Source organism: Ammospiza nelsoni, chromosome 2 (assembly GCF_027579445.1).
Source record: "Ammospiza nelsoni isolate bAmmNel1 chromosome 2, bAmmNel1.pri, whole genome shotgun sequence".
Taxonomy (NCBI): domain Eukaryota; kingdom Metazoa; phylum Chordata; class Aves; order Passeriformes; family Passerellidae; genus Ammospiza; species Ammospiza nelsoni.
The window spans coordinates 92,250,734-92,322,822 of NC_080634.1; the positions used below are offsets into that span (position 1 = coordinate 92,250,734).

At 38.8% G+C, this 72,089-nt stretch overlaps 1 protein-coding gene across 1 annotated transcript; it reads left to right on the forward strand.

The window, feature by feature from the left end:
* The first annotated feature begins 34,356 nt into the window (after positions 1 to 34,356).
* SLC5A7 (solute carrier family 5 member 7) lies at positions 34,357 to 54,796 on the forward strand. Its single transcript, XM_059466622.1, has 8 exons — positions 34,357 to 34,534; positions 41,687 to 41,800; positions 45,038 to 45,193; positions 47,745 to 47,893; positions 49,855 to 49,998; positions 51,797 to 51,950; positions 53,099 to 53,316; positions 54,048 to 54,796. Exons 1-8 carry the CDS (start codon positions 34,357 to 34,359, stop codon positions 54,669 to 54,671), a joined length of 1,737 nt encoding a protein of 578 aa, XP_059322605.1. The 3' UTR covers positions 54,672 to 54,796.
* The last annotated feature ends 17,293 nt before the right edge of the window (positions 54,797 to 72,089 follow it).

Sequence of the window (72,089 nt, forward strand, 5' to 3'; positions counted from 1 at the left end):
ATGCCTTGCCACCTGCCCACATTTTTACACAGAATTGATGGAAAGGCCCTTTTCCCCCTGGCTCTGCCATACAATGTCCTCTGCTGGCAGCTGACACTGCAGAATGGAGGAAGACTGGGTTAAAATCTGCTGCCTTCCTTGCCCAGGAGAAAGCTGGTATAAATCCATGTTCCCCCAAATCAGGCATGTTCCTTGGCTGTTAAGCATAAAAAGAAAGAAGCTAAAGAGAAGAAATAAAGGGAGAGAAAAAGAAGGTCAAGTAAGTGTTTCTTCTTTCATTAATGATAACTGACCATTTCCTTGTATTAGTAATATGCAAAAATAAAAATCTCTGACTGTAACCTGATAGGTGTGTAGGAGCCCTTTCTGTTGTCTTTCACAGCTGTGTTCAGCCTCAGATGGGCTTTGGCATTAGAACATTCCACCTCCTCAGCGTTGGGGTTCATGGCCAGCTCAGAGCTGGTATAACCAGGGAAAGCCCCCATCCTTCAGACAATGGTTCTGCATCTCTCCTGGATTTTTTGTCCCTGTTTCTTCTTTGTGTACATTTTGTGCTTATGTCCAAGTTCCATCAGGATCTCCTTGTTCATCTAGCAGACCTGTTGCCACCATTACTTGACTTCTTTTGTGTCAGGATGGAACATGCTTGGAAATTGAGGAAGTGATTCTTGAAAAACAATCAGCTCTCCTGGACCCCTCTTCTCTCCAGGGCCATATCCCATGGTACTTTTCCAAACAAATTTCTGGCATAATTTTAGGATAACACTTCAGTAATGACTTTGCATCATTTGCCTCACTATTTGCTTTGGATTTCCCTGTTCAAAACAACCAATTAAACAATATTAATATTTTTAACAATTCAATAAGCTTTTTTTTGCTATCAGGAAACCTAGAGGTTCTGTGCTGATCCCATGTACCTTTTGCAAAAATTCAGGACCACTAGCTTTGTGAATGGCTTCAGTCCTGCAAACCTGTTTAGCTGTGACAATTCTGGGCAAATTAAAATTTAATGCATGCTCAAGAACGTCAAAAATCAGTCTCCACGAGAGAAAGATCAGTCCAAGTAGATGTCATCTACAGCAATATGTTAATTCTGTCACAGAATGCAGATGAGCATTCCAGTAATAACCACACTAAAGCTAATAAAACCAAGATGTCTAGAGAGGATAATTGCTCTATGACCTTGCTGCTTCCCAGTGAATGATCTGGTAAGATTGGAGAGTCAAGGTGGCTGAAAATGTTCTGATACAATGTTTTTCTATTAAAGAATGATCCCAAAACTGGGACATTGCAGAAGAACATATATATTGTCCTGAAGAATTTGACACAAAATTATTTACCTTGTTTGTTTGAATAATTTGCAACTTAATGTGATCTCAAAACTCTGTTTGAACTAATGCACCAGTATTTGAAATGCATAAGGTACAATATAAAGTTCAAAGCAAGAAACTAAGTATGAAGACTTTCAATAAACTCACATCAATGTTTCTCACCCTTTTTAATTTGCTCTTTGAAAATCTTCTCATTCTCAACGTGAAGAAGGAATGAAAGGATACAGAGTTTTTAATTTTTTAATTTTTTACCGTACTTAAAGGAGTGTATTAAGGCAAAATGCAGTCCAGAGTCTCTTAAATAGAAAAAAAATGGTGTCAGGTTTATTGTTTGGGATTTCTTTTTAATTTATATAATTAAGACATTGAAATAATAGTAGTGTTCTCATGGTTTGGGAAGAAATACCTGCATTCTACAGAGAAAACAGATGTTTTATCAAACTCTGAAGATAATCAGCATATTTACATACACACTTTTATGTTTAACTGCCAATTTCTGTTTCCCAATTAAAGTGGTTTATTTGACTGTTATCTTTAGCTAATTAGTACTTATTTTAGGGAGTGAATACAGAGTAGGTTTCATGGGAAAGTAAACTCATTGGCTTCAAGTAGGGAGAATAGCTTGATGGCTGAAAGAGAATTGCCCCAGATAATGAATTCCTGCGTGTTTTGTAATGTAACCTAATGCCTCATGCAGCTACTAAACTCCCAGATGGCCCAGCAGAGGCACGTACTCATCAGGTGACATATTAGCCAATTTAAAAGATAATTAGTAAGCACCCCTCTTTATGTATTCTTTAGGCATTAGAACGATTCACATTCCATTCTTTTATGTACTGGCCTCCAACTCAAAACATATGGAAGATTCTTTTATTTTTTTCTTTTTCCTAGAGGTGCTGCTCTCCTGCTACTCCCATTGACTTCAGCACACACTTATTTCCTAGAGATGCTGCTGTGCATCATGGCTTGTGCGCCTTTGGTTCTCTAAACATTTTCACTGTCAGAGTATCTGCTACTGCAGATGCCTCTTCCAGGTTTCACAGCAGGGGCAATTTATTTTTATTTCTTATCCCAACAGACCGGATGCTTAATTTCACCAAGAGGGGTATGGCTCAATTACTGGAGGATGTGAGTGCTGTGTAAGTGTTGGCATTGGGACAGGCCTAAAGTTTGGTTAAATTATTCGCGAAAGTCAGGAGGCAGATAAAGAATGTGCACAACATGGGTGTAGAGTGTGGCTTAATTCTGAACCATCATATGGACCTGGCTCCTTCTCTTCAGAAAACCATCTTAAAACTGAGCCCAAATAAACTGAGGGCATAAATGTATAAATACAGCTGAGTATAGCTCTCCCTAAGGATTTAGGTTGAGCAGGCTCTGAACCAAAGGGTACAGCTATTCTGTTCTGGTATTAAGTAGATCACTAGGCTCCTCTCCCCATAACATTCCAGCTTGATTTCCTTCCCAAGAATCAAACAATGAAAGGTGTGAAATCTTGAGCCAACACTGTGGAAGGCATGTGCTGGGACCTGACCCTTCAACATCTGGATTTCAGCCTGGATCTTTTTTACATACCCCAGATTCCTAACTTACATTTAATTTTCCCACAGAATACTCACATCCATTCTAGCAAGTGTAAGTAATGTGAAGGGATTTGAAGCATACATACATATACTTAAGCATGCAAGTTAATATATATAGAATAGTTGCATATACTGGACTCAGTTTTCTGTCTAGAAATTGGTTTAAATCTTTTGTTCACAGCTGTTGTCTTCTTCATTTTTTCTTTACCCAATTGCTTTTCAGTCATTAATTTCACTTTTTTCAAATTTGCTCATATCTGAAGTCTCAATTTTCTACCACTAAAACCCTGACAGGACAATTTGTATGGGTATTGTAACTGGGGAATTTTGTTTTAATAGATTGTTATGCACCTACCACTTAGTCTCATATAAGTGCTTAGGCAGAGATGGCAAGTAACAAAGTCTTGAACCTACCTCTTGATCTGTTATTATTTTATGCTAATGGTTTATATATATATATAATTTGGGCATATCTTCAAACCTCCCCACCCACTTGCTCTGCTGCATGTGGTTCCTGCCAAGTTCAGTGACATACAGGAAGAGCAGATGGTGATCCCACTCTTCTCCCCAAATTCAGGATCTGGGGCTCTTGCAAGACACTTCTATTTCTGAATGGTTAGGCCTCCACTCCAGACAAAACACAGGGGGACTCCATTGGGTGTTATTTTTCCAGGCTGTGGCAGAGATGGCACCTTGCTGATCAGCCTGGGTGTTTCCATGCTTTGCCACTGCTTCTCTTCTTTGTTATATTTTCATATTTTGATACAAAGTGATTTCTTCTCATCCCTCAAGGCTGCTCCTCCTCAACAGCCAGTAACTGTCATGGAGCTGTCCATAGCCATGCACCCTCCACATGCAACCTGTGCCCTGACTTTTTAGTCCTTAGCTGTTATTCCACACTCAGACCCCACGTCAGACACAAGCACTCCTGGCGCCAGGCTCTGTCCCACACAGCAGACTCACAGCAGCCAGATGGTGACAAGCCTGGCAGGACAGGGCAGGGACAGGCAGGGTAAGGGCTAGGGTTAGCAAAAGGCCTATCGCTGCTCTTACTGGGCTTGCTACCACTTATAAATGCTTAAGGAGAATAAGAAGAGCCATCTGTCACAGTGATGTACCAATTACATATCTTCCCAGCCATCACAGGAAGAGAATTCATAGACTGCCCTTTGCAATCTCTTTGTCCTGTGTCTCATTACAGCACATGCTGCTGGTGTCCAGCAGCTTTCTTTTTCACAGTTGGGAAGGTAGGAAAAATGGTAAAAGTTTCCCTTCCCCATCTTCAGAAGTGCCAAACCTGTTCTGCCCTAGTAAATTGCAATGTGCTGGCAGGAAGCAACCACTTGGAATTTCTGACTCTGTGTCTTCTCCTGGAATACCTCCCAGTTGAAAACACCAAGGTGCCTGCTGTGGATTTCAGGAATATGGGTAAATATCTGGATTCCACAAGTTGCTTCTTCTGCACTCCTTCAAATTAAGGACAACCATATAGACTTTTGTGAAACATTGATGGGAAAAAAGGCTCTGAGACTTAGAGGTGAAATTTTTCAAGGCTGTGAATGTATACACAGCCAAGTGTTAAAACCTTGTAAAGAGATTAAATGTATAAATTAAAGTAATTTCAAAGAGAGAGCAACAGAAGTCTCAACAGCACAGCAACAATTAGGAGTACTATGTAAAAGGTGCTATATTGAAAGAGAGAATTTATATATCTCTGTGAATGGGACAAAATTTAAACCATAATTAGTCTTGTTGGCAGACTAGAAATTTTGCCAGTTAAAAGTTTATTGTTTATAAAAACTGTTATAAAGGTATTATGTTTATAAACTCTAATGATCACAGAGTCAATGGCTCAAATTTTGGAAAAAAAAGGTTTAACTGTGTTAGAGGCCACATAATAATTATTTGACATTTACAATTTACAACAAAATTATTAAACAGGTTTGTTCTTAGGTACCTGTGACATTCAGTGTGAAGAGCCTCAAGGAAGTTTTGCTGTCCTTAATATCTTCAGGGATCTGTCAGCAAAATTTACTTTGAAGAGCAAAACTATCTCTCCCTGAAATCAACAGTCGCCCACACTGACTTCAGAGGGAGCTGCATCAGGCACTGGTGAGCAGCTCTAAAATTCAAAGTCATTTCAATAAGTTTCAGTGAAAGGAGGGGTGTTCAGCAGGAAACAGCTAAGGCATTCAGAGTAAATGCATTTACATTTGAATAAGTCTATATAATATATATTTATATTTGCACTACAATATATGTGAATATGTGTGGAAGGAGCCTATAGAACATTTAGCAATGCAGTACCCAGAAGAATGAGGTAGTTTTCAAGACATCTAGAATAAAATAAGTTGATAGATGTTCAGGGAGGTTTTGGGGCAATACTCTGAACAGTCTGTACAAATTACTCTTTCAATATGGCAAGTATGATGCATAACTTCTAAGGAGTCATAGAATCATAGAATGGTTTGGGTTGGAAAGGACCTTGAAAGCCATTTAGCTCAAACTCCCCTGCCATGGGCAGGGACAGCTTTCACTACACCACATTGCTCAGAGCTCCATCCTACCTGGCCTTGAACAATTCCAGGGATGGAGCATCCACAGCTTCTCTGAGCAACCTCTTCCACTGTTGCACCACCCTCACAGTAAAGAATTTCTTCTTAATATCTAATTTAAACCTGCCCTCTTTCAGTTTACAACCATTCTCCTTTATCCTATCATTACAAACCCCTGTAAAAAGTGCCTCTCCAACTTTCTTTTTTCAACTCAGGACAGCCCAACAGGTTTATTAGTTTTGGTTTTGAGCAAATATATGGAAAAGTGTTTTAATTTCAAATCTAAAATGAAGCCAAGGCTGAGCTTGATTCTGTTCTTTGGAGATAAGACATACACTTCTTCATGTTCTGATGTTCCTTCGTAGCTGCAACTAATGATGGATGTCATACATGATAAGTTGAGTTTCAACACAAGACAATGCTGAACTGAAACTGGGTTTGAATAAGGCAATCCTTAGGCAAAATGTTCTGCCTTTTGCAGGGGCAAGGCCCTTCATGTTCTAGAGCTGACTTTTAATTATAACTGTTGGTTCAGATTCAAGTCAAATGATTCAATGTGTAGTACTTAATTTTTGAAGAGATTATATGCCGAGGTTCCATTACCCAGTCCTGCTTCCCTTTCCACATTCCCCTACACAGGAGTGCTTTGCAACTTTTTATTACTATTTTCCATTGTAAGTAGTGCTCTTCTGGTTTCCTTTCCCTTTTTCCTCTCATAATTCCTGAATGTATTGCTTTGTTCAGACATTAAAAAGCTGCAAATATTATAAAAAATTGTTTAAAGTCATTGGAAAGAAGCACTGGAGCACAGGACTTTGCATTTCAGATCGTAAAACCAACACAAATAATTTAGCTCAGATTGGGAGAACTGTAACTCACTGTTCGCCAGAGGGGCCTGCTGCTGATCTATATTTTATGGAACGTACATTTTTAATGAAAAAGGAACGGTTTTCCATTTTGAAATGAAATGAAGTACTGATTGTTCCGTAATTTAAAAAGAATAAAAAAAAAAAAAAAGGAAAAAAGATCTCTTGCTGTTCCTGGTTGCAGTAACCTACCTGATTGCATATTTTCCTTGTAAGTCTGTTCTAACACCTCATTTCCCTCCTCCTTCAAAGAGAACTCTGCACACTCTCATTTTTCCCTTCTCCTCCCTTATTTCCTCCTGTCCTGACCCCTAGGACTATTGCTCCTTCCCTTGAAGTGCCCAGACTTGCCCACAGTATTCTCCAGAGGGATGTTGCCTCCATGTCCATGCACAGTGGAATAGATTTTCCATCTCAACACCCAAAGGGGCCAACTGTGTCCTCAGGTGCATCAGGCACAGCTCCAGCAGCAGGCTGAGGGAAGTGACCATCCCTCTCTGCAGCCTCTCTACGCTGGGGCAGCCTCACCTTGAGTCCTGTGGGCAGTTTTGGGTGCCACAGTTCAGGAAAGATATAAAGCTGTTAGAGAGCACCCAAAGGATGCACACAAAGACAATGAAGGCCCTTGAAGGAAGCCATATTGTAGCTCCTGAGGTCATTGGGCTTGTTCTGCCTGGAGATGAGGAGACTGAGGGTAGACCTCATTGCAGCTACAGCTTCCTCACAAGGGGAAGAGAGGGACAGGCACTGACCTCTCCTCTGTGGTGACCAATGACAAGACCCAAGGGAATGACATGAAGTTGTGTCAGGAGAAGCTGGATACCAGGAAAATGTTCCTCATGCAGAGCATGTTGGGCACTGGAACATCCTTCCCAGGGAAGTAGTCACAGCACCAAGCCTGACAGAGTTCAAAATTTGGAACATGCTCTCTGGCTCATGATGGGACTCTCAGAGTGTCCAGCACAGGGCCAAGGGTTGGATTTAATGATCCTTGTGGGTTTCTTCCTATTCAGCATAGTCTTTGCTCAGCATATTCTGTGCCTTGCCTTGGCCATCTGTGCTGGACATGTCCATGAGTTCACGCCCTGAACAGGGGTTTTGTTCAGAAACCAGGACCCCCTTTCCACAAATCCATGTGCCCTCCTTTGCCCCAGCCACTTTGGCCAGGGCAAAGAGGTTATTGCCACCCTGGGGCTGGAACAAGTGGGGTCTGTGCTGCAAGCCTGATCTGTCATTGAGGGTTTATTTTGATTTAAGGTAGCAACTCCACTATTCTCAGATTGCCTTTCACTATTTTCAAGGGGGGATGTAGATTGATGGCATTGGCAAAACAACACAAAGAAAGGCAAACTGCAGATGCCAGCCCCCTGCCTGGCCTGAAGAGAAACTTTCTCCTTTCACAAGCACAGTACAAATGCCCAGTCATCCATTCCCTAGCAGGAATAAGGGAGAAATTATCCTAGAATATGGCCCGATGCCAGCATATTACAAAGATCCATATACTATATGTAGTGGCACTGCACTTTGTATATTTTGAATCTCAAACATTTCTGCGGGAGCCTCTGCTGGGTCTCTTTTATCAGCCATGGGCACTCGGGAAAGAGAAGGGAAGGATTTAGAAGGCAAATTTACAAGAAGCCTTCTCACAGAAAAAAACTTTCCAAGGGCTAAAAAGAGATGAAACAAAACTCTAAGCTGCTGCTCTATCTCCCTCTAGCGAAGCAGCAGCGCCTGGGAGGGGCAGCTGCTGCCGCCTCATGTTTCATTTTGCTGCACCTTCAGGCATTCATTCACCAAACAAAGCTGGTATTCTGTTTTCTTTAGCTTTATTGCACATACTGCCATACTCTTCCTCCAAAACTAAAAAAAAACCAAAACAGCAACAAAAAAAAAAAAAAACAAAAAAAAAAAAAAAAAAAACAAAAAAAAACCAAACAAAAAAATCCAAACTAAAGCCAAGCACAAGATCTGGGCAGCATGCAAAATTTTATATATAGATTTATATATATATTTTGCTCTGTTGTTCTTCTCATATTCTTTTCTTTCAGCTCACAGGAGTGGTGACTAAGCCTTTCCTGATGATTGCAAAACTACTCCAGGTGTTTGAAAAAGAAAAATCGCTGCATGTTTATTTGTACTAAAAAAATGTAAGCAAGATGAATGAGTTAATAAATTTTGATGACAGCATCTAAGCAGCCATTGTTATTTCTATGTATCTGACTAGTAAATGGGATTTGATTATTCCACTTTAAAGAGCATGTTGGAGGATGTTTGGATCTGGTCTATCTGTCAGCTGCACCACAATTAATTTTGTGTTATAGAAAGCAGCAGCCAATGTAATTAGTTACATCCTCCTGACATGATCTTACAGTGCAACAGCATGTCAAAAATAGTGATTAATGTTATGTGTCATATGCCTTCTCTTTGGAATGCAGACAGTATATATACATGGCCATGCAGCACCCTAAAACAGATTAGTGTGGTCCTACTGGTTTAAAGCCAAGATTACCTTAAAATTAATTCAAAGCTTCATATCTGACCAGTAAGTACAGCACATGAGAAGTTCTTCATTCTGCACTCATTATAATCTTGAGGTTCATATTTTTTTGTGACTGCAAAGACAAAAGCAGAATCTGACTTCTCACATTTGGTGAATTGTTCCTGCACAAGTAGGAAAGTAAGAAGCCAGCTTTCAAATTCTCACCAGCTACAAGGTCCAGATCTCCATTCTGGACTGGTCCTTCCTTCACACACTGAGTTGCCATTTGGTCACTAAGGAGCACGCTTGTCAGTCACATCTCAACAGGCCTACACAGAGGAAATATCTGAGAGAGATGTCTGTCTCTATCTTTACATACTACAGAAGGGCAATATTTTTCTATGACAATAATTTAAAATCAAGAGGGAATGCTTAACCAGTTCCACAAGGTGGTATCTCTCTCTCCCATCAAATAGGTGATTAACATATAGCAGGAGGGAAAGTGAGTCCCAGGAGGGTAATGAGAGAAGACAAATGCTACCTTTACATCATGGTTAACCTGCAACAAGAGTCCATTTAATCCTGGGGATTTGTTAAGCCTTTTCAACTGTACATTTATTCAGCTACAGATTGATTTTTAAATATGTTATGTGGCTCTTTCAAGGACGAGTGGTACTTCTAATCAGTTCCCCCACAAAATTAGATACTGTTTACACACTCTAACTGCAAACATCCTTGACTTCAGGAGATTTGCATTCCACACATTTCTGTTGTTTTTATTCTGGTACTGTTATGGAATTATAGAAGCAGAAGACTCAACTGTCTACATTCGTGGTTTTTCTTTTTTTCTTTTACTGTCTGTCTCTGATTTTATATATTCCCAGCATGCACTAGATTTTTTTCAAAACATGCTCAATAATTGGTGTTACTGGTTTTCTCTGCTGCAGGATGTACTGTAAGAATGTACATTTTAGAGAGAAAAAGGAAATCAATTGCTATCTAGCAGGCTGTACAGAGTTTTTATATGTATTCTACCTTACATCCTATTCAATATCCCACAGGAGACAAAAAATAGGTGCAAATTCAGTGGAAATAATGTTACTAACTGCAATATTACATGTTACATATATTATGTCCATATAATATGTATATTGAGTTTTTGATAGGTAAGTCCTCACCTCCTCTTTCTTCCAGAAACCCAGCATGGTGGCAAATTCCTGAAGGTGGTTTTGCCACTGTTGCAGTAGGGCTCGAAGGAACTCAAAACAGCACCTGCCCCAGGCTGTCTAAAGACAACTTGAAATAAAAATCATAAAGATGCAAAATGTTGCTCCTTGGATTTCCAAAATGTGTCAATTGACAAGGTCATGAATCAAGTCAGGCGGGATCTGCAGAAAATTCAACCTGCTGTATTGGTACTTTGGATAGTGCTTGAAAGGTGACAGAAAATCAGTGATTGATTACCTGTGCTTCAAATTTCAGCTTCTAAAAGTGACAAGTTTTCAGGGTTTGTGACACTTGACTAATAAACACTGTCTCATTTCTCCATTCTAGGGCATCAGGTTAGCTCTGACTCACCAGAAAAAATCCTCCTATTAGGTAATGAGCATCATGACCTGCAACTCTCAGCCCCTATTAGTCACAAGGAAGATGAATTCTTAAGAGCTATATTATTTATTTCAGCAACCCCCAGCAGAACAGACAGGACAGTGGGGTTTGCATGTAAATAAACCTGAGCTGATTGCTTGTTTGTAGCTAATTAGGAAATTTGGGAACCTCTGATACTAATCTATTTAACCTCAAGAGAAAATCATTGCAAGAGAAAACATTTCAGCAATGAAACCCCCTTTGCATGCAGCTGTGCTTGCCGGTGGGTATGGGCAGGGAAGCAGTCAGAGCTGTGCTGCTGGTCTCCCTCTGCCTCGCACGGACAAGCGCACAGAATCGCAGAAGGAAACCTTCCCCTTTTCAGAAGCAAGTGGCTCGATCGTCTGGCCGGCAGGTGGAACCCTCCGACTTCTTTTTCTCTAAGAGCATCCCTCGAAATGAAAAGAAAAGCTGCCCCTGTCCTTTGCTGGTGGGGCAGCCCTGCTCGCTCCCCTCGTCCCACTGCCACTGTCCCCAGGAGGTGCACACGACCTTTCCAAAATAGAGGAGACAAAGCCGTTTCCTGGGGGCTATATTTCATTGTCTGACCACAAATGCAACTCTGAAATACTATGAAAATAGAACATGCCATTAAGCTATTCTGACAAAAGTGTGTTAGCTTTCCCCCCTAAAGGGGTTTACAAGAAATCTGGAGAGGTACTTTATACAGGGAAACGGGTATTGGCTTTAAACTTAGAGTGGGTAGGTTTAAATTAGCTATAAGGAAGAGATTCAAAGATGTATCTGTCAAAGAATTCAAGGACAATATCCTGGGGTGACTTTATGATGCTTGTGTCCTCATTCACCTGTTTAGCCCAGAAATAAGTTTTGCACCCTAAAGACTGTTTCTTTAGCTTTTAAAGCCTGAGCATTCAATACCTTTCACACAGAGAGTCTTTTTAAGCAGAGCTTTAAACAACTGCTTTAGCAGTACAGTTTCTTTTTTATTGCTTTGTTTTCCCTTTTTCCATGTCCTACACAGGGATTTGTTTACTTTTCTCTCTTCAAAAACATCACATTACCAGAATATTTTTTGTGCTCATCACTAGAAAAATATTTGATTGGTTAATACAAAATAATAATCAGCTTTTTCCTTTGCTGATTTCACCTGTCAATTAATTGCTAGCTGATACTTCTGTTGAGTTCTGTCTTTAGTTAAAGTGAATTATTTTTCGTATTTTAAAACATTTACAACAAATCAGCCCCACTTACCTATGGAGTCATTCTAGCCATGTGTAACCAGCAAGGCCTGGAGCAGCAGGGTCATGTGCAAAGAACGCTGCTGTTGCTTCTTAGCAGCTGATCTGTGCCCTCACGTCCCCCCTCTCCCCTCCGCCCAGCTGCGCGCTCTACCAGCCTTTTCTTCCTAAGTGATATTGCATTGCAAATGCATCCACATCCTCTCTGCTTTTAGCACTACTGATCCAGAGATTTTTCCTTCTCATTTCATAAATGTGTATTTTTTTATTTCCAGATGGATTAGCTTCATGTTTCCAAGTTCAGCATCACTCATTCCTCAAAAATACTTGCAACCACTCCCCAGTCTCCTTTGCGTGAAGCTCTATCTCTCCTAAGGGTTTCACTGTTTAATGCTCTTTTTATCTTTAAATTTCTGCTCTGAGACAGATCTCTTATTTCCTGGTCTGCCTCAAAGGAATACATAATGCAAAGAATGAGAGACATAGGCTTTAAGTTCTTTTGGAATTTTTTGCTGTTCTTCATGAGCTAACAGTTTATTCTCAGATATTAAAAGAGATAATGTCTCCATAACTACATTAAACACACATCATACAGAAATATGCTTTACATAGTCTTATGTTAAAATTCTATTTTCTCCTTAAATGATTAGTTCACTACATTTTTTCTTCTACTTTGTTGCTGCAAATTACTTCATGTTTTATTGTTAGGCTACTGTTTATAACTTCCTATAAGGTATTTATATATAGATTTATATTTTCTCCTAAAACAAACAGGATAAGCAGCAACTTCATGCTGCTCTGAAAATCTTCCCTTTTATACTTTCCAATTTTTTTTTTACTTTGAAATCTGAAAGAATTTCATTCATCATTTGGTGACAAAGGGGCTGCAGCTAAGATTTTTTTTTTCCAATATCTAATGTCTTCTGACTGACCAATGTCTGCATTTAGATTCCCACTATTTTTTTTTCTTTTGGTACTTCTATGAGTTTTCAACTTGTAGAACGTCTCTAACTGGCAGCATCAGGAATGGAACATCTGTATTTGTTCACTTAAGCCTAGCACAAGTAGCAGCATCAGTTCTGATCTGATGCTGGCTCTGCCACAGAAAGAACAGATCCAATCCCCCCTTTCTATGCAATGTATAAATCATTTCAACTGCAGAGGGAGATGCACCATGTAAACACACACCAAGAAAAGCTCATTATTACAAAACAAAATATATATTCTTAGAATATGTCATTTAATAATGGTGTCTTGCTGAAGGTGAAGTCCCTTGTCAGGGAGAGGGGAAGCCACACATGACACATGGCAGGAACATAATTTTGGTTAGGAGCACAAGAATAAGATAGTACTGCATAAAGTAATACATTGATCTGTAACATGTCAGCTATGTTGTGGTAACTCTTTGTGCTTACCACAAGATAATTGAGAGGCAGCTTATCCCTAGGTGAAACTGAGATTAAGCTGTTGCTCATCTACAAATGAAGCAGCACGTGTTAGTGAGTAATAGCAGTAGAATAGCTAATAGCAAATCCTCTCCTCCTGAATGTGGTATCCATGCCTTCAGAGATCTCCTGAGGTATGCACAAAGTCCTTGATTATTAGAAAGCATGAATGTCTAACCTGAACTAGAAGCAAGTGCCCATCTTTAATAGCCAGGTCTGGATATAGTTTTGCTCTGAGGTCAGTGAAGATTTAAACTAAGAGCCTCAGCTTATCCATAGCAGCCACACAATGCTTACAACATGTCTGTACTTTCTGCCAACATCAGGACAGAATTGTGAATTTGGAAGAAAAAACCTTTTCCATATTGTCCCTTGGTTTTTTAGAAGCTTATTTTGCTGTAAATAGTTGTTTTCTCAGATAAGGTTTGGAGGCAGGGGACAAAACAAACAGTGTTGTTCTGTCCTTTTTCCTTTTCCACCTGTGAATATAGAATATATTTGGTGACATCCAAAACCATTACTCATGGAGGCAGCAAAAAGCTAGGTTTGAAATGAGTAAATCTAGAGGCACTTGTGCACAACAACCAAGAAGTCTGGGCACCTTCCCTACAACTGCAGTAGCTGCGAACAGTGCTGAAGGTTTCTGCCCAGAACTGGGAGGAAGCTGATCAATTTTCTGTGCTGTGTTTGCACAAATATTAATTACCAAACTAAGATTTTGCTTCATGTGCTAGAGAAAAATATTCCTCATAAAAAGACTTCATTCCTATTGTGGGCATTCCAGAGTACACCCATTCCCTGAAGTGGACACCTGAGCAGGCCCAGACCTGCAGCAGCCTGCAGGATTCTTGAGAATAGCTGGGCTGCAGCTCCATAAGATATTGGTGCCTTCAAGCTTGGAAGCACGTTTAATACAATGAGGACTAGAGAAGGAAATACAGGTCTGAGGAAGGGGGTGACCCCTTCAGATTGTAAACTTTGAAGTGTGGACAGTCTGGTTGTGCTTCTAGTGGATCTTGCTGCCCTGACCCCTGCCCAGTGCCTAACACTGAGTAAACAAAAGAATTGTGGTGATAACCTTGGGGGGTTGACCTGTTGAAGTCATCAGACTCACCAGACATTTCTGTTATCTTCAATGCAGATTAATAGAAAGGTGATTGCAATCTAGTGTAGATTATCTTCCCTTCACTAACTTGGTTGTGTGCACTACCCAGAATGCCAACCATGTTCTAAGCTTCATAACGCTATACAAAAGAGGTCACCAAATTTTTGTACATTTCCTATTTTAAAATGACCATAGTAAAATTCCAACAAGAGTTGCCTATGAGAAAAACCCTGCAATCTTTATATATGGCAATCTTGATCTTTCCAAGAGTCTTCTCTGTTTTTTCCCTGAAGAAAGATACAATACAGCATGTCTCTATAATCTTGTTATCCCAAGACCAGATGGGCTAAAGACCTTAAAAACCTGGTGCTATTTTTCACAGTCTACTTCTAAATAACAGGCCTGAGGAAGAAGTGAAAATAATATTTTTCTTCTTTTTGCTCTTCTTGAATGATCCAAGGGACAGAAGCCATATCAATGTATCTCTGATGTCTGGTAAGAGAACTAAGGAGTGAACTTCCCATCCTTGCCCATTTCACCCACCTGGGGAGAGGAAGCCTTGTTTCCACCAGATGTGGAGGAGAGCAGGCAAAAGTTTTGTTCTCCCACTGGCTCTGTTGGGGGTCATCACTGTGAGGCACTGCAGGAACCTTCCCTTAGCTGTGGCTGCTGCTTGCTGAGTAATTATCTTCTCTAATTCTGGGCTTTTCACACTCCAGCAGATATCATACTCTTGGCTGTAATCTTTACGAGTCTCAAGTGGCTCTTCTCACTTGAAAGCTCTGGAATCACACCACCTTTTAAGTGCTTCTTTCTTTTTCTACTCCTAGAGGAGTTTGAGATGCGGGCAGATTCAACTTTGCTTTGTGTTCCAGAGCAAGGAATCCACCTAGACCCCAGGTTCAACATTGCTGATGCACAGATGATCTCTGCAGACATCATCCTGCAATGCCACTTCCAAATAATAGAGCATACAAAACCCACTGCAACTCATCAGACTCACACAAATCTCCTTTGGGTCCAGAAGGCAAGCAAGAAGCAGGATGAAAGGGTCCATGATACCATATCCTGTTGCATTTACATACTTCACACACTTGGTGCAGCAATGAGGCACTTTCTAGTACCTCATTGCTGTACCATGCAGGCCCTACCTGCAAGTGTTTGTGGCAAATCCAAAGGAATAATCTCAGAGGTTGCATGGAAATACAGTATTTCACAACTATTGCGTAACTTCCCAAAGGTATGCCTGAAACATAAAAATATTGTTACATAAAATGGACAGAAATGAAAGTAATTATGACAGTACAATCCTTTCACCCCTTCTCTGTTTTAATTAAACTTCAGTACCTCAAAGCACACATAAAATGTATCCTGGTACTGTTACTGCAGGAGACTGGTACTTCTAGTACGCCAAACCTCAATGCTCTATCTTAAAAACACTACAACATCAGGATTCTTAGGCTGAAATTTGGCTTTTTGTCATGGATAGAATGCCAGACAGACTGGACATCAGAGTATTTTTTTTTTTCAGAAATGAACTGTTCTAAGAAACTAGCAAATGAAACATTCTGCAAGGCAATGCCATTGAACTGCTTAGATAAACAAGGCCAGGTTGGATGGAGCTTAGAGCAATCTGTTTTAGTGAAAGGTATCACTGCCCATGGCAGAGGGCTTGAAACTAGATAATCTTTACAGTCCCTTCCAACCCAAATAATTCTGTAATTCTAAGCTTCTACCTGAAGGGAAAAAAATCTTTTAAAAAAACTTTGCCTTTTTATGCCAAATAAAAGCTGAAGATATCTAGAAGAATACTTAATTTTCCAGTAATTTTGGTAATTGTCAAAGTAGCTGAATTATCCTAGTGGAGTTTGGAAGGTACCTACATTTGCTGAGCTGGGAAATGTATCACAAGTTTCCCAGCAGCTTCCCACCTCCATTAATATAAAACAGATACACAATCAGGTCCAGTGTCACACACTATCCACTTGTGCTTCTCACAATCTCCAAGGTCTGAACCTTCATTAGGGATTCGTTTTACAACCCTGAGACATTAATTCTCACCCATGATGAGCATTGCATGCCCCTGACAGAAAAGCAGCAAGGATTTTTGCAGATATGAGATCACACCTATTAAATAGATGGGCAGCCCTCAAATGGAGTGCCAGTAAATAAAACATCTCAGCAGCCTGCTTAGGGAAGTGGGTGGTGTGAAAGAGATGGCGACCTCTTCTGTTTGAGACAAAGGGGGGTTAAATGAGGCAAAGGCATCTAAGGCAGATTAAATGAAGACAGAGGGAAGTTGTCCTGCCTGGGACAGGAAATTAAAATTGGGAGCATATGGTTATAGAAACACAGGGAAGGAGTGACGGGTGGGCACGGAAAATTCCCTCCCACCAAACTCTCCTCTGTGCCTTCATTCCTGTGCTGCTGAGCAGAGCTTTTCCTGACAATTCCTATTACCACCTGGTGATTTATAGGCATCTCTCTCTCAGATGAGCCAAAACACATCTCTTCTGATGGACTGTGTTCTGCAAAGCATGAGGTTTTACAATACAGCTGCTGTGTTATCCCACACAGCAAATGTGGGAATATTTATGTAGGTTTTTTAATACAAAAAATATATTTCCCCAGATGCTCTTGACTGAGCATATTGCTAATGGGAGTGTGCTCAGCTTTTCAGAATAAAATGCCTTTAGAAAGGAGAAGATGCTAAAAAGCTCAAGAGTCCAACATGATTTTTTAAATGCAAAACAAGCTTTCAGCTGCACTTGCTATCCTTTCTTGTCAAAACTGCTCTAAAATCTACACTACAATATTTCTCATTAGTTCATTCTTTTTAAACATGTCATTACCCAGAGGAGGTGGATCATAGTCGAAGAGAGGTGTATATTAGATGTTAGGAGGAAATTCTTTACTCAGAGGGTGGTGAGGCACTGGAACAGGTTGCCCAGAGAAGTTGTGGATGCCCCAACCCTGGAAGTGTTCAGAGTGAAGTTGGATGGGGCATTGAGCAACTTGGTCTAGTGAAAGGTGTCCCTGCCCAGGGCAGAAGGGTTGGAACAATATAGTCTCTATAGGATCTATATGGTCTCTTCCAACCTAAACCATTCTATGATTTCATGAATTTTTAAACCTATGGATGCCAGAAACTCAATCTCAAAAGGCACTTTTGAAGATTCCTTATTCAGTACAATTTCCAGATTGCACTCAAGGAATTAGGTGATCAGCTGATTTTAATTTCACCAGATCTGTGTATTAAATATCCACTGAAAAAAAAATCTAAGAGGTACATGTGCAGATTCTGTCGTTGTTTTTGTTGTTGTTAAGAGCAATGTCTTCCAATTCAGAAGCTAAAGGCTAAATCAAAATAGAATACTGTCTAAATGACATGTTGGAGTGTCTTCTTGTAAATACCCCTTTACAAATAAGAATGCATTATAATTTTTATATGCTTTCTTATGTATTGGGTACTTGGTCCTGATATCTTCACATGCTGCAGGAAAGTTTGCATTTCCCAGGCTGTGTGCATAGCTTGAACAGAAATAGATTTTCAACTCCATACCTTATTTTCATATTTTCACCACCACTACAAAGAACCCAAACTTCAGGAAATGCACATCAACAAAGTTCCACTAATGTGTTGGAAGCAATTATGTCATGATTAATATCTCCCTTACAAAATTTTTGTGCCTCAGATTTTGAGAATGACAATCATTTGTGTTACTGCCACAGCCTCTGTTTGCTCAATTGATTGCCTTGTTATTGTTTTTCTGTCTGCTCATCTATACAAGTGAAATGATCTTGTCCTTTCCCTTTTCTGCCTTTCTCAGATCATTTAACAAGGTACACTGTCCATGTAGCCCTTTTTGATGAAAAAAGGGAAAAACTGTGGGGAGAGGGACAGAGAACTGAAATCAGTGTCTGATCCTTACAAAGTAATTTACTTGTTGACAGTGATTTTCCTTTCCAAAAGTCTTTTTCTTTTCCAAAAATTGTTGTGCTCATGGTTGGACCCATTTCTCTTCTTTCCCCATGGGGTCATACTTCAGTGGTTCAGTACCACTGTCTAGCTTTATTTGAATCTGAAAATGCTAAGATTATGTTTGTCTTTGGTATAAAAAATAAATTTAAAAGTAAATTTTAAAAAAGGAAAGCTGTATTTTTATTGTAGTTACCATTAACCACACAGAAAGTTACAAAAAGTATAAAAAATCATTCCCATTACAAAAAACTCCCACTTCTTTGACCTTTTAAGAAATATTGTTTACAATTTTATTGCCACTTTATTCCTGAAAACCCAAATTTGTTTGCAATAGACTTTACTGAGGATCCTCTTGAGCTGTGAGGGTGTGTGCTGGACTGCCCCATGTGCCTGCTCAGGCAGCACTCAGGGTTTGGTGTCACCTCCAAGCACCACAGGTTGGATGCTGGGGGCAGTGGCTGCTGTTCACTACTGACTGAGAAAATGGGTAAGGGATTTGTTCACATCTGACACTAATGATCCATGTTATGTCTGTTTTTTCTCTAGCCTAACAGCACATGGGAGCAAAGCCAGAACCAAAGTGGAAGCATGCCTGTGTGAGGAGGGATTTCTTCCCTTTTCTGTGCCCACCATGGCAAAGTGCATCTGCCCTGACACAAAGGAATGGCAGGTTCATGGTGTGTGAGTCCCACAGGCTTAAACAAATATAAATATCCAGTTCCCTGAGTGGTAACATGTTAGTCTGCAAATAATTTGTGGCATTAAATTGTAAAGGATAACTGAACAGGAAAGTGTGCTGTGAGAAGTAGTTAGGAAAAACATAAGCAGTTGAATTTTATTTTCCTTAATATATCTGTCACTGATCCAGCATACTGGTATAGGGCAGTACAATACCATTTTACTTCATCTAATCAGCTTCTAGTGGTACAAGCCATGACACACAAAATAATATTTCTGTAATCTTTGACTCTTCTCCCTATGCAAGTGAACTAGCAATAAATGGAGTGAGGAACAAGGCAGAAGGGGGAATGGCCTCTCAGCATGGGCAGGCTACTGACGAGTGCAATGCAGTCTAGACACAGAATAAGATTGTCACAAACTATTTCCCCTGAAGCAGTATAGAAACAGAGAACCAAAGTATGTCCATTGGTTTTTCTTATTTGCCATTATTACAGCTATGCCATACTCTGAAATGAGAGGAGAGGAGAGGAGAGGAGAGGAGAGGAGAGGAGAGGAGAGGAGAGGACCTGATCCAATATGCTCCCAGGTGAGTCCAAACTCTGTTGCAAGGATTGTGGAGGTGCTCTGGGAGACTGGATATGCCACAACAAATTCCTTATAATGAAGAAGTAATACTTTCTAGTATGAAATGTTTGATTTGTCAATAGATAACTGGAACAGTTGGCTTCTTCATTTTGAAAAAAAAAAAAAGGGAAATAAATTTTAAAAATCAATGTTCCTTGTACTCTATGTTATTATCCACAGTTTTCCAGTTTCATGCTTACCATAGATATAACTAAATTATCTACCAGTTGGGCACTATAAATGAGAAGAAAAGCTGAAAGCTGTAGCAACTGCATGGCTTCCCTTCTGGCATACAGGGAGTTGAGAGAATGGCTTTGAACTCTTGGATAAACATCTCACATTAATCCATTGGGATAATTTCTCATTCACTAATGTTGATGGAGAGGCACAGAGAAAGGCTGAAAAGGATATCATACCATATAACTATGGCAGTAAGTGAAAGTGCCTATAGAAAGAGCTTAATAATACAAAATTTCCCAGCAAAGTGAGGGAGACAGAGAGATCTCAGTACATACTCCAGTCCATGTCCAGAAGAAAAGATCCCTCTTCCTTGCCTGTGTAGTCTAGGGAAAAACCCAACTTTTGGCTCAAGTAGATCTATGAGATGCCTAAAATTGGGCAGCACAATTTCAGCCTTTACCACCAGTCTTTATCAGTCATCCACCTCATTGGATAAGTTTAGAGCATTCCTCCTATTTTCTGAAGTGGAACTGTTGCTTCAGCTATCTGCAGGCTCAAGAGGACAATACAGCATTAATTTCTTCTGCATTTGATTTTCATTGTACTGATAGGAAGAAGAGGTTTCATTCAAAGCAGGCCCTGAGTACAAAAGAGGGAGTTTTATATACTTTTCTTTTAATCACTTGATCCTCTAATGTAAACTTTGCCTCCACATTTCACTCTATTTCAATATTATATTCACTCTGTATCAATATTATGTACCTAAAAGGAAAAAAAGAGGCATTTGAATTAAAACATATTTTCAGCTTTCAGCATCTCTTTGAGTAATTTCACTTTTTTTGTTGAAGTGTTTAATGGAAGGGATGTTGAAAAGTGGAATAAACTGAAGAAATATAACCAGCATCCGAGAGAGGAGAATGCAAAGCTAAATCAGTTGTGGTCTCATTTGTAATACTCTTGGCAGAGGCTTATATTTGAGATATAAAATTCATGCAGAGGAAGTTTAATCTGCAGACTTTTGTCATTTGGTTGTATTTCAGTAAGACTGGAAGTATTTTAACAAGTCAAGTGCTATCTATCATCTGATGGCATATCCTCCAGGCAAATGACGAGTTGTGTGGAGCTTCCCAGCAGCCTCCCCACCCCTGGATATTTAATCCCCCAAAAGAGATTCTTTGATGCTTGCCCAGTTGTTTGCACACTGCTCAGTGTCAGCGTTTGAGGGCTTTGTCTGGATTAAAACAGGAACCTGCAGTGTGTAAGTCTATTTCTGAAGCAGTTCCCCCAGTGATCCCTTTAGCCACTAGAAAAAAATAAGACCACAGTTTGCCTTGTCCTTAGAAAATGTCTTGAAAGATTCAGGTGACCTGCATCTTTCTCTACAAGTGAGCACACACTTTACTGGCCATGAAGGGAATCTGGAATAAATAAGTCACATGAAGATGTCTCTGAAGTTAGGTAAGAAGTTTCCATATTTATTGTTAAGATTGGTACAGCTGAACCACAGACACTATCTACAGCCACCACAGTGGCTGAGTTTGATACAGGCTTTTAACTCAATGGATAATTCAATTATTCTCTAAGTCCTTCTCTAAATAATTCTCTAAGTCATTCTTGTCTTAGATTAGAATAGAGAGAAATTAAGATCTTTGACAGGATTTGGTGGGTTTTGGGAGGCTTTTTAAACAAATGTGATGTCATATACCCCATATGCTTTCACATATCTGTTGTGAGGGAGTCCCACTGCCCAGTGAGACTGCCCACTGTCCATTTTCTCCACCGAAAGGTGTATATTTCACTAGAATGTATTTAGTCCATAGTAATTTAATGACTGCTACCTAACAAGCAGGGGCATCATAATTAATATCACTTTGACCATTATTTTCAAAGATGGGTCCCTTACTGTGTTTTCAGGGTATCTGCATTGTGTTTGACATTATTAAAAACAAACAAACAAACCCCACAAAACATCCAAAACAAAAAATCAAAAAATAAAATAAAAATATAGTCCTTACATCAAAGAGTTAACAGTGTCAAAGTAGTTTATTTAGCTGGCAAAGCATGATTTATTCCATTTTTCATTGCAGCGTTTTCTAAGGTCTCGGAACTTACGAGACCTTCACACAACATAATCTCTCCCTCCCTGCTCCCTATAACACACGGGTTATTTGGGTGATTGAGACTGATCTGTGACACCCCGGAGAGGCTGTGCTGCAGGCTAAGAGGTGTTTCAGGCAGTCATACCCAGACCCTCGGGAGGCTTTAGGCATTCCCATGGAAGGGGATCAGCCCGTCCCCGCGGCCGCTGTCCATGGTGCTGATGCCCCGGGAGCCCGCCTGGCTCCCACTCCCTAAACTGCAAGAGGGAGCGGTGGGGAAGGGCAAAACAAAAGTAGAAATAATAGTTTCACTGGGAAGCCAGTGAAATTTTGGTGTAAATTTAATGAGAGAATTTTATTTTAAATTATTTAATTAATCTATAATAATTCTTATGCACATAAGAATTTTAAACAACCGACCATTTAGTAATTATTTCTGCTATTATAAATAGTAACAGAATCCTTTGTGCTAGTTTATATTTCTTGGAATAAAAGCACAAAGCCAGTCTGTAAAAAACAAGAGAAGAAAAAAGGGAAGGGAAGGGAAGGGAAGGGAAGGGAAGGGAAGGGAAGGGAAGGGAAGGGAAGGGAAAGGGAAAGGGAAAGGGAAAAGGAAAAGGAAAAGGAAAAGGAAAAGGAAAAGGAAAAGGAAAAGGAAAAGGAAAAGGAAAAGGAAAAGGAAAAGGAAAAGGAAAAGGAAAAGGAAAAGGAAAAGGAAAAGGAAAAGGAAAAGGAAAAGGAAAAGGAAAGAATTAATTCTAGAGAGAAATATGTGCCTTTTGCTTTTTTTTCCTGCCCATGTGTTGATAGTTTTTATTATTCTAACAAGAGAGGGAGAGACCAATTAAACCAGTACATAACCATAAATAGTGGTTCAGCCAGTACATAAGCACAAACCACTCTGTTGAAGCACTGAGTCAGGAGGCAAGCAGGAAGGGCTGCTGAATTTCAGAAGAGCCTCTCATTCATTGACGTAAGTTTCATCAGTTTTGTAGGTAAATCCCCTCCTTTTATATTGTTTGAAAGTTACTCCCGCTAAAGCCCACAAGGTGTTTTTCTTGTTCTCATTACTTTTAACAGCTGGATGGATAGCCTGTATAGCACAGAGTGTGGAATAAATAATTAATCACTTTGAAACATTGCTTTCATGAAAAATCACATACAAATATGATGTTTACTTGTAATTCATTTAAGTTATAAAAACACTAGCTGAAAGGGTGACTTCCCAATAAATCTGCTAAAGTACTGGGTAATGGAGCCTAGCTTCTTTCCTTTTCTTATTTTTTAATTTTTCACCTCAGCTAATTTATGGGCCCTTTCCAAAATTGTACTCTAAGGCACATTTTTGAACGAATTCCCCAAGTGAAATTCATCTATGGAACTGTCACAAGTTCCTCCAATTTTTTATTACCAGTTTTTCCCAGTTTCAATTCAATGAGCAACAAATAATAGAAAAATACCAGATTTCATTATATTTACATTTGCTTCCCATATGTGTCAAAGCACTAATACCTTAAGGATCAGTTAGTGAGCTCAGTTATTAATTTCTCTTTTTTTCTTCATAAATAAAACAACAGAAGTAATTATTCTTACTAAAAATGGAATTACTCAAAACTGCTAAAGAATGTTGTAATGAAAGTGTCAGTTTCAGCAAAGCTTTAGTAACATTCATGTATTTTAAACCAGATACACAAGCATTTTACAGATTCACAGACCACTTTAGCTATACAAGCTCCCTTTTTCCTTGACTTGCTCTGACCCAGGTCTGCAGGAACCACAGCTCTTTAAAAGTCACATTCTCCATTTTTTGAGTACATCAAGATTAGCAATTATGATGATAAAGTGTGAGATTTTGACACAAAGAGAACCTTGAATGCCTTGCCAACATCACCAAGAGCCCAAGAATTAGTGCTAGGTACAACCTTTTCTGATCAACATTGGCTATTCTAAACTCAAACTCTACCTTCAAAATCCTTCTTTCTGTGATCAAATGCTCTTCTATCAAACATTCTCTGTCTCACAACTGGAATATTTTGGTCATTTACACTCTGCATTGCAGACAAAGAGTTCTGTAACAATTGTATAGTGTTTGGGCACTCCATTTCATTCCTATGATGAAATGAATTACAATTTTTTAATGTACTGATACAAGTTTCACTGAAGTCAGTTAAAGTAATTCTGTCAGGCCCTGAAGCAGCCTCTTTGAGTTGGGATGATCCACTTTCTGATACACAGAATATACAAGATATTATTTGTAATTTTATCAAAATAGATTTGTGTTCCAAAAACTTTCTTACTGCATTTTAATGCATACTCAGGTCAGAGAAACACAGAAACAAAAAGGTAGGGGTTAGATGAAAGCATTCTTAAATGAAAGAGGAGATTTTTGTCCACAGTCAAGAACTTTTCAGTGAAAGCATTTTTCAGCTTTGACTGGTTCATTTCAATATACCTGTAGGTACTGAGATTCAGAGTTAACGAAGATTTTAAATCTATTTTAAATCTAGTGGAACCACTGAAATCCACAGGATTATCATGATGAGCAATTAGTTATACGTAGGAGAACTTGAATTACTGAAAGTAGAGCCAAACTGCAACATAGTGATGCAATCACTCAATAGTGATAGCAATGGACGTATAAACAAATAACTCTCTGTTTTAAATAGATACCATTACAGATACTGTAAACAAGATATTTGTATCTAAGCAGCACTGACTGAAACAAATGACAAAATTATAAACACAGAAGAACAATGCCTTCTATCAAATACATCTGTGTACAAGGTCAACAAAATGCACAAAGACTTGAATCCCTTGCACTCAGATAAATATGTTTATATTGTATCTTTTAAAAGGTCCAGATTATCCTGCTAACCCAGTTGTCTTCCTTTTCTGTTTCAAATAATTTGAAACTGCTTCAAAAGAAGAGTTTTTCTTGAAATTTGAGGTACTTTTTAAAGTCCATTGATTCAAACTTGTTTTAAAACAAGAAAAAAAATTCCAGTCACCTTCAACTAAGCATTACAGTACTGTGTTCAATAATGTTTCTGAATGTGCATAAGTAAACTAAAATAAATAAAAATACAAAAAACTGAAAAACAAACAAACAAACAAAAAAAACCTCACCAATCTACTTTTCCCATGAAGCTTGAAACTACTCATAAAATATTAACTTGTGACTAGAAACAACTAGTGTCACTAGTGTCCTGGTGAAACTGGACATTATTTCAGCCCAGAAATACTGACTTTGTGAACCTCATCATTAAATGTGTAGGTTTTCCAATTTGACAATTTTACATAAATTCAATAAAAGTTTTATGAGATTTAACTACCACACTTTAATTTGCACTTAAACGTTACCTTTATGAACTCCTGAATACTCTGTCTAAGAGTATGACTAAACCAGAAAACCCACCCACATTTCCTTCACATTCCTCCAAGGATGTATCTGCTATGATACCATTTTCCCACACTAATTACAGGCACTGTTTCAAATTCCTGGTAGCAGTACATGTGCTTTCCTAGTCACCTCCTGTCAGCTGACATTGATGAGAGGAATTACTTCAAAGGTGATAAAATCAAAATTATTTTACCATTTGCTTTCAATTTGGCTGCAAATGCTATTTCAAGCTCTCTGACTTAACAGTAGAGAAATAATACATTTTTTATTTAGACAGATTATTTAATTTGAAAATACCAAATTGCATTTCTTGTAGATCACTTATAAATTAGATCACAGAATTAAGAAGCACTCTGAAATGTGCCCTGATGGCTGTATGCAGCTTATTGGCTGCTAAAAATCTGACACTTTTTTAACATTACTGACTTTTACAGGAAGGATTTCCATTTTTGTTTTTCCTCTGTTCACCCCTGCTCTATGTGTTGTTTGTTTGTGTTATTTAAGACATCAGTATGTAGGTACAGACTTTAATTTTCTTGAAGGAATGGAGCAGTGGAGTAAGAGAACTGAGATGAATGTTTGAAGAAACACTGGCCAATTTTAAATACAGAATTTAAGAGCTCTGAAGAAGGCAGGTGTCATGTTTACTGTAAAAGCTTTAGAAGGATGAACAAGCATGGTAATATCATGCTTTAGTGGGTTTCTCCCTGTCAGTGGCTGACCATCTATGAAAAAAAAAGGTTAGTTTAAATTATATTTTATGTGGCTTTCACAATAAGCTAAGCAGATGTAGACTTTAATTCGATTTCTGTAAATATTATACAGGAGAGCTAGGAATTGTTCTGACAAGATTTTTATTAAAATCTTCTTTAAAGCTGGTACATGTCTCTTCTTTCTTGAGATTTGCAATTGACTGACACTAGTTTCAGCTTTTATGTTATTACAGAACATGCACATAGCAACAGACTGATTCATTGCCCAAATAGGGTCATCTGACTTGTGTGTATATTTCAGCTACACTACTCAAAAACTATTTCTTAAAAAAAAAATTAAAATGTTTGAGTGTTCTAATTTTAAAATCCTCACAAAATCCAATAAATTTTTCATTATTTTTCCTTGAGAAATCATTTATTCTTTAGCCAAAACATATGGACATTAGTGAAGAGAAGCTGAGTCCAAAGAGTATCAGTTTTTGATAAAGCAATTTACCCAGGGCCACAGAGAAAATGAATTTTTAATGCTTGAGATCAGTTACTGATAGCCACTTTTTCTTGGTCTCACTAGATATTTCCAGGGGAATTGCCATGGTTTAATCACCATGAGATTTTCTTGAATTATTTTTGTCAGCTCCTACTTGGCCCAAATCATGCACAGAAAATCATGTTTGTCATAAGAACATGAGCACCATGCCTACTAAAAATAGTAACATCTAAAGTAAAGATCATATAATATCTTTGCATCATAGTTAACAAAATTTAGTTTCTGTATGGTTTAGTTTAGTGCTTAGGATTTTTACTTTTTGTTTTTATTTTTATTTGGTTTTAATTCCATTTGCTTTCTAATTTCTTAGCAGATGGTGGTATCCATGGATGTATAAATATTATGTTACTTATGTGCAGTTCATCATGAGAAAGAACCAGTCATCAGAGGCTTTACCAAAATTCTTTAAAGGCTTCTTCTAAAGACAGAAGTCCTATCAGAACAAAGGTCAAAGCAGCATAATGCTGGGTGGTGCAGGTTTTCTGCTGAAGGTACAGAAGAACGTTTTCCTAAACTCTTCTGAAACTGCTGTTGTAAAGGTCTCTTCCATGCTGTCACCAAAAAACAAAAATCCTTCCTAAACTAAGTTTGAAAATCTTAAGTTCCTGAAATGCTTTCTCAATTTCTACTTTTTTTCCTCAATACTGCAACAGAAAATTTTCTAATAAATAATGCACCATTTGAATCCTGACAGGTTAACATCAAGCCCTCATGACTGGCACTGCAGGGCCAAGTATCAAAACGTGAAAAACAGCTGAGCATGAATTAAACTCATCTTAATTTTTCCTTGCATCCTTTTCAGTTCAAACTCAAATTCACTACAAGCCATTTTCCCCATGGTTTCAGAATCTTCATATAGTCAGTAATGGCTCCAAAAGTGGTTCAGAAACTTCTCTCCCTCCTTTGGTTTCTCCTTTTGCTCTGGGATCTCTTGGGAAATGAGATTTGATTGTCTCCAAGATGTGCAAACAGCCCTGTGGCCCACTTGTGCATCAATCTGCTCATGAATGTGTGCCTTTATTTGCTGGGGTGAAGCACTGGCAGCCTCCACTCACCACACTTCTCTTTCTGCTTTGGGGTTTACTTGGTTTTCTGTTTCCTGCGTGGATGAAAATTACTAATGTGGTTTCAAGATCATAATGCTCATGTAGGCATGTTCCTTCTTTCTTGGGTTTGTGATTGGTCACTGACACACTGTAAGTTGCCATACAAGGTGAATCATAAATGGCAGAAATGCTGGTCTGTAGCTGAGGGTGTTCCTATGCCAGCTGTCCACGAGTTCAAAGGCCCTTTGCTGTGAGTTTGATAAATGGTGGGTCTCCATTCAGGAAGATTTGTTGCTCAGGGACAGATTTCCCCAGAAATCCAATAAGTCTTTCAATCAACTTGATCTCATTTAGTTCATGGTATTCAAAGAAAGGTGGATCTCTGGTTTATCTATTCCCCTTTATTGATCCTAATTCACTGTATTTAAAAAAAAAAAAAAAACACAAAATAATGGCATGCATGACTTTTGAATAGCTTAACAAACAGATGTCTAGCATTAAGTCTTCTATTAAGAACCCATAGTTTGTATTTTAGTTTCATTTTGTTACACCATTTTGGTTATTTCTCATGTTGTTCAGTGATGCTGATCAGCAATGCAGGAAAGAATAAGGGAAAATATGCATCTTCTGCATCATGGTCTTCACTTCACAATACATTTGCCTAGCACTTATTACAATGGAGCTTTGATGTCACTGGCTTCTGGAAATAACTGAGAATATCAGTATTCAATAATTATAATAATGCAAAACTTCCTTACTTTCTTCATTTCAATCAGTATAATTCAAATACAGGAGTTCACCATTAAGCAGTTTATCTTTGATCTGATTTGCTCTTATTTACAAAGTAAAACAGGAAAAATGCAATACAGATAGTGTCAGAGAAATAAAAACTAGAATGTGCTCTATTTTCTCTTTCAATCCCTCAATTTCAATTTTTTTAATTACAGCTTTCTTACAACAGGTATTCAAAATCTAATTCAGTACAGGTTGCCCGAAATTTCTCACAATAAAAGGCTTATTTTCAATTGCATACAACTTAGCCAGGCACCAGGCTACAAGCTGAAATTTTTAATGCCAGATGTCTGACTTAGATTGGATATTGATTTTCTTTTCTTCAGAACTTCAGAAAAAAACAAAGCAAAACAAAACATTAGTTGCTTCTGAGATTTGCATAAAGCAGCTACAGAAACTGACTAGACCTATCTCTTAAATATATAAATCTATACAAAGGTGTTGCATATTCCCTTAGTGTGCTCTGTAGATAAAATTATCTCTATTTCTGAAGCACTAATTCTTTGCACCACTGAAACCTGGAGAAAATCACCAGTTTTATTTTCATTGCAAAGTTTGAATGAAGTGTACTTGTAAGGCCACATGGTTAATGAGAAATATAAAAAGAAATAGTAAAGATCAACTCTTATTGAAGAGACAGGCATCTCAAAGAAAAGTTAGTATGTGATTATGCAGTTAAAGACTCAAAAAGTACACGGACAAGAGGACAATAAGATTTCACAAACAGTTCTAACTCTGCTTCTCTTATATTTTTAAGTACTAAACTTTAGATTCTTACAACTCTTTGTTTTGTTTTGCTTGTTTTATACTAAAAAAACCTGCCTGGAATTATAGCACAGAATTGAAAAATGCATCACATAGCATTGGTCACGCTACAAAAAAAGTCTGTTTCATTGATCCCTTATCCAGTTTGCTATCAAAAGAGTCACATCTGTGATCTACACTGTCTGGAATCCTAAAAGCTCAGAACTGCAGCTGTATCTTCCCAGCAAGGTAATCAGAGACTGCAAATAACCATCAAATATATCTTCCAAAAGAGCTCTCATCCAGGAGGGGGTTTTGTGAGCGGTAGAGCAAATGGATGGAGAATTTCTTTGGAAACTCCATGGTTAATCAAGAAACTGTGGAAGGAATCGAAGATGGACACTGCCCAAAAAAACACATGATAGAGGGGTCCTTTTTTTAGAATAATTCTATATAAACCTTTCTGTAAGTGTCAGGAAAATTCCAAATACAGGTCTTAAACTAAGCTTTAGTCCTTTTTTTTAATTAAGGGAACACACCTCAAAACCTTAGGGCTGCTTAGTTATTGTTGTTGTTGTTTGTTTTTTTCTTAAGAATAATAATGTTTTTAAGTAACTCTGTAATCCAAAATCATAAAATGCATAATTACACCATGAAAGTTTTAAACATAGAAATGTATGAAAATCTAGAATTTTGCCTCAAAAGTTTTAAATGTATAACCATATATTTATTGTTTAAATGTCCTACATCATGACTTAAACCTGTGACTTCTTTAATATTGGGAATTACAGCCCTCTGTGTAAATGTTTACTGGCAGTAGACTTCAGTTTCTGTCCTTCACTTTCCTATTATTCAAACTCCTCTGAGAGACCAAGTAGCAGGAAGCATTAAAAAACAAAACAAAACAAAACAAAACTGGGTGACTGTTTAGCCTAATATTCCCTAAAAAAAATAGTTTTTTATTTTTATCATCTCAGTTAGTTGTATCCAGGGTGACCTTTGCCCAAAAGGTCTCGGTGATGGACATACATTTAAAAATGCAAAAATCTGTGCCATTACCAAGAGGGAGTCCAAATAATCATATGTGGGCTCAAAAACTCTTTGTAAATATTGCAACATCTTTGTTTAAAAGGCAGGCATTGTACATGAAAGCTAACTTCCATTGTTTCCCCAAAACACTCCTTAATAGCTGTATCAAAAAATGTGATTAAAAGCAGGAGTCCGTGTCAACTATCATAAAACCATAGAATGGTTTGGGTTGGAATGGACCTTAAAGATCATTTAGTTCTAATCCCCCTGCCATGAGCAGGGATACCTTTCACTAGAAAGTGTGTCCTTCCTTAAATATAAATAAAACTAAGCTTCAGGATTTCTTTTCAAACAGCATATTTTCAAGCTATGTTCTTTTAAAAAAGAAAATTATGTTTAGATGCAGCGCAATTGCTTTAGAAGACAAAAACTACCAATGCATTTTCTCTTTTCCTGGAAGAGATGACCTCAGTTCTTAGTGCTTCGACAGCAGAAGTTATTCTCTCTGGAAATGTGGTCAGGGCCCACATGGAGTCAGTCCTGCAGTTGCATGAAATATCTCTAGCACCAAAGCACATCTTTCCCCAAGGGACATAAAATTTGCTGTACTCATTGGCACACACCCTCAGCTGTCATGAGAGCTGAGCTCTCTGGGGTGTGGCTGATGGATGCTGTTGGGTGCAGCTGGCACAATGCACACAGGGATCCAGCACAGCACAGTCCCATCCCAAAAGAAAGCACCAGAAATCCACCTGATACATTAGTAGCAGATGAGAAAAGAAGGCATAGTATATCCACTAATATTCACTAAAATAATTGTCTCAGTCCTTCTCAGCTACCTCCAGGTGAAGGCAATTTCAAAGCCCAAAGCCACATCAACTAAAGGAACCTAGAGCTTAAATGGAAATCTCAGGAGAGGATGTGTAATTTAACTTATTTATAGTTAAGTAACTACAGGAGTAAACTGTAAGGCAAAACTTGGACAAAGTGGATTCATGGGGTGGACAGTTGAAAATCACTCTAGAGCATCAAAGAGACAAAACTTGTCACAAGAGTCTACATAAATTAAAAATAGTAGGTGTTCAGGATTTGTTTTAGTAAATTTCATTAAAATATAATTTATCTAAAATTAAATATTTTCTAGAAATAATTATAATGAAAAACAATTTCCCATTCCAGTTCCATAAAAAGTGTTAATATAGCCCAAGTACAAAAGAAATTATAAGAAATATAACCTAAGTACAACAAAAAAATTTACAGTCTTCATTGAAGATCAGAGTTGGGATTTAATTTCAGAAAGGATTTTTTTTCCATTGGTTAATATTTTTTTAATTTGCCTAAAACAGGCTTGAGCCATGGTCATGACTGGTTTTTTGTATTTGAACAAAACCAGACTAAAATGTAATTAAAACTTTGTGTGAATTTAGTTTAACATCTGTTTTAGCATCCAAGCATTTTCTATCATATTTTAATTGATAGAATTTGTTTATTTTCCTTCTGAGACACCCTCATTGTTTCCAAGGAGGTGTATGACTTCTACCTACTATTTATATATAAACCATATTTGTGTAAATATATATATATATATATATATATATATATATGAAATACCTTTAAATACCTATTTGTGTTTCCTCCATGGCAGTATTTCTTTTTAGGTGGTGCCTTGATGCTCACCTGTGTCTAAGATATGTCTCAGCTGCCTACTACTGGGAGGAAGTGTTTACTGCACACTCCCAAGGCAAACATTGCACCAATAGAATCACTGAACAACCCATGAGTCTGGCTGACAAAAATAGTAACATTTCTAACCTTTAATTCTCTGGCCACCTTTATGTGGGTTTCTCAAGTGAGGCCAGACCTGAAAGCAGTCTTATGCACACAATCAATTTATAAGTGCACAACCATAATTTATTGCCCGTGAGGCACACCAGTGGCTGGGGCTAACGGGGTGTGATGTGCTCAGCAGTTCGTGAGCAGACAGACAAAGCTGCTCTGTAGCCAAGCTGGCCGGCAGTTGGCAAATATGCAGGAGAGCACCAGCCTTGGGTCGTTCTTTGCAGTAGACTGAGCTTTTATGAATTGCCACCTTTCTCCTCTCTGACTTTACATCTTCCCATATTGCAGTTTTCCTCTTGAATCGAGGATGATTTCAGATTTTCTGCTTCCAGTTAGTTCTTTTGCCAGCAGCAGTTCTGCACTCCTGTGGGCTTTTTATTTCTACTTTTCAACTTACATGAGCCAATGGCCCATGTTAACTGCCTCTCTAGAGCTGACAGAGAATGCCACAGTTCAGCAAGACCTTCCCTTTCTCAAAACTGGGGCAAGGGCATATGTGGGTCCTCTTTGCATGTGTACCCTTATTCTCAGCACTTAGAAACTCAGTGTCCATCGGCATCATTTGGAGACAGAGAGCATAAGTGCAAGCACAGGAAAGCTGGTATGACTGTAGCTCTGCAGGTGAGGTTCATAAGAGGCATGGCAAAAAAAAAAAAAAAAAAAAAAAAAAAAAAGAGTCTCCCAAAGAACTAGCTGTCCCAGATCTGGGAAAGGCCAATGCATGTTCAGCCAGGTTTGGAAGGGAGGTGTGGCAAAAGATGGTCCTGACCAGCCTGTCATAGACATATCTTGGCTTGGTGCTCACCCAGTGCCAGGCCCAGGGGTGGCAAGGAAAGGCTGCCAGGGAGGGCAAGGGGAGCACAGCGGTCACCTGCCCTCCCCCATCTCTGCCCTCTTTCTTTTCTCCATCACTCTTTTCAATATGTCTTTTTAGATCAGCCCTTTCTTTTCTTCCTCTTTCCCGTTGGTTCAATATGATCCTGTTCCTTCCTGTTTCCCCTCATTCCCTTTTGTCTTCTCACCTCAATTTCACTTCCTAACCCTTCTTCCCTGCCATGACACGACAATCAGTCTCCCTTGAGTCATCCTTACTTCCCCCCAACGTCCCCTATCACTCTGACGTCTTTCCCCCTTCCTCCCCCCAGCTCTGACGGACGCGGTCCTCTCACCCCACTGAACCCTCCTCCTTTATAAAGAGATTTTCCTCTTTTTAATCCACGAGACCCCCGGCGCAGCCTCAGCACCCGGCGCACCGTCGGCACCGCGGGTCAAGAGACGATCCTTCCTTCCTTTCTTCCTTCCTTCCTTCGCTCCTTCCAGCGGGAGAGCCCCGGGCGGGGACAAAGCCCCGGCGGCTCGGCCCCGACACCGCCCCGCGGGATGGGCGGCCGTGCCCCGCGGGCTGCGGGGCAGCGCGGCGCCGGAGCGCAGGTGGGCGGCGGGGCAGAGGCGGGCGGCCGGCGGGGGCTGCGGGGCTCCTCTCCCGGCCCGACGGCGCTCCGGGCGGGCGGACGAGCGGGCGCTGCTGCTGCCGCTGTGGGCGCGGGGCGGGGGCGCGGCCGCGCAAGGCGCTCGGCGGAGCCCCCGGAGCCCCCGGAGCCGCGGAGGTAGGGCTGGCTCGGGCGGCGGCCCCGCCGCGGAGCCGTCGGGAGCAGCGCGGACGGGGCTCGCCGGCGCGGCGGTGCCAGAGCGGGCGCGGAGCGGCGGGGCCGGCCTGGGGAGGGGGCTCCGGGAGAGGCTGGGTACGGACGGGGCTGCCGCTGTCCGCGCCGCTCGGGAGTTTTCCCCCGCGGTAGTTCGTGTACTTCAACATTTCTGCCTTCCGACAGCTTTTAAGCTTTCCGTTTGCTTCCCGTATTGTGAGAGAACAGATTCATGCGTTTCATGCTGGACAATTAAATGTTGCAAAAAAGAAATCGCAGACTTTAAAGTACGGGAGATGTTACAAGGGGGACCAGACTCAGCATTCCAATACAAACACTTAAAAGATGTGTTTTGCTGTTGTAGCTATTACTTATACGTAGTTCTATTATTACTTAAAGCAATTTTGTCTTCAAAATAGAGATTTTTGTAATAGTCCACATGCCCAAGATTTTTTCTTGTACCAAACTAGTCTGTGACTGAAAAGTTCCCAGACATTGAGGACTTGGTGATACCAAAATAATTCAGTGCTCAATAACTGATTTCTAAGAGTAGTTTAGCTTTCAGCCACGTCATTCATTCCCTTTTGTGTTCAGACTGTAACCACTGGTTGTTGCTCCACTGGCATTTTAATTGGCATGTGACATTAATCTCAATTACATCTGAAATTCTCATTTCATAAATTCACCGGCGTAGTCTCTTTAAAAACCATCTGAGGGTTTTTGTACACTGATTCTAAAAAGCAGGCATGCTAAAAGCAGACCTATTATTGCATTCTCTCCAGAGGTCTTAATGAAATAGCGATAAAAGAAACAGTTGGGACTTCAACATGGCTTTCCATGTGGAGGGGCTGGTGGCCATAGTTGTCTTCTACCTGGCAATCCTGGCAGTAGGGATATGGGCTGCTTGGAAAACCAAGAACACCGGCAGCGAAGGAGATCGCAGCGAAGCCATTATAGTCGGTGGAAGAGACATTGGTTTGCTAGTTGGTGGATTTACAATGACAGGTATGTAAAAAAACACCTTGCTGTTTCCTAGTCAGTGTAAAACTTGTCAGTTTTCCATTTGAATGAATTGCAGTCTGCATGTTGAGTAATGCAAAGTGGGGAAAATAGATATACTTTTTAATCCAATTGTAGCATCTGTATAGAAGCAACAAATATTTGTAAATCTTACAGAAAGAATATATTTTAACTAGTTTGCATATATTTTCATTCCATATTCATCTGTAGATCAGATATGTTTGGGACAAAAGTACGGAATTAATATAGATTAATTAAAAAGTCTTAAAAGAATTGTTATAGTTTTTAAAACCATCCATATTTGTGTGTTATTGGGTTTGTTTAATCTGAGTAAAACAAAGTTTATAGGGAAAAAGATTGTTGGGAAGGGGAGGGTGTACAACATAAACTAACTTTCTAAAAGAAAATTGATATAACTCCAGACTTGTAACTGTACAGATTTCAGCAAACTTATTTTGTGGATTCTTTTAGCTTCTTTTTCAGCAATTGGACAAAATAACGCTTTACTCTCAATAGTAGTATGAGTAAGAAAAGGCTGGGTGAAGGAAGAGTTCTTCACTGATTTTGTAAACAGTGCTCTCTGAACTCCCAGAGCCAGTCAAACCAGCCGTCTTGCCTGGGTAAATAAGATACTCACAATACTGTCCAAAATCTCGAAACTTATATTATGGTATTGGAACAAAAATGCATTATAGGAAGAGTGAATTTGCCCACCATTATATTAAGGCAAATTAGTGTTTAGGCATGGATGGGTTTTTTTTAATTCTTAATTTAATCTAAATCCTATTCAGGCAAAGCCCTTTCAATTGCCAAATTGAATTTATCTGACTGTATTTATGTTTTGCTGTTTTGCCCTGCTCTGCTTTCACAATTATCTAATAAGGAAGAGCCAAGTAAAACTTGGGCCAAAAATCTGCATTCTTTATTTGAGATAACTTCACATTCTTTTGCAGGGGCATTTTGCTCATTCGAAGACTGAATGTTTAGATATTGAGTAAAGAATGTTTGTAAAAGTCAATAAAGTTTGAATGCAGTCAGATGTTCTGCTTTTTGCACTATGCTGTAATTTACCATATCACGCATCCATCAGCTACTGGTGCATGAGGTATGACGAGAGTCTGCTCATAGTGAGAGCTGGTTGGACTGCTTTCTGCTGAATGAAATGTTTTCAAGGGCACTGAAAACAGAATGTTTTGCAGAAATATTGGTTGCCACAAAACAATAAACATTAAATCAGGGGAGTCAAGATAAAAAAGCATTTCCCGCAGAAGTGGCTACAACTAATGGCTTTGCATATAGAAGATACAGATTCTGGTCTCCTTCATCCTATTTTGCAGGAATACTTTGTGTAACAGTGAAGCACAGATGAGACCTGAACTGGGATTTCCTGTATCTCAGGCATGTTCTGTAGCCACCACAATTCACACCCGCACATGTTCATCCTGTGTTGTGCAAGCTCTAGAGATTGCGCAGTGTCTCATCTTTGCAGCAGAATATCAGACTGATCCCAAAGCCTTTGGGGAGCTCAAACTATCACGGATTTTATACTCTCAAGGCTGACACTCTTTTTCCCCTGTGCCTTCCTTCAATCTGGCAATTAGAGCTGGATATGGCAACTAGCCTACCTTTCAGTGGTAGTGAACCACGGCTGGTGCATACAGCGAGATCTGGGCACTAATCTGCTGAGCCAGGGGTTCGTCCGAGCTTTGTCTCGGTGAGGGTGTTTGGGGCACTCGATTTCTAAAGTCATAACAAAACAATCATGAAAGTAAGCTGATGAAAATCGACAATAATTTTTACAGGTTGATAATTTTTACAAAAGGGACATACATTTCAAGCGCATACCTGCTTTTTAAAAAATGGTTGGTGCTGATTTTGCACCTCGCAACCCTGACTATTCGCAATACGTGACTATTCCAACACCATCTTTATGTTTTCCAGGTTTAATTGTCTAAATATAAATTAGAAAGCAAAGCCTCCCTACATCAGGAAAACAAGAATTGTTTTAAAGATTTCCAGAAAGGATATTGGTTTTATGTACATGAAGCACTTTGGTTTATGAGATAAGGCCTTATTCTCTCTTTTTTGCCTGCGACAAACGCTGCAACGTTCTGCGGGTATTGGCCATGAAAGTAGTAGAAGTTTCTAGGGTTACTTAGTGGAGAGGACGACAGCACTGAGCCTATAAATTTGAAATAAAATTCAGAATATAAGCACCAAAGTAAATATTACAGAGTAATTATAGCTGATTTTCTAAACAACATTGAAAAATCTTAAAGCACTACCTATGAATAGCAGCTGTGGATATTTTTGGATATATGCTGTGATCTTAAAGGAGAAAAAGCTGTATCAACCAGCTACTGAAATGCTGAATACAAAGCCTGTTGAAGGTTGAGTGTGTCTGCAAAAAAGAAAACAGAAGGAGTGAAAAGGTTGAATTGTGGATGGATCACAGCAGTTTATATTAAAATGAAATAACATTGTACCACAGTAGACGCATTTAATCTGTGTATAATTTTTACATAATTATAGATAAAATATTGCATTAAAAACTGCCATTCCTTATTTTTGTGAATGATTTTTTAAAAAAGTGTTATCTGAAACAAAATTTAATCTAATTTGATTTTAGTGATTGAGTTTAAACCTCAAAGGAAATAGTTGAGATTACATAACTAAATGCTCACAAACATGACCCAAAAGGATATAATATATTGATGTAATTTTTGCATTTTAGTTGGATAGACCTACATAACCCTTCTACATGAAAAAAAAAAATTACACAATTCTATTTTATTCTAATCTTTGGATCAGAATTTTCATTTTACAAAACTTGATGAGTTTATTAAATAATTTGAGTGCTCAGACAAGGAATTCATCTGAAGAAATACCAAAAATTTGGTTTCCTAGTATATATATCAAGAACTCAGAGATCAACTTCTGTTTGTCTCACAGGAACTACAAGAAAAATTGCACTCCTTACCCTCAGTATTTGTTTGATCTTTTTTTACAGTGCATGTTTTAAATGGATGTTGGTATTTGCTGCATTTTTTGTTCTTCAGACAGCAGGCAAAGAGAAGATTAAAATAGATTACCACATGAATGCTTCCATAGATTATTAAATATTGTATTCCTTTTGGCTGATTTAGGTAAAAACAAAAAGAATTTCACCAAAAATAATGGTATTAAACTAACTTTAAATTATGGCTTACCAAATGAGGATCAGAAAATTAATATCTAAGGTTGAAATCCCATCCTATCTTATCCCTTTATAATTCTAATGTATTTACCTGTGTCAGTGTACGTGCTGACTATCCATTCATCCCTTCAGAAAAAGACATATAACACCTTCCTAGAGCTCTGTGGTCCTTGCCAGGTGTTCCAGAACAGTCATGTGCACAGAAAAATTGATTAGCAGCAATTTTTCAAACGCCAATCCAGAAATCAAGAAATAAAATTAAAAATAAGGGCTAAATCCTTCAATCCTTACACAGCAGTATCTGTCTGCAGTGCAGACAGTGGCAGGTAATGACCCCTACAACATCACACAGAAGGGAATTGACTTGATCTCCTCCAGAAGAAAATAAGGGAGCTAGGCATGGCACCAAGTGCCCTTTGGGGAACATCTGACATCTCTGTAGCAACTGTTGGCAAATCAATGCTGGAGCTGGAAGCCCCATTCACCACAGCTGCAGCAATATTGGACATCTGCCCCTGACTGTGGGATATTATTCCCTCCTGTAACCAAGTATATAATTAATGTAGAATTCATGCTTAGGCATTTTCTGGGGAAAGAGACAAATAAGCTTCCCTTTGTAAATATTTACTTTTTGATATTGGATACTGGTGCTTATTCCACAAGATTATGCTGCTTGAGACACAATAAGCAACACACATCCCAGGTAGTCAGGGATTTTTCCATAGAGCATGGGGTCCATACTGGGACCAGTACTATTCAGCAGCTTTGTCAGGGCCATGGACAAGGGGAATGAGGGCCCTGTCAAGCAAGGTTGCAGATGACACCAGGATGAGTGCTATGGTTGATACTCTAGAGGGAAGGGATCCCATACAAAGGTACCTGACCCAGTGTAAGAGACCAAGTGTAAGATCCTCCACCTGGATCTGGGCAAACCCAAACATGGATACAGGATGGGTGATGAGTGGATTAAGAGCAGCCCTGTTAAGAAAAATTTAGAATCACAGAATTGTAGAATCATCAGGATTGGAAGAGGCCTTCAAGATCATCAAGTCCAGCTGTCAAGCCAACACTACCACTGTAGCCCCTAAACCACATCACTCAATGCCAGATCCAGACACCTCGTGAACACCTCCAGGGATGGTAACTCCACCACCTCCCTGAGAAGGATATTCCAATGCCTGACCATCCTAACAGTCAAAACTGTTTTTCTAATGTCTAATCTGAATCTCACCTGCCTCAGCTTAAGACTGTTTTCTCTTGTGCTTTTGCTGCAGGCATGGTAGAAGAGACGGGCCTCACATCACTACATCCTCCTATCAGGCAGTTGTAGAGAGCGATAAGGTCCTACTCTTCTCAAGACTAAACATACCCAGCTGCCTCAGTTGTTCCTCATCAGACATCTTTTCTAGACCTTTCACAAGCCCTGTCACCCTTTGCTGGACACACTGCAGCATCAATTCCTTTTTAAAGTGAGGGGCCCAGAACTGGGCACAGCACTAGACGTGCCAAGTTGCCAAGTACAAGGGGATGTCTTTCCTGCTCCTGCTGGCTGCACTATTGCAGATGCAGGCCAGGCTGCCACTGGCCTTCTTGGCCACCTGGGCACACATTTCCTCATGTTCATCTGCTGTTGATCAGCATCCCCAGGTCCTTTTCTGCTGGACTATTTTCCAGACACTGTCCGCAGCCTGTAGCACTGCCTGGGGTTGTTGTGACCAAAGGCTAAGACTCAGCACTTGGTCTTGTTGAACCTCATGCAGTTGGCCTCAGCCAATCTCTCCAGCCTGTCCATATCTTACACTACTGCAGATCAACACTCTGACGCAACTTTGTGTGATCTGCAAATTTGCCAATGGTAGATTTAGTTGCTTCATCCAGATAATCAGTAAAGATATTAAACAGGACTGGGCCCAACATTGATCTCTGGAACAGGCTGGGAGAGTTGGGGTTGTTTAGCCTGGACAGGGGAAAGATCTGTGCAGACCTGATAGCAGCCTTACAGTACCTAAAGGGGGCTTATAGAAAAGATGGGGATCGGGGCATGAAGTGAAAGGATGAGATGCAGAGGTAGGGAATTGAAGGGTAGATTTAGATTCTATATTAGGAAGAAATTCTTTTTTGTGAAGATGGTGATGCACTGGAAAAGGTTGCCCAGAGAGGTTGTGGTTGCCCATCCCTGGAAGTGTTTAAGGACAGGTTTGACAGGGCTTTGAGCAACCTGGCCTTGTGGGTGCCATCCCTGCCCATCACAGAGGAATTAGAAATAGAAGATTTTTACGGTACCTTTCAATCCAAACAATTTCATAATTCTAGAAATCTGATAAACAAAGTATGATATTCCCCTCTATCTTAATTCACACTGTAAAGAGTCACAAAATCCCAAATGTTTGACAACTTTTTATGTAGGATATGTATCCTTGCTCTTCTTGTTAAGAATCAGCCTTAACCCATCTTCCCCACATGGCTCCATACAGTCATCACTCACCCCTTATCTCTGTAGTCCACAATAGTTTTAATAACCAAAACTCTACTCGTAACAGGGCTCCTTGGGTCGCTTCTTTTGTTGCAGCCTCTCTCTGCATGCACACCCTCATGAAAGTCCATTATACCATTTCCAACAACAGAATGGTTCATTCCTGTGGTTCACATTGCTGAAAGGGGGACAATTGTAATTCTCTGGTTGCTGGAGATCTTTGATTCTAAAGCCATAGTGAAATTCAGCAAAATACCCTCTAGTAGTACTTGAGAGATATCACAGCCGAGCAGAAAAGAGTAGTTATTTAGCTCTTAATAAAATTTCTTAAAGAATTTTATTAAATTTTCTTAATTTGTTTTTCTCTCCAATTGTTTGTCTTAAACACAAAATCAAGTTTGCCTGCACAATGGTGGATGATGGGAAAATTCTGAAGAATGTTTAAGAAAAATACATTTCCAACAATTGTGACTTTTTACACAGAAACCCTAACCACTCTTACATGAAAAAGTAAAGGGTTCTGACACAAACCAAAACATCATTACAAAAATCTAGGACTGTCTGGTCCTGTTGAAACTGCAGACTTGGATTTCTAAAACTTGCTCATTGCACATCAGAGATAATAATTTTTTTTTTGCATGGAATCTGCAAACAGGAAGAGATGAACTTTATTACTTGATTTGTTATGAAATATTTTTGCAGATGTAATCACAACACATTTATGTGTTCGAGTTTTTCTCTCATATATATACTGTTGATCCCAAATTCTCAAATGTAGAAACTTCCCTTAAAGGCAGAGAATAAACTCATTAAGTGTCAGAGGTCGGTATATAAAAAATACTGCTTTTTGGAGAGAGAGATAAAATCAGAAATATTGGAGATAGCACATATCCTTTATTGACTATGGCTCAAGGAAAAATAAAATAAATTAATTAAAGTTTAGAGTTTAGAACTTTTATGGTGACAAAAAAAGCACCACAACTCTATATAGAAATATTTTGAGAACTCCGAGTTTATTAGTATGCTTCATGTAACAACAAAAATTTAGCAAGGTTTAAAAGGCTTTTTTTTTATTAAGGTCCTGGTAAATACTGTGTTCATCAAACTTTGCCTAATTTACATGTCCTACTTTAGACTCCCTCTTATACATCTCCTTTATTTGTACTAACACAAACAAAATCGTAATAGTAAATAAATAGTGGGGGACTCAGCCCTCACATCATCACTGACTATATAAAGACTTAGACACTTTGATGATTGCCTCAGTCCTTTTGACTTCTTTTTTCATATGCTTAGGCTGTAAATTCAAATTAAGGCTGCCTTTAATAAAAGGATGCCATGCCTGGCACTTGTATTGTTGATATAACAAAAAATAGCCATATCGTACATAATGATGATTTTATTATACAGTGTGTGATCTTTTCTTTCTTTGTGGACATTAAAGACTTTTCCATCTCTTCCTTTTCAGCCACATGGGTTGGAGGAGGTTACATCAATGGGACAGCAGAAGCTGTGTATGTTCCAGACTATGGTCTAGCTTGGGCTCAGGCTCCTATTGGATATTCCCTTAGCCTGGTTTTAGGTAAGCAAATACTAAAACTAATAGACCCTCATTTTAAAGAGTTCTGATGTCAGGTTCATTCTTTAAAATAAAAAACTATGGTCCCATAAAAGGTTGCTGAGGTAAACTGGATCCCTTCTTCTGGTACATTTGGCTATTGAAACAAAATAAAACAAGACAAAAAACAAGTATAAATAGTTTGATATCTCAAGTGTCCCAAATTGCTTGCCAAGACCTATTTGATTATTACAACCATATTCTTTGGGGGTGGTAGAGGGGACCAGTAATGTGTTTAAATTGTCAATACCTAGTTTTATTTATTCAAGTTTTTGTTAATTGCCTATATGATCTGGAACATGACCCAGATGCCCAGGTGTCAGTACACCTATAAATCTTGAAATTGGACAACTATCCTTTTGGGTTAGGAAAGTGCTTATACTTTATAGACGTCCACCAAGAACCTAGGTAACTCTTCTGATTTTGTGTAGGAAGTATGTAGAACATATTTCCTCAGATTGGAAACTATTTTCTTAAAACTGAAACATGCAATCTCTTAAATGTACCAAACTCTAAATCACATGTCAGAATGCTAATGCAAAATCCTGATATATGCAGGGAGAGAGTGTAAAATACAGACAGCATTATAAATTCTAATGCTTAAATAATGATGCAACTGTTTAAAAAGCATGTTGTTTCAGAAAAAAAAGATCCTGTGTTTTTCATATTTCCTTAACGTGACTGATGTACTCACTTTTCTAATATAACTTGACTTCTCAGTCTATTCTGAGTCTATTCTCAGGGTCCTCCCACCTAATCTGTCCCTTTGTTTCCTTATCCAGATCCTCTCTCACATTTTATTTCTTCCTATACAACTTGTTTTTCTCCCTCTTTCTTTTTTCCCCTTAAAAATGCTTTCCAATGTCCTGTCCTAGTTATCCTGACTTCCCAGGCAGAAACTTCCCCCACTGCAGATGACCTCCCTGGCATGACAGGCCAGCTCCAGTTCTTGCCACCCCTGCGAGCAGCTCTGTGTGCTGTAAGGAAAGCAGGGCCTGTGGATGTCTGCCTGGAGATGAGTTGGTGCCATTAGGAGGTCCCAAGGGTCGCAATCCGTCGGTGTCATTAGCTGCCTGTTGGGATTGGAGTCACAAGCGTCCTCCTGGCCCTCAGCTATAGTAGATATTTTTGCCCCCAACGAAGGAGGAATGAGGAGGAGGAGTCCATCTTATCAGAGGGCTAATTACTTACTTTATTATACTATATTGTTCTATATTACATCTATATTACATTACATCTAAACTGAATCTGCCAAGCACTCAACTGCACTGCACTGCACGGAATCTCGTGCCTGTCAGCCCACAGTCCTGACACACACGCACCTGGATCCAATTGGCCAGTGAATCAAAACACACCAGAATCCAATTATCAGTTCCCTTCAGGTAAACAATCTTCCACGATGCATTCCATTTGTGAACAAACACAGGAGCAGTAAATGAGATAAGAATTGTTTTTTCTTTCTCTGAGGTTCAGAGAATGTGAAACCCAAAAGTATTCTTGGGAAGAATTGTGCCTTGCTTTTCTCTGTGAGGAGAAATGTGGTAACACTCAGCCTCTGCAGAATTGACACAAATTAACAATAGTCCAGAAGACTTAGCCTCTCTGCTTGTTTTCAGCTGTTTAGAGATGCCCAGACTTGTTTTCCTGAAAATTATGATGGCTACTGCAGAGAAAAGCAGTCTATATGTATAACCATGTATCTCTCTGCAGAACACAGAGAAAGAATTTCTCTAGGCATGATCTGTACTTGAAAGCTTGAGGAGGGAAATTCTTTATCCTTTAAAAAAACACATAATCAAAATTATAAATACAAGGCTGGGAAAAATATTACTGCTTCAGACAGGAAGTATTTAAGATTAATTTGATCTCCCTGTTTGTTCTCCATACAATTTATTTTCGTTAGTTTTTCAAGTAATTTAGTTTTAAAAGTTTGAATACCTCCTATTTCCTTTAACAGGTGTTTGAACATACTAATAGATCATGTTTTTTCTTCTTTAATTGTCTTTTGCAATGATGGCATAACAAGTAGACTAGGAAAAGGATCCATTACCAAACCAAGAATCACAAAAAAAAAAAAAGCTGAAGAGTTTCTGCATCTACCTGTCTAAACACAGCATTCACATAAGCACTATAAATTGGGATGACAGTGTATGACCCAGTACCTTCTGTTCAGAGAACTTGATGAAATGAAGAAATATGAGTTATAAAAGGCAATACATAGGAATTTGGAAAACCTTCTGCACAATATGATGAGTAAATGACATATCTTGTCATGAGGAACCTAATTAAGGGTTGCCAAATGCCATACAGTATATCTTACTGGGAACTGACAGGGTTTCCAGTTCGTAATTATACCTTATACAGCAGTTTTACTGTGATGACTTGGTTACAGTCATGTGCAGATCTCAACTACACAGGTTTCCATACAAGGGCTCTTTCAGCTTTCCTCAGATAGAAAGACAGAAGGAATTTGCCCAAGAGAGACAGAATTTGAGGAGGGAAGGCCTTTGCACATTTATGTACATATCTAGCCCATATACCAGCCAGGCAGAGCAGAATAATGATATATCAAAATTCCTGAACATACATAAGTGAAACAACTGTATGAGAAGTATTAATGTAATCTGACAGCGGCAGAACTCAGAAGACCTCTGACACATCCTGCAGGTGTAGTAAAGTTGTTTCAAACATACATAATAAATCTGAATTATCCTGAAATAATCAGATTTGCTGTGTGTGCACTAAACCACATGTGAAATTCTATTTCTGATTCAGGAGTCTCAGACTGTTTTATTTTTAGAGTAGGAGTATGTGAAAATTCATGCTGGATTCCAGTCTAAGAATCAACAGGATTAGGTAGAAAAGCCATTCTCTTAGGCTAATCCAAAATTAGACAAAATTCTGACAGCATCCATAATGGGAGATTACATAAACTGAGCCAGAAAAAATAAGAAAAAACCTTTTTTTAAATCATCATAATATAGATACTAATGGAGTATGTGCATTTAAGTAATTCTGTAGACATACGTTAGAGTTTCCAGAGGATATTTTCACTGTACTTTTTACTTACAAACAAACAAATAAACAAACAAATATTATTGATGACATTTTTGTACCCTTAACTGCAATGAATCTTTTATCCCTTAATGGTAATGCATTTCTGAACTGCAGCTGGTGTCTTATGTGGCTTTTTCTTTGTAGGTGGCCTTTTTTTTGCAAAACCCATGCGATCCAAAGGCTATGTGACAATGTTGGACCCCTTTCAGCAGCTTTATGGGAAAAGGATGGGAGGACTACTGTTTATTCCAGCTTTAATGGGAGAAATGTTTTGGGCTGCTGCCATCTTCTCTGCCTTAGGTAAGGAATAAGCAGTATAAATATTAGTTTATTACAGGTAGAAATTATCAAGAATATCAGAAATGCATTAAAATTCTGGCTCCAAATGGTAACTATTTAAGGCAAGTGATTCAGACTGTGACATTTCTCAGACCCATGCTAACTAGCAAATAAATCCAGTAATGCTACCCCTTTAATTATTTTGATAAGGGAAAGACATGCAAAGTATCTATTCATTTTCACATACCTTTAAGTTGTCCCTCTTCAAAGAGCATGAAAGGATTTAGGAGCAAATTTCTGTTCATAGTGAGGGTAACATAAGTGATTGCAAGGGCCCCTTTAGTGTCAAATCTGACCCAGCTTTTCTTTTACATCTCTGGGATGAGAGAAGCCAGTCAAAATTTCCCTTAATGATATGTAACAGCATTTCCAATGCATCTTAACAAAATAATGCTTTGAATATAGGAGATCTCCTTATACAGACCATTCCATAACACAAATAATAGAAATAAACCAGACACTAATCAATAAATTGAAGAATTCTTCAATTCCAAATGGCTTTCTTCTTGACAAAATGAAGAAAATACTCAAGAAAGGATTTGGAGAATTAGTGAAACTGTGACTCAATAGAAAATCACTCAACTACTCATCCAGTCCTGAAAAAAATCAGCTTCCAGGGTTTTTAATTATATTTCAGGCCTACATTTAGCAACCCCTTTAAGAATAGAGAAAGCCCTTGAGTTGAAGCACCAGTAATTGACTTTTACCAACTAATCATACTAATAATGCACATGCATGTGGTAATGCCTTCTAGCATAAGCTATTTTAAACAAAAATAAACTTTGAAGGTACTCTCCAACTGCGCTCTGATGAACTGCAAAGCAATGGGGAGCTTGTTTACCACCATTTCATCACAAAATCCTTAAAAGACTAAGAAAAAACTGCATGCTGAGGTGATGGGAGTTGAATAACTTGAAGAACACCCAGAGTATTTGCAATATTTTTTATTAAGGACAAGCCATTCTCTTTTATTTCAACATAAAATGATATGAATACCTTTCTAGATTTATATAACAGCCAACAGTTAAAGACTGTCAATGATTATAAAGGTCAATGAAGATTTTAATTTTAACTATTCTGTGAATAATCTAGTTCCTTTTTCACACCTATCCTCACTGATGAATGTTTAATCCCAGTATTCTTCACTACTTGCTTTTCAGCAATACTCCTTCCTTGGCAGGGTTATAGATGGGAAACACTGATCTTTAAGCTGTGGAAGAGGTCTGAGCTTGTCATTCTTAAGCACATGAACTTTGAAGGCTCATTGTTCAGCAAAAGCCACATCTATCAGCTCCCAGAAGTTCTTATATATCACACATCATGTTGTCTTCTGAGGCCAAAACTCTTCCAAATATGTACTCCAGAATATCCATCTACAATAACTGCAAGCACTAAAAGTACTTGCAAGATGTTTCATTGAAATCATCCTAATTAGGGGGAGAGGAATTTCTTAAACACGGTCTTAAAACATTGCAATGGCTGAAATAGCTGATACATCAAAGGGAAATGTATAAGCATCCTGATAGCTGCTGGAGGGGCCAGGCAGGAGGACACAAGCTGTTCAGGGGGTTTCTTGAGTGCACTGGCAGCAACTTCTTGACACAAATGATCAGGGAGCTGTTGTAGGGAGGTGGTGCCCTGTTGAACCTGTTACTTAGACATGAGGAAGAACAAGTCAGGGTTATAAAGGTCAAAGGCAGATTTGGCAGCAATATTCATGAGATGGGGGAGCTCATGGTCCTGAGAGGGGGGAACAAGGCAAATATCACAACTTCAGCCATAGACTTTAGAAGAGTAGAGCTAGGCCTAGCAGAACTGGTTGATATTCAGGGATCACCTCCTCCATGCTCAAGAGCAGTTCATCCTAACAAAAGGGAAAATATGAACCGCTGTTGAATGGGATGGGGCACCTTGTGGTAAAAGATGTGGAAAAGACTGATGTATTCAGTGCTTTTTCTGCTTAATTCTTTGCTGGCAAGATCAGTTTTTAGGAATCCCAGGACCCTGAGAAGCTTGGGAAAGTCTAGTGCAAGGAAGACTTGTTGGAAAAGAACCAAGTGAGGACACTTTAAAATACACTGGACAGACACAGATTCATGGGACCTCAGGGGATGCATCCTGCAAGTGCTGTGACAGCTGGCTGTTAGCATTGCAGGAACATTTTCAGTATCCTTCTGAAGACTGTGGCAATCAGGGGTGGGCATAGCTGGTTTTCACAGACAGAACAAGAGAATGTACTCCTTACAGACCTTGAGCAACAAAAGGAAGTGCTGGGACACTTCTCCATTTCCTAAGAACTTGCAAAATGAGAGATGCTAAACTTAGACCAACAGGAGCATCTCTTTCCTATTCCCTTTAAAGGTGCAGAAAGGGTGTGCAGAATATACAGGGTAATTATTAATGCTGTTACTGTCAGTCCAGAACCAATATATGCAACTTGACAAAGGTGGGGTTCTCATCAGACATGCTGTGATACACACACTAACACACAGCGCTTTGCTTTTCTCCTTAGGTGCGACTATAAGTGTGATCATTGACATTAATGTCAATATTTCAGTCATTATTTCTGCCCTGATTGCCACTTTGTACACACTTGTGGGTGGAGTTTATTCTGTGGCCTACACCGATGTAGTTCAGCTCTTCTGCATCTTCCTGGGACTGGTAAGTTTGGCTTTTTTTGCCCTGTTTTGTCAAGGATTTGTCCTGAGCAGCTACAAGGGCCAAGTGTGTCCTGGGGTGTACCAGGCACAGCATTGCTAACTGGCCAGACTCACAGAGTGCTGACTTTAAAAGTCTGCATTTGCATCAATGTACAGCCTGTACTTGGGAAATAGTGCTGTCCAAGAGGTCTGATTCTTTGGCTTTTTTCCAGCCAGTCTGGCAGTCCAACCACTCTTACAATTTTCCTCTTGAGTATACATCCAACTCAGAATAGAACTGGTGCTGACTCCTTCCCTGTCAGTCTATAGGACTGTGACACTGGCAGGAGGCATCAGACATACTAAACTGTTGGTAGAGAAATTCTGCCACTGGACCTGTAGAATTGATACTCTACTGCTTCTCTTTTCTGTGGTTGTCACCTACACAGCTTAGTTAACCTCCTGTTAACTTAGTTAACCTTCCTGGTTTTTCCCTCATTTCCCTCCACCACCCTTGGAGACCATAATACAGGAAGTCTCACTAAATGTCTTGGCTGTTTTAGTGTGGAAGTGAATATCCTTCATCAGCTATCGATGATATGCTAGTGGGTAGCCTTTTATTTTGTGCTGTTCTTTAAGCCCCATATTGAAAAACATCAGTGTGACCCTGATCATAAGGGTGAAATCAAAGAAGCTGCTGGCTTTGTTTGCCAGTGGCAGTAAGAGACAGTCAAAGGTGTGCAGAGAACTGTGATATGCTAAAATAAATGGAGTGGCTCAAGATGAAGGAATCAAAGGGAACCTTGGAGGCCTGGTGTTCTTTCTCTGCTTTCAACAGAGTTATTGTGCAACTCTAGGAAAATTGCTTCAGCCATTGCTTACACAGGTGGTCACTAACCAGCTCTCTGTGTGTGCTTACTTTGTGGCATCTTGCTGTGAGGACTATAGCCTTTAAGTGATTTAATGGAAATGGTGCTAAATAGCCTGAAAAAGCAAATCCAAGTTCCAGCTGGCCACCTCAAATGAAAAGTTATTCCAGACTTTCTTCCCTCATATCTTTTTTCTTCATCTGAACAGTGGGGAAAATACTCTTTCCCTAACATAAATGTTAATATTTGTGTGACATTAAGTTTCTACAGATGGCATGCATTACAGAAATTCCCAAAACTGGAGAGAAATCAAAGTACAGAAATTGTCTTCCAGCGTGATCCACTCATGAACCACTAGAGAGCCTGATCCTGCAGGAATAACATAAAAATTAGTGTGAACCTGATGGGAGAGTGGGAAGAAAATGAAGGTTGTACAGAAGTTTTCTAAATTATTAGATCTATAGCTTTTTAGTGTTTTGTTTAATTCAGGTTGGGCTCTTTATGTAATTTCCCATTTGAAATAAACATCAGTAATGTAGTGCTGAAGAACCCATATTCATGAACTCAAGAGTGCCATCAGTGAGGCTGAAGAGTCAGTATCTAAATGGCCATGCTCTAGGGAGGCAGGTTTAGAACACATGGGACCCTCTCACAGTAGATGTCACAGCACAGGAGAGCACAGATGATTCAGTTATCCCAGCTTCTCCTCCAGACTCTGGAGCAGTTTTTACTCTCACTGTCACAGAGCTTTGCTGCTCCTTCCTCTAATGTCTGGTGGTCCAGGAAAGAGTGTAAACAATGTATGAAGAGGTTAGGTAAAATAGAACAAAGTTGTGTAAATGTGTATTTTCTTCTGCTTTTTCAGTTTCCATTTATTAATTCTTTGCTCACACTCTCAAGGACACATGTGAGCTATCCACTATCAAGCCCTCTGGATTTCAGAAATGTTCCACCCGCACATAATCTGACTTTTTGCAATTCATCTTGATAATTTGGTATTCAATCATATTCAAACAAGCAAGAATAAGAAAACTAGATGAGTGTTAATATTTAAATTTCACAGATTTAGAATATCTTCTTTAGACCTGAGCACATTGTTTCTCTTTGGTTCCAGTGGATCAGTGTCCCCTTTGCCATGTCCCATCCTGCAGTAACAGACATTGGGCTCACGGCTGTGCACCATGTGTACCAAGCACCTTGGCTTGGATCTATCAACTCCCTTGACATCTACACATGGTTGGACAACTTCTTTTTACTGGTAAGTGGTGATTTGTATGAAGGAGTAAAGCATTTAAGCACTCACACCATGTTACTGTGACAGCTGAAAATGATGGAGTCTAGTTAAGAGTTTCTATCAAACTGAAAACTTTTACCCTCTTGACTCCTGCTTGATATTTCTGCACATTTGAATGATTTCAGTGACATATCAGCCAGCATTGCCAGGAATGCAATTTAAATAACATCAGGCTGAAAGAGCTGACATGTTAAAATTAAATAAAAGTGTGCAGCTAATGCTTAACTGATGTAATTGTTGGCAGAGGAATTCATATATTGCAGAAGGCAATAAATACATTATACAAATGATTAAATATGCCTTTGGTATAGGGAAAGAAAAAGCTGTGCAGAGATGGATGGCAGGATGGATAAATTCATACACGCACACATGCCAGAATGAACCGTGGTCTCTCATTATTTAATACCTATATTACACAAGGGATCAGTGGTTATTAAGTACTTTCCATTACAGGATCTAGAAACACATGCTAACATTTTCCATTCTCAGCATCCCTATGCAAATTTACACTGGTTTTATTATCATGTTTTATTTTGCAATTACATTTTCTGGCCTTTTTTCAAATACTCACAGCCAAAAATCTTCAGGGTCTTTTTATAATTGGTCTATTAAAACATGTTATTTTATTCAGCATTCTCTCAGAGACCTAAAGTATTACATTAGCTCAAGTGGCTGTATTCTCTCCTGTAAGCCTGAAGGTTTAATTTGACCAAAGGAAAGTTTTGATATTGCCAAATTATGATACACTTTCTTTTCATCTAGTCTGTTTCATTATAGCTCAAGAAAGTTACACATTCTTGGAAAGCTTTGATAAAGGAACATTATTATCAAGGTGGCAAAGAAAAACAGTCATAAATAGCAAGTCAAAACCAGAATTGTCAGTGAAACATTAATTTAGTCCCTATGTGTGCATGAAGCTATATGAAACACCTGTGTATACAATTCTGGTCCAAATGCCTCCTGCCTCATTTAGTGTATAGAACTAGGTTATAAAATATGTTTGCCATTTTTTTCTGTGGTGTTTGAAACAGACACTTGGTTACTTAGTGGAGACTATTCAAATCCTGAATTGTTAGCACTTGAGTTTTCAACCTTTGGTAATGCTCTTTTGTGTCATATTTTGCAGAAATAATTTTAAGTCCATTCAGGATCTTCAGTTACATATCGAAATAAAAGAGAAGGGTTTTCACCATAAATCAAAACTTTTCCCTTTTTTGCCTATGTCTTCTACCAACTTTTATTGGTATTGTATTTGCCTAACGCAGTGGGAGAATAATTTTTCAGATTCCTGAATTCAGTGTATACAGAATTGTCCCACCTTCTTTAAATGACTAGACACATTCACAAAGGAAGATAAAATCTTGCACTGATATCATGTCAGAGTCTAATCTAATTTTAGTGGAGCAGGAGTATTGGAGAGCAAATTCTTCAAATATAAAATATGAAAATATTTTTTTCCATAAAGTTTTATCAAATCAAAAGACTTGGGGACTACAGAGACTATGAAAGTGCAAGTGTTGATCCTAATTGTATAAAAAATAACTTGTCTAAAAGAATGGGATTTAAGCGGACTTACACAGATTTGACATTGCTTGTGATAATGAAAGTTGCAGTTCTTACTGGCTGGCTGACATTCAGTAAATAAATTAAACAGTAGCAATATGGCTTTCAGCATTCAAGTGACCCTTGTGCATGTTCTCTGTACGGTGATAGTAAAACAATTCAGCTATCTCCCAGTCACAGCATTCTGTTGTGTTTGCAGACATTAGGAGGAATTCCATGGCAAGCGTATTTCCAGAGAGTTCTTTCCTCATCTTCTGCCACATACGCTCAAGTCCTGTCATTCCTGGCTGCTTTTGGCTGTCTTGTGATGGCTATTCCTGCAGTGCTGATTGGAGCAATTGGAGCATCTACAGGTAAATTATTCAAAATCAGTAGTACAATAAATGTAAAATGAATAGTGCAACAAGTGTGTGAAAATAAATCTTGTGTTGAATATAGGTGACATAAAGGTTAGATAACCAGGTGGCATCATTTTTCAACTCATGACTGCTTCAACAGAAGACTACACAGAAAAATAATGTTATAGAGTATTTCTCCCAAAGGAAATTGCTTCTACCACAGTGGATGAAATTAAATAATTTTGTAGATTCTAGATTTCTACAGACACAATACTTTTATTCAATGTTTGTGTTAGATTCTGGTACTTTTATTTAGTTAGTACAGTAGTAATGGGGAATGGCTGAGGGAGCTGTGGTTATTTAGCCTGGAGAAAAAGACACTGAGGAAGGCATTTTGCTCTCTACAACCTGAAAGGGGGTTGTAGCAAGGTGCATCTCCCACATAACAAGCAACAGGAAATTGCCGCAGGTTGCAGCAGGAGAGGTTTAGAATGGATATAGGGGAAAAGGTGTTCACCAAAAGGTTTTTCAAGCACTGGAACAGGCTGCTCAGGGAAGTTGTGGATTCTTCATCCTTGGAGCTATTTAAAATAGGTGTAGACGTGGCTCTTGGGGATGTGGTTTATTGATAGGCTTGGCAGTGCTGGGCTAATGGTTCAACTCAATGATCATAAACGTGTTTTCCAAACTAAATCATCTTTGATTTAACACAAATTTCTTACCTTGACAAATATTTACTTGCCAAGGTTTTGCTTGTCGTAGTGAAAATGATCCCCATCATAATGACTGTGTAGCTAAACTGCTAAAAATATTCTTTTAGAAATGTTTACATTGCTTTGAGTCCTGTTTGTAATCTAAAAGAGTAGTTAAACACGTCACAAAAAAACCCATGGATCTCAGGCTTATTTTATTGAATAAAACTACATTTATGAGCAATTTAAAGTTTATTTTAGAGACAAGGAAAAATGCTGAGCAGAATTAAATCTGCCTAACAGAAACTGGTGTGACACTGCCTCTCTAAAATGCCATCGGTCTGGGCCTAGTAACAGTTTGTTCTTGAACATGCATGAAAATGTAGTAATATGAATACCTTCCTACCTGTGAAGTCAAGAGGTGCTGTGGCTGCTAATGTCACTGATAACTTACTGGTGTCCATATTGCAGCTTGGAACCAGACTGAATACGGTGTCCCTGACCCCAAGAGCAAAAAAGAAGCAGATATGATTTTACCAATCGTGCTGCAGTACCTTTGTCCAGTCTACATCTCGTTCTTTGGCCTGGGTGCTGTGTCTGCTGCTGTGATGTCCTCAGCTGACTCCTCAATTTTATCAGCAAGTTCTATGTTTGCTCGGAATATTTACCAGCTTGCCTTTCGGCAAAATGTGAGACAATGTTTTCGTTTTTACTTTTAGAGAAAATTTTAGGTGAGACCTTCCCTAGGTGATACACAGACTATAATTTCATAATGAAACACCTCTTTCGTGTTCCTGCCTGTAACTAGAAAAAGAATTTAATTGCTAACAGTATGTTGAACAAACTGAAAAGCATACAAATAATTATGGTGTGACTGATGACAAAAGTGAAAAAGCTGGCTTGGGGAGGGCAGCCATCAAGAGTTCTCATGGACATGCAATTTATCCAAACAGCTAATTAGTGTTGATACAAGTGTAAGTTCCACTTAAATTTTTCACAAAATGAGACATTTTTCTAATCTTTTCTTTATTGGGAAATCATTTGGCATCAGAATGGTAATGTGTTGGAGTTTTTCTTAGGAAACAGAGAAGAAGAAATTCTGATGCTAACAGTTTTTTTCTAGTTGTGATTCTATTTAAAAGTTATTTTTTACATTGCTGTTTTTTCTCTTTGACTCATCATCAAGCTTTTTGCTATGTCCAAAGAGTAATGGCTTTGGGAATGGCAACCATAACCCCTAGGGTTTTTTCTCTGACCTTAAGATTGAGCTAGAGTTATTAGTTTATAATTATTATCGAATTAATCATGCAAAGCTTTCTTTTACAATTCAGTATTTTATATTGACTGTGTGTAAGTGTAGGCATATATAGATATATGTATAGCCATGAAAAAACTACCTAACACTGCCCTTTTTTTGCAGGCTTCAGACAGGGAAATTGTGTGGGTCATCAGAATCACTGTTCTTCTGTTTGGAGCATCAGCAACAGCGATGGCACTGCTGGCTTCATCGGTGTACGGCCTCTGGTACCTCAGCTCTGACCTCATTTATATCATCATATTCCCCCAGCTCCTGTGTGTGTTATTTATCAAAGGAACCAACACCTATGGTGCCATTGCAGGATACCTGTTTGGCCTTGTCCTCAGAATAACGGGAGGAGAGCCATACCTCTACCTTCAGCCCTTGATCTTCTACCCTGGCTGGTATCAAGATGATAACAACCTCTATATCCAGCGATTCCCATTTAAAACACTTGCTATGCTCACCTCCTTCTTTACTAATGTCATAGTCTCCTACTTAGCCAAATACTTATTTGAAAGTGGGACTTTGCCACCAAAGTTGGACTTTCTAGATGCTGTTGTTGCCAGATACAGTAGAGAACACATGGACAAAGCAACTCTTGTAAAAAGTGACAATATTGTATTAAATGAACTTGCACCTGTGAATCCACGACACAGTCTAACTTTGAGCTCAACTTTCACAAACAAGGAAGCCTTCAACTACGTTGATTCAAGTCCAGAACTGTCCAACACTGAAGATAATTAAAAAATCTCATAGCCACAGGCAAAACAATGAGAAGCAGGATATTCTACAAAGAAGTATTTTATCAGAAGGAAAGCAAGAATTGGGAATAAAATGCCGCTGCACATTCTTTAAGTTGTTTCTAGGAGAAGGAGCATCTCATGGGAGGAACTCTTTTCTGCTGTTATCTAATATGTTGGATTAGATCACAGAGTGTTTACTAAAGTATACGTTCAATCCCATTCCTTCCATCCAGAGCTATATACTGTACCATTAAAAAATATTTAAAATTTAAAATATATGTAGAAGAAAATGTGCAACAGTTCTTAGCTAGGATATCATATGAAAAGTTTATAATACAGTAAGTCTGAAATATTATCACTCAGCATTTTATTGGCATTAAGTGAAAATATATTGCCACAGCTATAAGTGATTTATTACTAAAGAGCTAGTTGCTTGAGCAAAGACAGATAGATAAATTCCCTGGGGTTTTGGCCTGGTAATTTTTTTCCTCGTAAGGAAATTTAAATAATACAATCTAGTAATTTATTATTTGTATCAGACAGCAAAATGCACAAATAGTAATAAATTCCTTTTAGGAGTGCTAAACATGATATATTAATTTTTTAAAATTGAAATTAAATCACCAGTTTAAAATTATGTTATAGCTGATATAAGGCAACCTTAAGCAAAATATGTTAATCTGGGTGTTCTCTTTCTTTTTCTGTGGTTAGTGACTGCCACCAAAATTCTTAGAGCAATAACTGGAATTGAAATTCAGCTTGTGAAAAATGGCTCCTATAGAAAAACTCAAACTAAATAGAATTTTTCAGTGTTGGGTGAAGAAGACTTATCTTGACTTATCATCAAAATGAACACAAGCAAAGCAGTCTGACACCGAGCAACTTCACCAATGGAATAAATATTGAAAAGTAAAGAGAATCAAGAATCTTTGAAAGAGAGGGTTTTCCTTGCAGAAAATTCCCAATTTTCACTTACTATAAAAAGCTATTCTTAAAGATGCTGAAAAATCTTTTGGCTTAGTCATGCTGGAATTACTCTGAAAAATCCAGATTTTCCATAGAAAATAACATCTCCTCAAAAATTTCTCAAAAAACCAGGCTTGCTGTACAGCTTTCCACATCTCTAAGTGTTTGCCTCTGAAAGCAGCTTGGAGAGGAACTGAAAGGAACGCTGAACCACTAACACAGAGAGAGGCACAGTGGTGTCCTCCACTAAGTGCCGGACTCCTCCATTGATCCCTGCCCTCCTGGCCGTCCCAGTGAGCCTGCAGAGCAGCAGCACTGGCCAGGTGCAGACAAGACGTGGCTCACGAATGGCAATGCTGGCCAGAAGCAGCAAAGTGGGGAGATGAGGCCTCTGCTGACTGCCCAGGCCAGCAGGAGCAGGCAGTGTTGTCTCCACTTGCCCAGGGCCAGGATGATTGTGTCTGTCCCCGTTGGTATGTGCCTTTCTCAGCGCAAGCTCCAGTAGCTACATTTCTCTACAATTAAGGGTTATGCTCCAATAATTCTTTTTGAAATCTGTGTATGACGCAAAATGTTCGGTTGAAATCCAGATATCCTCCTGTTGCTGGTCACCAGTGAAATTTCTTTTTTTAACACTCACAGCACGAGGAGTTATAAGGGAGGGTAGGAGACGTAAGAATAGGTTTTGCTGCTAAAGGAAGAAGCCATCAACTTGTGCATTCAGTGTTGACATAAGCTTTCACAAGGTTGAATCCTTAGATATGTTTTGCTCCTTTTGTGGACTCTTAACAGCATACATATATATTTAATATGTAGAGAAAATTCATTTCAGACGTGTTGATTTTTTTTTTCTCCTTACACTGCATTTAAAAATAACATTGCAGCTCATTTCTGAATATGCACTGTGACCTGCAGTACTACTGTGCTTACCAATATGGAGTGTGCTCTGGGTGGAGGGAATCAAAACCAGGATATGCAGTAAAAACTCAGAAGAGCAAGTATAGCAAAGAAATTAAAAACTCCTGTGAGATGAGTTAATAGGCCACCCATGAAATTCAGGGTGCTGAGTATCACAAACAAAACATGAGCCCAGCAGTCTTAATTCCCCCATGAACCACAGAAGGGAGATAAGGAAATAGACTTTGTAGAGGAAAGAGGGGAAGAACAGAGGCACTGCTGAATTATTCTTCATTTTCAGCCCAAATTCACTAGTCTGAATCCCTTCTTATGGGAAAATATCAAGTCACAGTTTTACCTGCGTACATAGCCAATGCCTTATGCTGCTGTTCCAAATTAAGTTAGAGGATCCCATTTTACAGTCACCTGTAGGCCTTCCTAAAAACTTTTCTCTTACCTCAGTTTTGTTCAGAAATTGCTAGAATTTCACTAAAAGATGCTGCATAGTGACCAGATGCTTTGAATACAGCAACATTTCAATATTATTTATTTCAAAATGCCCAGTTATGGGAAGGGAAAAAAAGAAAAGAGAAGGGGATTGAGCTGGAATAATTTAAGAAATTTTGATTGAAAAATAAAATTATTTTTCTTTTGTATTCCATTGTTGCCATAAAAATGTAAATGGCTTTAAAATGCTCAAAAAAAGGTAGGTGAAAAATATAAGTGTTAGCCCAAAAATTTCAAACCAGACACTTTAAACATTATCAGAATATTTTGCACTTTCTATCCTATATAAATTTTTTAATTGATACTATTTTATGCAGTATTCCTGCTTAGATGGATTACAAAAGCCAAACCAAACAGCCCCATGCAAAGTCTGTTTACAGGTTTTATTGCCTTAGCTCAGCTGTCCTACCATTTAATTTGTACAGAGCTGTTCATATAACCAAAGGCCACATCTGTGATTGATAGCTGTGGGGGGAAAAAAAGAGCAAAAAACAAAAAACCAAACCAAACAAACAAACAAACAAAAAAAAAAACTAGGTTACCTCCACAAGCAAAGTGCCAGCAGGATGTGATTCTTTAAGCAGATTTTATTTTCAGAGGAATTACAAGTTTTTCTCCCCTTTTGCAATTTGTGGACAGTAGTACTGTGCAGTAAATTAGATTTACAATCAGTGAAGCAAACAGCTCATTTTCAGACACTGAGGTTATTGTTTCTGAGCCTACAATTTTAAGGTAAAATATTCATGATACAATCATACATTTTACTTTCATATTCTTCACATTTGTGAATAACATTTATTTGACAAGGGGTTTTTTCCTCCTTTGCATGAGATGTATTCATAAAATCAAGGTTGATAACATAGCTGACATGTCAAAAAAGTTATTTCATCTCTACTTGTCCAAATGGGATGGTATACGTATTATAAACAAACCATACTTTTGTGAACCTGAACTGAATGTAAACATTAAGTGGATCAAATAAAGTCAGATTTAGTGTTTTATTTTCATATAGTACAAGAGTTTAGGAGTTCAAATAGAAGTATCATAGGAAAAAACTGTTATTCATTTTCCTTCTGCCCAAGTGTATTGGTCAAGTTCCATGTGCAGTTAGTAAGTTATTGTAAGTCTGCTACTAATCAGGGCAGTATTTGTGGATGTAGTTTAAAAAAAAAGTATATTTTTGTCTGTGTCAGAAATGCTATATTAAGACTATACTTAACAAAGCAGATAGGAAGCATAATATAGATATCTATGTTTTAACTTCATTTGTATTGTATTCAATAGCGTCCATGCATTTCAAGAAAAGACTGTCTGGTTTTGGGTCTGCTTTGTCCATCTATTAAAAATAAAGACGTTTATTTTATTATCACTCAGCATCACCCGAGGTTCTGTCTCACAAGCACAGCCCCACAGAGATGAGGTGGTCCTGGCAAAATGAGATCTGGCCCACACCCTGGCCACCAGCATGGTCACAATGCCCTACCCCCAAACCTGGCTTCAGTGTTGGAAATAAATCTCTCATTTCAGTAATGTCCCCCTTGTTCTCACAGTCACAAAGAAGAGAAGCCCCTGAGCTCCAGGATAATCTACATCCATTGGGATTCCCTCCTGCAGAACCTTTGCTAAGGATCTCTTATGTGGGGCTGCCACACTGGGACAGGGTCTGTGAGTTTGGGAAGGAGCACAAAATGCACTATGAGTCAGGAACTCCCACACCTAGGGACTGCAGCTGTGATCCACTTGTGTGTGAACCCACTGGAGAATGGATCTGATAGCTTTTCCCTTTGTAGAGGGATATTAAGTCATCCTGGGCATTGAATATGTTATCAATGAAAATATTTAGAAATATAAAAATTAGTGGATTGAAAACTAAATCCGTGTTTTTATACTCCTATTAAGAGTTTGATTATCACAGGAAAGATACAAATGAGTGGCTTTCCAAATGCTAATGGCATTGCCAAATAATGCCACATGCCAAATATGCAGAATATTTATCCCCCCAAATGCTTTGAAAAAATACATTAACAATACTGTCCACTCATGAATGTGGAAAATAAAGCACGCTGGTTTGTTTTCCAGAGCACTGAGGTGTTCCCTTATGGAACAAGCACAGTCTGAGGTTTTCAAAGAGTGTTGAACAGTGCAGACATTTCCCTGAGGCTGTAACGCTCTGGTCTCTTTTGCAATCAGTAGTTTAATTCCCACCTGCATCTTTGAAACACTGAAGCATGCTTTAACACAAGACCCCTGATATGCTGTAGCTTGTAACCTAGAAAAAAAGCAAGTCCATAATTCTACAGATTCAAAAAAAAAGAAAAATCCTTAAGTAAGGTTGCGCTGAAGGTTGCAATGGAAACATAATTGAAGGTTTCATCGCATTACATGATAGGTAAAATGCCATATGCATGCCAGCTTTGGCCAAAAGCACAGCAAAACCCAGCCTAGGAAGCTCTACATTGGGATTTTGGGGCTTTTAACCTTCAGGAAGTTTTACCAGAAAGAGCATACTTCCCAGGGGTGAATGTGCACCTGACTGTCTGGAGCATTGACCTTCAGCAACCAAGACTAGAAATACAGATGAAGAAAAACATCCATCTTGGTTGCAGGATGTGATAACAGGTTGTGATTGAGAGAGACATGGTCTATGTGAACAAATGGTGTTCATAAATAAAAGGTAAAGTCAATGGAAATGAGCATGTAGTCAGATAAAAGGCTATTATGCTACAGAATAAAATATTGGAGAGCACGGGGGAAAAAAAGTATTTCTGTGAATGAAAGAATTGATCAGGTTGGCTATATTCAATTGACTTAGGAAACTCTGTGAGGTCAAAAGGAAACAATGAAGTTGTTTGTGGACTAATGCAGGAAATGTGGGTAATGAGATGGAAGAACTAGAACTGCAAGCAAGATGCCTCTCATGCAGAGTAGAGGAATGACGATAGAATGGCTCTCAAGATGGAAAAGGATTTGAAAAGACCATTTTCTGCAGTTATACAGGCCTAAAGAATTTAACATGAATGTGGAAAAACACACATTAGTATTTCAGTGAAAGAAATCCTATTTCAAACTGTATGATCCTGTAAACATTTGAAATGTGACAGAAACCGGGAAAGAAAGACTCTTGCAGTGCCCAAAAATTAGCAGGTTTAGTCCTGTGGGTAATAGATTTCTGCTTCAAACAGTCAAAGCACAGAAGAACAGTGTTGGTATTTCAACTTTGTACTTAGTGCGAAACCATATCATTGAAAAATATCTGGTGGTAGAAAATCACTTTCTATTGGAAGCTAAGAGTGATAAGATTATATACAAAGATTAATTAAAGGATATATTTAAGATGGAAATACATTAATAAAGTGGAAATACACAATATTAATTATTAAAATATAGTCATTAAAAGACATATGAGTATACAATACTATAGAGTAGATCTGCAATGGCAATTAGAAACAAATTCCTTATCATATGATTGAATTTCTGAAATAATTGGGATATTGTAAACAAAAGGCAGAAGTAGTGCTAAAATAGATTATGTGTGGACGAAACAGGAATGATGGTCAGGTCCTGCAGACCTGCACCTCATGTTGCTCCCGGTCCTAATGTGCATCATTCTAGGAGTCTAAGCACACTTGAAGTAGATTTGAGTGGCATCCTGAAATGTATAATGGCACTTAGCCACTTGTTAATTCTCCCAAATGAGAGTTTTCCACAATTATGACTGAAGCACTAAAATTGACTTACTCCTCTCAAAATGGAAAAGGTCATTTTTTTGCCAAGCTAGTGAATTTCACTGCAGGCAAAAGGAATTGAATATATCTGGCCAATTTGCTAATGGAATATAATTTTTATCTATGTATTAATAACGGAGGTTAGAATGCTGAACTGCACTTTGTGTTATTCAGCAGTTCACATCCATCAAAACATTGGACACAATTTTCAAAAAGACTGAGAAAGAAAGATGCTCCCAAAACTTATCTGTCACTGAGGCCATGGCAGTCAAGGCATGGGGCAGCTCCATTTATCTGGTTTCATGTGGTTTCAGTACATTTAGATAAAGCACAGATTATCTTTGATCAGTGCTATTTTGATAGCAGAGTCAATTTTTGCATTACACCACTAAGCACTGCAGAGCCATGACTGGGTAAGGCTTGTCCTCCTGTGAGGCTGGGCAGGAGCATGGCCATGGTGAGAGGAATGAGAGATGCCTGCTGCCCACCAGCCTCTAGGTCTTTTTGCTGTCTCTCCATTCTTTGGTACTTGCATTGTTCTGGTCTATGGTCAAGCATAGTGACTAAGTCTGTCCTCAGCATGACATGAGCTGTCTGGCTGTGAACTTGCACATAGCCCACTAAAAGTCAGTCAAAAATGGGAGAGAGCCATCTTCAAAAACAACATCATCCCACAGAATCGCACACAAAAAAAATCATCAATGAATTTGTGCTGGGTTTGATTACATGTTATGCTGAGCAATTCCACTTTGCTCGTGGAACTGCCCAGCATAACATGCAATTGCTCCTTTAACAATGTTAAGGTTTCCTTCTTTTCTTTCCTATATAACAGCATCTTTGGAATCTAGAGTATCTTGATTTGACTTCCTCCACAATGTGCTCCCATTCCAGTAATGATCAACAGCTACTTTTGCCAGCACATGAAGTGCAAGCCTCATTGCTCATCATGTAAGAGGAATGTAAGTAGTTAGCAATAAAAAAAAGATTTCTAGCCTGTACATTTTTTTTCATACCCATGAAGATGAGATGAAAGAAATATGACAGTGAAGTTAACTGAACACCAGAAGTAATAAAATTTCTCAGGGCTTGTGTATCAGAGAGCTATGTAAACTTTATTATTCTGTGAGACTGTTAGAAAATATTATGCTCCAGCAAAGCAATAAACTTATAACTTCTGCTTCATTCTTGTTTCCTGCCCAACAGGAAAGAAATATTTAAAGACATTATATTCTTTTACATCAGTTATTTGTTCTGCTGGATATTGTTAAGTGTACATTTTAATTATTATACACTCAAAACCATATACTAATTGTAGATTAGTGATAAACTTCAATAAGTAAAAGTAAGACAGCCAAACTAAAAAGGACAGCTCTACTCCTTAAGTTTTAAGGTAGGCTATTAAACTTCATTATTTCATCTGTAAAGAACTATATAAAACACTCTGGTTTATGAAAACAGGAAAGAAAAATAACTGTGGTTCCTAATTGACAGATTTTTTTTTTTAATTTAAAATAACACCAAGGAAACTGACCATAAAAATGCAAATGTCTGGGAAGTCATCTTATTGAGCCTCTGAACTGTAGCCATTGGACAGTAATGACACCTTCCTGGTGTCACACGTGGGAACATGCTGTTGAGCAGGATCAGCTGTGTGGAGCCAGAAGGTGTAGAAACACCTTTTGCAGGAGACAAGGAAAGGAAGATTTGGACTCAATGAGTTAAAACTCTAATTCATCCAGCAATCATGCAGTGGTTGCTGACAGAGACTAATTGGTATTCTACTGTGTAAGTTAAAATGATATTTGCACATTGTCTGACATTTGTGCATCCCCTCATATGCAGCAGCTATGCATGTAAGCTGTCCATGTTGAAGAACAAGAACAGTTACCCAGTTTTAGGACTAAAAATAAAATTGTGTTTTCCATCAGTTTAAAATCAAGTTTTCTTCTTCTGGCGAAGTGTCCTCGAGGATTTCACTTAATCAAAAGCACTTGAAATATAAGAGAAATGTCATTTTAGCAGCTTAACATAATATTCAAATAAGGAAAATAAACTAGTTATATCTTCATAAGGAACTTATTTCCCTTCTTAAAAAAGGAAAGATGAAGCCTTTATTCCTGAACAGGCCCTCTCACAGGATTTCAATGCTACCATTTTAAGGGGACCTCATTTTTAAAAAGAGTTAAATGTTTGCTCCCTGAATACTAAATCAGGTCAAAGCAGAAATACAAACTTAAGAAAACCTGGATTGTAGAAACCGTTCAGTCCCATGCCTGATGAACTGACTAAAATACATGTTTAGCTTATCTTGTATGAAGGCTTGCAACAAAATTTGGGAAACTTGACACTGCCTTTTTATAACTAATTTTCATGCACAAGCAGTTTCTATTCAGGTGTACTATGAGAAAAATACATGCATTAGATCAAGGCAAAACCAGAAATTGTTGTCTTGTAGACCATATGTTCAGAAAGAAAGGCTTTGTCTGAGGGATTTCTCATGTCATTCCCTTTTGCTTAAGCTAGTAAAGCATTTACAGCTGCACTGCTCATCCATTTCCTTCTCAACATCTCCTCTAGATTTGTCTCTTTCCAACAACCTAAGGAATACTGCAGAGGTTTTTAATGAATCTAGAGAAACTGTCAGTAAAAAGATTTATTTAACAACATGTTTCTAATTTAAAAATAGGGACATAAAAATGCAGCGGTCTCACAGCAATTACAGTATCTACAGTCATGAGAAGAAATGTCAGAGAAAATAGGCATTTGGCAATGTGACACTGAATAGCAATACCAAGACAATGCAGAGCATTTCCATTACTCAGGTTAGTAATGAAGGTTAATGGTCCTGTCTCTGCTGTCACTGTATGCCAGAGTAATCCTGGAAACAAGCAGTGGGGAATGCAATTGAAGAGTTACCAACTATAATCGAATATTCAAAAGTAAACTCTACATTAGTAATAGATTCTTGTTAATCACACAATGTGCCATTGTGACAGGCATTATCAGTGAGGAACTTCTTGTTTACAAACCCACTGGAAATGCATGGTCTGGGATGGTTTTCAGCCACACAGAACACTGTAAGGTAACAAGACCAATTAAAAAATATGGTGCTTACCTAAACAATTTATGTATGGAGACAAACAAGTTGGGAATGATGGTAGCTACTGATAGCAAGCTAACTTTTGCTTCTAAACCAAGGCACCACCAACAAATTAGGAATGGATAGACTCGATGTGTTTGTCCTGCCCCTCATCACATCTGTGCTCTAGTCAGCAATAACCTGTGTACAAATAATTTGTAATAAGAGGCACTAAACTTCTAGATAAGTAGCAGAATCTTTGTAATTAAAAATATTTAAGGCACCAAGAAATTGCTTTTCTAAATGCAAGTCCACCACATCATATATATGCAGCTCCAGCTGAGAGTCTGTGACAAGGAGGACAAGAATAGGGCTCACAAAGGTGGTGTAATTTGGATTTAAACAGATGATGCATTAGAGGAAGCTGAAGTAGTCCTTGGAAGTATGTGACCTCTTCAAAGTCTTCATACTGCTTCTTTCCCATCTTTTTCTCCTCAGTCTGTCACTAAGGGCATGAGATAATGAAAACGTTTGGATCTGTTTGCTGGATTTATTTGTTCTACCATAACAAAGGTTTGCACCAGACTACTCCTCTTTGTTTGTCTAAATTCTCTTTATATAATTTCTCCACACAAATTTATGTTGATTTTCACAATCATTGCAAAGGTCAAATGGCTGCAGTTTCACTGCACTGAAGAAAACCGCAAATATACAGGGAGACAGTCCATGTTCTGGAGAGTTTTTCCCATACAGCTGCAGAAGAGGGCAGATGTAAAACTACCAGGGATTAAACAGGAGGACAACCATTCATACTAACTGGCTGGGAACACAACTCCTGAGGTTCAGCTTATAGTTTTGCTTTTAAAAATAGAACAATAAATGCCAAATTAGGCTACATGCCTCTTAAGTGTCCTGTCTTATAACCTGAGTTTTGGGACCAGAAAGGAAATATCACTGTCTGTAGAACCAGGGAATTGGAAGGGTGGCAAATCTATCCAAAATGTCTTAGGTGTCTCAGACCATCTTGGGCACTTTTACAAAATGGGCATTTGATGCTACTGTTCTAGTTCAGCCCAGCTGGGCAAACAGCAGAGCAGAGGAGGTGAAGTAGGGCGTCCTCCTATCTCTCACGTGTTACCCAGTAAGAAATCACTGCACCTCAAGTCACTGCACCTCTTTGCTTTTGCTTGACCTCCACTTGTTTATTTTATTTTGCTTTAAGGTCTCTAAGGCAACATGTCTTCCTATGTGTCTGCAATGTGCCCAAGAAGGCTTAAAGTTGTCCAGAATATCTATATGCTGTTATTATATAAATAATTCTAGAAATAATGAATACAACCCTAGCCTTCTGCTTCGACAGCCATTTCCCCAGTACGTTATTAGCAAAATTAATTCAAAAGTTGGCTTTTCTATGACTCACATTGCTCTGAGTAATGTCTGGCAGGTTTTCTATGACCTTGTGCATGCAATGTGGTGTTAACAATTTGACATGCAGAACTATTTCCTGTAGTTGAGGCTTTATAAAACTGTCATGTTGCTGTGCAAAGACACTCTCTTCCAGTCAAACACAGTGTTTGGCACAGTATTTACTGCTAAATTAGCAATTGCTAATTGGTTACAATAATATTATTGTTGAAAGAGGCATTTCATTTCACACAGCTGCCTACCCATTTACAACATTCCTGTAGTTGATGGGAAAATTAGAAACACCTTAGAGGCTTACAAATTCAGTGCTCTGTCTCAATGCCTGAAATGATCCCTTCTTTAATGAAATGTGAATCCTGAAGGACTAGAAGGTAATGAACTTCGTAGTTGTTCATTTTTCCAGCCTGTTTTCAAAGTCTGCCCTATGGCTTTTATAATTTATTTGTGCTTTTATTACCTAAGGCTCAAGGTTTTACACCTGATCTAGTAGATATTTGAGTTCCATTGCTGGCACTTTCAGAATAAATAACTGTCTGCTCTTTCAAATACTGAAATATCTCTTTGAAGCCAATTATTAAAGAAATCCCAGAGTAATAGCACATGCCCTAGACAGCCTATCCAACATATACTGCCAATATTGTATATTTATATTAATCCTGTGTTAGAAAACAACCATTCCTTGGATTTCATAGCACATAACTCTAATGGTAAATGAATTTTTCATCCCTATGTAGGTAATTTTCTGAAGGGTTTTAAACTATAAGCTCTTTAAGCCAGGACTTATGTTTATACTTGTCTCCTGTTCTTGGCCAAATATTTTTAAAACACCCCAAACCCTTAACACAATACCATTTTTTGCATGGTTGACATATTAGTTATCCAACTAGCTAAGCTCTACTGTCTCCCCTTGGTAGACTTTGCTTGAGTTTTGCAGATGGATGGCAGTATAATATCAAAAACACTGAAGTAATTGTAATAAAAGTGCAGAGAGAGTGGTAAAAATTAACTGTATACATGCATGTAACTTTGCAAGTACATATACAGGGAAAGACCTTAATTAGGTATTTCTAGAACTTATATATATTATGTCATATTTAAGAGACCTGAAACAAGGAATCTTTGAGATACATAGACATGCAATAACAAAGAAAAATATTTCATTCACAGTCCTTTCACACCATAGTTCCATTTCTTGTAGATTTTTTTAATTATCTAAAGAGCAGTGTAAGTGTACATGAAATTTCAGAGGGACTATCATGACAACTGTCAGGAATTCCATAGTAAATGTGATGTGTTCAAATATAGATAGATAGATAGATAGATAGATAGATAGATAGATAGATAGATAGATAGATAGATAGATAGGATATATTGCTCACTTTAAACATTTCATTTCATTGTTGCAGTATTCTCTTCCTCTGAAATTATATGGATCATATGCAGATACTCTTTTTAAAGCTAAAGCTCTTAAATTAAAAGCTTAGAGCAAAAAGAGTAATTATTTGTCTTCACTCTCCAAGGGCCAGCTGAAGAAGAAATACTTTGCAAGTCAATCATTTTGTGCAGACACGAAAGTGCAATCAAGAAGTAGAGTGAAGTGTAAATCACCACCATCAATTCTGATCTCGTTGGAGTCAAAGCCCCCAGTGCAAGGGCATTACTGGGGGAAAAGAAAAAAACTTTAGATACTGAAGGTCTTGCTTCCAATACATAGAATTCCCACATGCATATTGGTCCCTTTCCACTTTAACATGCAATGACTGGCATATTAGGGGGCTGCCACCAGCAGTCTATAAAAGATTTTAGTTTCTTCAGTGCTTTTGTCTGACAAATATTAACTAGCTCTGCCAAACCCTAGCCTCTCGGGCAGGTAAGAAATCTCAAAACTATTTTGAGCAAAAGAACAACCATTGAAAAGGCCACTGAAGTAAGGAGGGGTGTCAGCAGAAAGGCTAGCTGTGACTAGCACAGGAAAACTTTGGCCTGTTTAAGATGCTGGTTGGGTGAGTCCCTACCTTGGGAGGCAGTCCTGAAGAGTAAAGGAGTCCAGGAAGGCCGGATGTTCTTCAAGAAGAAAATCTTCTAGGCACCAGACGAGCCCACCCCCATGTGCCGGAAGGTGACCCAGAGAGGAAAACCAGCCTGGCTGAACAGAGAGCTTTGGCTGGAACTTGGGAAACAACAAGAAACTTGTCAATCTTTGGAAGAAGCAGCAGACAACTCAAGAGGACTGAAAGGGTGTAATGAAATTAAGCAGGGAGAAAATTAGAAGGGCCAAAGCCCAGTTAGAATTTAGTCTGGCTCCTGCCAGAAAAGACAACAAAAATATATCTACAAATAAATCAACAACAGAAGGAGGCCTAAGGAGAATCTTCAACCCTTATTGGAACCATAGTGACAAAGGATGAAGAGAAGGATGAGGTACGTAATACTTTCATTGTGCCTCAGTCTTTAATAGTTGTCCAGGTACCCAGCACTCTATCCTGGAAAAAAGTGATGGGGAGCAGAATGAAGCATCCATAATCCAAGAGGAAGTGGTCAGAGACCTGATACACCACTTACACACATGCAAACCTATGGGACCAGATGGGATCCATACATGGATACTTAGGGAGCTGGTGGAAATGCTGACTGAGACAGTCCCCCTCATTTATCAGCAGTCCTGCCTAACCAGGGAGATTCCAGGTGATTGGAAGTTGGCAAATATGTTGTCCATCTACAAGAAGGGCTGGAAAGAGGATCTGGGTAACTAGAGGCCTGTCAGCCTCACCTCAGTGCTGGGGAAGGTCAGGGAGCAGATCATCTTGAGTGCTGTCATGCAGAGGTACAGGACAGCCAGGGGATCAGGCTGAGCCAGGACAAACATGGGTTTGTCAAAGGCAGGTCCTGCTGGACCAACCTGATCTGCTTCCATGATAAAGGCACCTGCTTAGTGATGCAGAGTTACAGGCTGGGGGCAGAGTGCCTGGAAAGCTGCTTGCTGGAAAAGGACCTGGGGGTCCTGGGGAACAGCAGCTGAACATGAGCCAGCAGTGCCCAGGTGGCCAAGGAGCCAATGGCATCTTTATCAGACATAGTGTATCCAACAGGACCAGGGCAGTGACTGTCCTGCTGTACTCAGCACTGGTCTGAGGCCACACCTCAAATCCTGTGCTCATTTCTGGGCCTCCACCGCAAGAAGGATGCTGAAATGCTGGAGAGTGTCCAGAAAAGGACAGCAAAGCTCATGAGGAATATGGAGCACAAATCTTATGAGGAGCAGCTGAGGGAGCTGGGGTTGTTTAGCCTGGAGAAAAGAAGGCTCACGAAAGGCTTCCTGCACCTACCTTAAAGGAGGCTGTAGCCAGGTGGTGGTCAGGCTCCTCTCTAAAGTGACAAGTGACAGGATGAGAGGAAATGGTTTCCAGTTGCACCAGGGGCAGTTTGGATTGGAAATTGGAAAAAAATCCTTCACTGGAAGGGTGGCTAAGCATTGGAACAGGCTGCCCAGGGAAGTGGTGAAGGATACCATCCCTGAAGGTAGCTGTGTCACCGGGGGACATACTTAGGTGGTGGACTTCACAGTGCCATGTTAATAGCTGAACTCTACAACCTTATGCTTAATGATCCCATGACTCTGTGAAATGGATGAGAAGGAAGTTAAAACAATACAGCAACCTAATATTTAATTAAGATGGGATTGTATGTTTGAATAAAGCACTGAGGAAAGGTGAAGCTGTAAGCTCTGGAGCTGCCCTGTACTGAATGGGTAAAGAGAATGAAGGCTTTCAAGGTTAAGGGTTGTCTTGGCAAAGGTGTCATATTGCCCTGTACCTTTTTGGTCCTAGACTACAAAAGTACTGTGAGGTCAGTATTTATGTAGAACAACAAAACAGATATAAGATCACATCACATTCAGATAGCTAACTAGTAATGAATCAGAAGAGAAAAAAAAAGAGTTGTCGTTGTTGCTTCAGCTTTTCCCAGTCTAAAGCTGATAGTATATTATAAAGGGGCTTTTTTGTTGTTTTTGTTTTAATAAAAATAATTTAATGCTGCTAAAACTTTGCCATTTGGCAGGCTGCCTGAGCCAAGGTACAGCTATGACAGCTTCTCAGCAGGCACCACAAATGGCTTCTTAGCTGAAGCTGGAAAGATAATTAATATCTCATTTTTTTTAAAGAACTAACAAGACCCTGAGGCAATGCATAGATATCAGTACACAAAATAAATAAAGCAATGTATAGATCCATCCTTCTTTGCATACTCTGGTATTTAGATAGCTTGCACAGTTTCATCTGACATCTGAAAAATGGCTTCTAAATGAGTCTAAATTTAAACACAGAATAATATAAACAGTAAAGCTCTGTTTCAAAAGACTTATTTATTAGGGAGAATGGAACGAAATCATTCATCATCTTGCTACAGACAGAGCTGCAAAAGTGAGCTGTTGGCATGCTCAATGAAGAAGACACTCTGAAGCACAACTGCAGAACTACAAAATATGGTATGAAGAATTTGTGGTACCAGGAATTCAGTGCTTAGATTAGGGTCATCAAGTTCCATTAAAAAAAAAAAAAAAGAATGCAATTATTTGTAGCATGTATTTATTGCAGCTTAGTTTTCCCCATCACTCAGAGGTAGCTTCCTAGGAAAGTCCTGTAGGGAACAAAAGTAAGCTGCCTAAAACTTTGCCATGGCTATTTTAACATTAGTTAAAGCTTTCATTCACATTCAGGATAGCTGCACTCACAACCTTCTTTAATACAGGTCCCTGCATCTGTGTCTTCTGGAGCTCTACAAGCCTGGATATAGTGCTCACTTTAAACAGCTGCTCTATTCCAAGCCTCTGTCAGGATGCTTTCAAAACCTTTTCTTTTTTTTTTTTTGTGCTTTTAAATCCCTTAACATAAAAATGACCTCGACACAATCTCTACTATTAGTAATAGGAAGATGGAATGCTTCTTGTATAAAGATGTCTATTTTTCTAAGTTAGCTTTCTGTGTTTCTTAGAAAAATTTATATTCTCTGAATGAAAATATCACCTGATACAGGGAACTGCCCTAATTAGGGAGTTTAACTATTAGAAATGCACATCATTCATGACACATTTATATAAGCATTTATAAGCCTTGTGCACCAGTTTAAAATGATCGCAGACTTGTGTCCAGAACTATTGCAGACAAAAGTTTTGATTTCCTCCTAAAAAGCACCTTGCCAAATACTTGTGTTGCTGATATTTTCCAAGGTGGTTTCTGATTTAGGTTATTTTATTCTCATGAGTCCAATTTTCTAAGCCACTCTCCATCCCTCCTAATAACTGCTCCTCATGGGTGATCTGCCCATGCAAACACGAGCCTCAACATTTGTGCTGCTTGCAAGAAAATTTCACAAGAAGACAGCTCAAAGTACAATTATGTTAAAGCAAATAAACTGTCACACAAGCAAAAGTGGTTATAGTGTTAAAAGTCCTGGAACTATTTGTTTGATTTCCAAAGCTGATTGGCTAATATATATTAACCATCCTTGGGAAGATATTTGTGTTGTAATTCCACGGTATTGGTATTATTTGGACAGCTGAGTGACGACATTGCAATAAATTTTTTGCAGATACAGACTTTAAATACAGAATGGCAAACAGACAAATGTCCCTGAGGGGCTTTTAAGAAGCAGAAATCTTAATGAGCTCATCACTTATAAAAACTGAGTACCTGCCTGGGGACAGACAATGTGAATGGTAGAGGAATCATGTGGTTATGTTTCTCTTCAAGCTTAGCATCCAGCTAAGCTCATCTTGTGTCTGCTCTTGCACAATGCAACGTGCACTGAAGCAAGACTGAGCTATAGAGGTTATATTAACCCAAGGTGATATTTTGTTTTCTAGTCATTCCTGTAAAGGATGAGAATGAACCCTTCTCAAACAAAACAGGTCTCCTTCTTCTTTTGCAATTATTTATTCTATTTCGTCTTTAACTGCAAATATGGCTTTTAGAAATCTCAAGTGCTCCTGCAGGAGCTAAGTGAGTGGGTAGTGTTTGAGTTGTAACATTTAATCATGCCTGGTCAGAAATACAATGTCCACTAAAACACTGACTTTTATCACCTCTCAAAACCTATAAATGCAGCATACTGTCAGTTTGGAGTTTGATTCTTCACCAAAATCAGGTTATTCTTTTCTTAATGGCTTCTGGGAAGTATTTATAAGCCCTTACACATAAACTAAAAATATTCATGTGTGTTTCTCTGTTAAACAACTTAATAAATGTCTGTGGCAAAAACTGTTTTATTCTGGAATATTTCAGATATCCTCCAGTCTTCCTAACAAATACATTTGTCCTTACAAACAGAATTTATTTTGCAGCTTTTCTGTGAGCATCAAGCTAAATCTTTCAAGCACTTTGATAGACATTCCTCTAAGGGCCAGTTTAGGCTGCATGATGTGAATTGGTTTTGTTTTCCCTTATTTTTAATTTCTGCTCAGCTGTCCAGAGACTCAATAAGTCCCCTTCTCCATGAGGTGTTCAGGAGAGTGCAGTCAAAATTTAGATGTGAGTGAAGGAATCTTCTTTTCCTAGTAAATAGACTCAGGAAAGAGAAGGCTGTCTCCTACAGAATGCAGGAAAAGGTCTTATGAATTCACTACCAATTCCCAGCTGTGCTCAGCCTCTAAGCCTGGCCAGAAAAAGGGGGATTCACCTTTGCCCAAGCTGCTATGCATTAAGGAAAGAAATGGGGCAGCACAGAATACATCTTGGAGAAACCTCTTCTGGCTAGCAGCATGGTAAAATTGCAGCCTAAGTGTATGCCTGGCTTTTTTCCTTCTCCAGCATCACTTACCTGT

Coding starts and splice junctions, on each gene's coding strand:
- SLC5A7 (XM_059466622.1), top strand. CDS start 34,357: ATGGCTTTCCATGTGGAGGGGCTGGTGGCCATAGTTGTCTTCTACCTG. Junction 49,999..51,796: donor TGGACAACTTCTTTTTACTG/GTAAGTGGTGAT, acceptor TTGTGTTTGCAG/ACATTAGGAGGAATTCCATG. Junction 53,317..54,047: donor AGCTTGCCTTTCGGCAAAAT/GTGAGACAATGT, acceptor CTTTTTTTGCAG/GCTTCAGACAGGGAAATTGT.